Source organism: Papaver somniferum, chromosome 4, assembly GCF_003573695.1.
Source record: "Papaver somniferum cultivar HN1 chromosome 4, ASM357369v1, whole genome shotgun sequence".
Taxonomy (NCBI): Eukaryota; Viridiplantae; Streptophyta; class Magnoliopsida; order Ranunculales; family Papaveraceae; genus Papaver; species Papaver somniferum.
The window spans coordinates 3901277-3973034 of record NC_039361.1 but is presented as its reverse complement, the minus strand read 5'-3'; the positions used below and the strand labels follow the sequence as shown (position 1 = coordinate 3973034).

The 71758-nt window shown below is 36.8% G+C and overlaps 4 protein-coding genes across 13 annotated transcripts; 3 read left to right on the top strand and 1 right to left on the bottom strand.

The window, feature by feature from the left end:
• Nucleotides 1–4728: 4728 nt before the first annotated feature.
• On the top strand, nt 4729–6795 carry LOC113274608 (probable phospholipid hydroperoxide glutathione peroxidase). The gene is made up of 6 exons (XM_026524003.1): nt 4729–4948; nt 5451–5527; nt 5752–5813; nt 5938–6056; nt 6255–6422; nt 6527–6795. Exons 1-6 carry the CDS (start codon nt 4754–4756, stop codon nt 6560–6562), a joined length of 657 nt encoding a protein of 218 aa, XP_026379788.1. The 5' UTR covers nt 4729–4753; the 3' UTR covers nt 6563–6795.
• Nucleotides 6796–19849: 13054 nt separating this feature from the next.
• On the top strand, nt 19850–26706 carry LOC113274607. Its single transcript, XM_026524001.1, has 7 exons — nt 19850–21569; nt 21923–22119; nt 22389–22612; nt 23329–24611; nt 24723–24839; nt 26111–26297; nt 26453–26706. Exons 1-4 carry the CDS (start codon nt 20126–20128, stop codon nt 24071–24073), a joined length of 2610 nt encoding a protein of 869 aa, XP_026379786.1. The 5' UTR covers nt 19850–20125; the 3' UTR covers nt 24074–24611; nt 24723–24839; nt 26111–26297; nt 26453–26706.
• A 1757-nt stretch (nt 26707–28463) lies between these two features.
• On the top strand, nt 28464–36257 carry LOC113274606 (rRNA-processing protein fcf2-like). Of its 2 annotated transcripts, none has more exons than XM_026524000.1 (7): nt 28464–28563; nt 28675–28936; nt 29044–29104; nt 34079–34156; nt 34251–34363; nt 34493–34640; nt 35780–36257. In XM_026524000.1, the coding sequence occupies exons 2-6, from the start codon at nt 28725–28727 to the stop codon at nt 34605–34607; spliced, it is 579 nt and encodes a 192-aa protein (XP_026379785.1). In that variant the 5' UTR covers nt 28464–28563; nt 28675–28724; the 3' UTR covers nt 34608–34640; nt 35780–36257. The 2 variants fall into 2 exon arrangements, with proteins under 2 accessions (XP_026379785.1, XP_026379784.1); XM_026523999.1 differs by having other exon boundaries at nt 34493–34636; nt 35780–36208.
• A 1634-nt stretch (nt 36258–37891) lies between these two features.
• LOC113274604 (pentatricopeptide repeat-containing protein At3g04130, mitochondrial-like) lies at nt 37892–41166 on the bottom strand. 9 transcript variants are annotated; one of them, XM_026523993.1, is made up of 2 exons: nt 41031–41166; nt 37892–38576 (listed from the first exon to the last, which is right to left on the bottom strand). In XM_026523993.1, the coding sequence occupies exon 2, from the start codon at nt 38545–38547 to the stop codon at nt 38149–38151; it is 399 nt and encodes a 132-aa protein (XP_026379778.1). In that variant the 5' UTR covers nt 38548–38576; nt 41031–41166; the 3' UTR covers nt 37892–38148. The 9 variants fall into 9 exon arrangements, 7 of the variants coding, with proteins under 7 accessions (XP_026379778.1, XP_026379779.1, XP_026379781.1 ...); XM_026523994.1 differs by having other exon boundaries at nt 37892–38573; nt 41031–41136; XM_026523996.1 differs by having other exon boundaries at nt 37892–38601; nt 41031–41128.
• Between the last annotated feature and the right edge of the window lie 30592 nt (nt 41167–71758).

Sequence of the window (71758 nt, the reverse complement as noted above, 5' to 3'; positions counted from 1 at the left end):
TCAGAAACCCGATTCGCGAACAACTGTTCTGGACCCAATTAAGGTAAACCCATTTGCATACTAGGTACGCAAACAAGAGTTCCGGAGCTTCTCAGGTGAATCCGTTCGCATACTAGGTACGCAAACAATATTCAGGACCTGAATTATCACAATATAGTTCGCATACTGGGTATGCATACCGTGTTGTATCCAGACATGGATAATCATTCTAAACTCTTATTTTTATTATATAAACATCCTTAGAAGACGACAATGGTAATCTCACACATACCATTAAATTCAATTTATTTTCAAGTGATCGAATGACCAATACGAAACTTCCCGAGCTAACATCAAATGAATGTCTCACATAAATTATATAATATGTTCAAGGTAATTTTCACATGATCATCTTTTGACTTAATATTTACTTTCCAAAAAATAAATTGTTTCCAACTAAACTCTTCAAGAATACGATGAACATAGCTAAAGCAAAAAGCTTCCAACACGTATATCGAGAAATAGATAAGCGAGATAAACTCGACTCGGAATATCAAATGTGTATAATGTAAAAGTAAATATAACTATACGACTTAGTGTCATTAGAATATAGAATAGAATGAACTTCTGAGTGATAGATACGTTTTAGTCTCCACATACCTTTTGTTGATGAAGTTCCTCCAAGCTCCTCAGTAGATCTTCTTCTTCAATTGGTGAATGTCGTGAAGTCTAAAGCTTAACTAAACATTCTATCCTAATCCGAGACATAGCTACAAGTAGACTAGAAATCAAGTAGATAGTTTTGATCAACTAAACTTGACAAACAAGCTTGACATAGCAACGCTTGCGAGTTCGACCAAGCATTGCTCTAACATATGTGCTTGATAAAACCTAGAGGAGATTTCTGGCTTGTCTGATGATGATATAGTGACAAGAGAGCAAGAGAAAATCCAATATACTTCTTTATCACTTACTTTAGCTTGGAAACTTAATAAAAGAGTAAAATAAAGATGGTGAGAGGAATTCGAGTTATCTGCATCAGTTAGCATCCTTCAAATACAAACAGAATAATATTGATTGCTTAAAAATTGATGGAAGACTTTGCTTTGATAGGCGTAGGATTGTGCAGGAGGCAGAATCATTCTATTTTCTCTTTTCACAGAGAAACATAGGTGTAGGCCTGGTTTTCAAGACCTTGAGATGCCATCTATCTCTATTATGGAAAGTATTACACAAGAAACAGAATTCATTGAAGATTAAGTAAAACACGTGGTAGATCATTTTGGTGTAAATAAAAGTACGGGTCCAGACGGTTTTACAATGCAATTTTATAAGCATACATAGGAAGTGATTAGTTTGATCTTATGCAGGTGATTATAGAGTTTGGGACTAACCATTCACTTGACTGGGGAATCAACTACACTACCGCTAATACCTAAATGTAAAGGCGACGTGTATCTTCATAATTTTAGACCCATAAGTCTAATTGGTAGCGTATATAATATCATTTCGAAATTGTTTACATACAAGATGAAAGTGATGATATCTTCTATCATATCAGAATTCCAGAATGCTTTTATTCATGGCTGGAAGATACACGATGGAGTACTAATTGCTTCGGAGCTTATTGACTCAAGATTGAGATCTCAAAAAACAGGTATCATATGCAAGGTGGATTTTGAAAAGGCGTTCAATAACGTAAATTGGTGATGTGTGGATACTACGCTTGCGAGATTTGGTTTTGGTTATAAATGGTGGAGTTGAAATAGATGGTGTATTACAACACCTAGATCCGTTGTTATACTCAAGGGTGGAGCAAGAAGGGAATCATACAAGGAAATCCGATATCGTCATTTTTGTTCATTTTAGTTGCTGAGGTGCTATCTTTGATGTTTAAATCAGTAGCAAAATCAAAGTTTAATTTCTACTTTCAAAGTAACTGAGCAAGGTACAGTCATAACTCAACTTTATTTTGATGATGATCTTATAGTTTTTCTAGACGACAACGAAACTCAGGTACAGAACTTGAAGAATATTCTTTTAGCTTTTGAAATATCTGGACTCAAAGTAAACTACAAGAAAAGCACAATTATAGGCCTTGGTCAATTATATAGTGGTGATGTTTGTGCTGACATTTTTGGATGTTCTTCAACTTTTACCAATGAACTATCTGAGGATTCAACTTGGAACAAGTCAAAGTGCAGAATTGTTTAGAATGAAATGATTCAAAAATTCCAACAAAAGTTAGATGGGTGGAAAAGGACGTACTTATCGAAGGGGCAGAGGTTACTGATGATTCAAAACATGTTAGCTAGTTTTTCTGTGTATTACATGACCATGTTTCAAATTCCAAGCTCTGTAGCTAAATAACTAGATATGGTAATGCAGAATTTTTTGTGGGGCTCGATTTCAATAGTTAGAAAAATGAGTTGGCTGTCGTGGTCTAAAGCAATTCTGCCAAAATCTAGAGGTGGTGCAGGGATAAGGAAGTTGCAGTTTGTCGATAAGGCACCTCATGTGAAATGGATTTGCGATATATATGGCAGTGAAAAACGTGTGTTGAGGAAAAAATTATAGCGCAAAATTTGGTGGAGTTCATGAAGCGTTATTTCCTAATCTTTCTAAAAGAACCATTAGTCGAAGTTTTTGGATGCGAATTCTTAAAGCTATAGATTTCGTCAAATCTGGTACTTCATTGATTATAAGGGATGGTGCTGGTGTTTATTTTTGGATGATATATGGATAGGTGAACAAACGTTAAAGTTGAGATTTGCTTTGTTATTCAGAATTTCCAAAGGAAAAAATCTCAACGTGCAGGAGATGGTGTCAGAACAAGGAGTATGGAATTCACAATTTGTCAAAGTTTTGAATAAATTAGAAGTGCACGAGGAAATTCAGTTATTACAGGTGATAGAAGGTGACCCTAGTTCCACACTTGATGTAGCTGCTAGTGATGATAGACAGTGGAGGTATGGCAATGGAAAAGGATTACGGTTGCTTATGCATGCTTGGCTCTTGAAACTGAAGTCTTTATCTCATTTACAAATAAGAAACTTTGGAATCCAAAGGTACCTTTAAAAGTATCGTTTTTTGTGTGGACTTTGAGTTAATAGAGCCCCCATTTTGGATCAATTATATAATGCATGAATGTTCCAGAATGCTACGTGTTTGTTGTGTGGTATTCATGAGAAGACTAATGCTCACTTATTTTTTCATTGCAAAACAACTTTTGAGGTATAGTCGTATTTTATAAATATTTTGGAATTAGATGGGTTTTTTACAAGTGACATTAGAAAAGCTTCATTGGAGTGGAAAAACAAGAAAGCTATGAAGATGCTTAAACATCTGTGGGAGTATTTTCCGTCTGTCATTTGGTGGAGTATGTGGAAGGAAAGAAACAATATATTTTATGATAACTTGAATAAACATACTAATCAAATTATAATGGAGGTCAAGTCAAGGTTTGAATAATAGGTCACGACTCAGGTCACGGCCACTGGGACGTGACCGTTATAACGCGTTTTGACTGGTATGAGCACGTTTCGGGCAAAAGACGCGTTATTTAAGGAGAAAACGTGTTTTTATACCTTATTATAAAATAGCTGGCCTTATAACGGTTAAATAGAAAATAAAAATGAATTATGGTTTGAAATTCCTATCTAACGGTTATAACGTGCGTGAAAACAGTTATAACGGGTCTAATAACTTTATTACACCGTTTTCTATATATCATTATTTTATCTTTTTATTTTTAAAAGATAAATTACAATTTTCTAATCTTTAATTTAAAAAATTAAAAATTGTAAAAAAATATTTTTATACTCTTTTTTCTTAAAAGACGTTATAACTGACGTAAAAACAGGAAAAATGGTTTAAAAAACTTGCGTTAAAATGTTATTTAGAAGGAAAAAGCGTAAAATTCAATTTTAGAAAAACAGTTATAACATGCGTGAAAACAGTTAGAACTTGTCTAAATAGCGCCGTTATTTCCTATTTATCGGTAATATATAGACACGGGTGTCGGTGACCCCTCACAGACACGCTACATAGGCGTGACTGTTTTAATGATCGTTTTTTCGGGAAAAAAACGGACGTTTCTCAAACCTTGGGTCAAGTCGTTGTTATTCAATTGGAGTCTGCACACATATATTATATGAAGGTTTCACTTTACCTACTTTTATTTGTAACCACGATGATACATACGCCGAAGGTGTGTCCCTCGATCTGCACCGTGAAAAAATCCAAGGATTGTTAGGGCAACCTTGGGAAATATTTGCAGGAATGGAATAAAAGATGGGGTCCACCATCTTTTTTTCTCTCACATCAAAATTACGGTGCACATGACGGTGCTCCTTTTCGGTACACCAAACATTTTCATATTTCTAATGGGATGATGATATACACATATCCATGTAATTTAGTTTTTCTTATCACTGTTTCAGTCATTCAGAACTTTTAATAATCTTAAGTGAACATATCACCTGACGGATATCTCCGACCGGATATCTTATAGCCAGTTTTCAGTCACCCACTTTTACAAAGCCGTGTTCCAAAATTCACCCGCTAATAAAAGTGAGTATTCATAACTCACACTCGACATACCGGTGTAGGCGTCGGTAACTGCTCACGCAAGCCCCCGCGTAGACTATAAGCAGCCTCCACGCGGTTTCACATATGACCTACACGTGCACAAAACTCCACCACATTATAGCCCGATTTTTTAAAGATAAGTCCAAATTTAATTTCTCAACCCGGATCTTTATAATAAGAAAGAATGTTCTTTTCCTCGGCATCAGCCAAAATCATTTTGAGTCGGAGAACCCCCAAACTCAGCACAGCAATTCCATCTTCTTCATCTAAAAATCCAGGATCTTGTTATAGAAGCAGAGTACCCTTTTTCTCGTTAAGACCAGTTTCAGGAATGGCTAGTCAATCTAGTAAAAGTTCGATCTATGATTTTACTGTCAAGGTTAGTACTACTCTTTCATGTTCTGTTTAAGATTTGTTTGTTGTATTGGTTGTTAAATTCTGTGAAATGTTTTTTTGGTTATGGGATTGAGAAATTGTACCTCAATTGGTGGAAATCATACTAGTAATGGGTTTGTATTGGAGTTTAATTACTCAGTGAGGTTTGAAAATTGGGGTTTTTGATGAATAAATTGGTGGAGATTTTTTTTTTTGTTTATTGTAGAATTGATGTTAAATTTGCATGTGGAAATTAGCTTATTTTGAGTGATTGTAACGGTTTATTAGATCTTTTTGAAAACTGGGGATGTAACCATGTTGGTAGAAGTCAGAACCTAAAATTGTATTGCTGATGATCTTGGGAAGTATGTTAGCTATAATTTGAATTGTTGTAGTGGTTCTTGGACAGACTTTTTGCCCCAAATGCTGGGAACATTACTGTGTAAGTTCATCTCAATCTACAATCATCAGTACATGTCTTCTTATTATGTGTCTTTGAATTGTAGGATGCTAGAGGAAATGATGTCGATCTAAGCACTTACAAGGGAAAGGCTCTTTTGATTGTTAATGTTGCTTCTCAATGGTATGCCTTAATCGGCTGAATTATAGTTTTTTTTCAATTGTTGCTTCTGTACTACTTGTTGCATACATATTGGGTTTGGTTGGGTTTACTTTAGTTATGTTTTTTGATGGCTAGCTAACCGAATGTTATAGTTTTGGTTACGAGAGTACTTCGTTAAGTGCAAATAGTTCTATTAAAAAGGTCTAAACTCTTTTTCTTTTTCTTTTTGGTTTTGGTGTTTGTAGTGGATTAACCAACTCGAACTACACAGAGCTAAGTCAGGTGTATGACAAATACAAGAATCAAGGTTGGTTTGCCTTTTTATCTTTTGATGTTGAAAATTCGTTGGGATTTAAGGCACGTTCTTTGTGATCCTCAGATTTTTGAACAGGAATTTGACACTTTCATTTTTGCGTTTCTTTCTTCTGAAGGTTTGGAGATATTGGCTTTCCCATGTAACCAGTTTGGGGGCCAGGAACCAGGAAACAATGAGCAGATTGTAGAGTTTGCCTGCACTCGCTTCAAAGCCGAGTATCCCATCTTTGACAAGGTAAAATCTAGCATTCTATAACATGATCAAACCCTTACTCCACCTTCTCACTATTTTTGCTGCCCTTCACTTTCTTTGGACAAAAATTTTAGTGTGCGTACATCCTGCAATAGGTTAAGGGGGCTTTACTGATTTTTTGTGCATGCCTATATTTTAGTACCAATGTGTAATTCTGGATGCCAATGTTCTCTTTGTTAGGTGGACGTCAATGGAGATAACGCTGCACCACTTTACAAGTTCTTGAAGTCCAGCAAAGGTGGGTTTTTGGGGGACAGCATCAAATGGAACTTCTCCAAGTTCCTTGTTGACAAGGAAGGCCAAGTTGTTGACCGTTATGCACCCACAACCTCCCCTCTCAGCATTGAGGTACTATTCTCTATTCTTCGTTCCACAATTACCTACTAATGATTCACTTCATTGGTTGACTTGGCTAACTCTGTTTCTCTGTGTTCTTGTGTTATGTTTTCCAGAAAGACATAAAGAAAGTGCTAGGAGTCTCTGCCTAAATATTTATCTGCGGTCGGGCTTTTGCAAGTACGAGAGAGAAATCAATCAAATAAATTAGACTACATACTTTCTTTTGTGTTCTTGTATTATGATGTATTAGTCTTTTAAAGATTTATGTTTTATTTCAATGCATCCCCGAATTTTACAAGTACAAATCTTTGAAATCTTACATATGGATGTGCACTTCTTAATCAAAATTGGGTATATACATATATGTTTCAGATTCTAGTTACTGCAAGTGATTATATGTGCAGTTTCTGAGTTTCTCCTCTTCATAAGTCAAGCTACAATATCCATCCAGATTTCAGTGCAGGATCTCAACTGGGGCAAAATTTCTGCCGGCCCACAGTTTAAATGCCTATCCAGATCATATTGCCCAAATTTCTGCATAAAATCTGCCGAGATTAATAAAAATTTCCACAGGTCGTTCTCTCTGTCAATAAAAAACTAGGGTTTTTCCTTGCTTCTCATGGCGTTTTTGGGAAAGAAGAAAAGCGATGAGCAGCAAACCAAGAAGAAAAAACTGGAAATTGATCTTCCATATCTTCCTGAAGACATGATAATCGAACATGTTCTGACGAGATCACCAGCTCAGACTCTGTGCATATGCAGTTTAAGTTATGGTACAATTCTATTTATTATGATGCACGATTTGCTGCCTCCCATTTTGTTCAGAACCAAAACAGGCCGAGTCTATTCTTTAATCTCCTTAATCAACCATCAGGTGCAACTGATAAGAGAGCTTTCATTTTCCGTCTAGACACAGAAAAAAATAATCAGGATGGCTTCAGGTTTAAACGTTTCATGGATATAAATGACAGAGTTGGGACTGAACTTGTAGGCTGTTGTAATGGTTTAGCATGTATTAAGCTAGTAACAGAACATCCTGTGGCTGCGATAATCGTGGTTAATCCGATCAGCGATGATCAACTTTGCATCTACCATCCAAATTTCGCTGAGAAATTAGGATGCACACCTTTGTGTCATGGTTTCGGTTTTGATTCATTATCGCGGAAATATAAGGTGGTATTTATTCTTACTTCAAAAACAACTGATGAATTTGTTTGTGCTGTCTGTACCTTGGGAACTAAGGATGGTTGGAGGGTGACAAGTACTCCTCCTGCTGAAATTTCATCACCACCTGGTTCACGGCCTTTTCCTAGTCAAATAGTAACAAAAATTTCGAAAAAAGCTTGTAGTTCAGCCACCCTTTGTGGTGGTGAACTTTATTGGAGGACAACTAATGAAGTCGATAACAACCGTAGGATCGAAATGTTGCTCTCATTCGACCTCCACCACGAGAAAATTCAGTTTACTCGACTCCCAGATATAGCTTCTCCTACTACTCGGTCGCGGCTGAACCCACGTTTAGCTGTTGATCATCCTTGTATTGCATATGTTGAGAGCAACATGCTAACATGCTGCATGTCATTATTCTGTGATTCTTGTTGTCGCTGTAAAGTTGTTCTATATTTATTGAAGGACAAGGTCAAGCAAGAATGGACCAAGGGGGAAACTTTTGATTCTTTCAGGATCAAGCAGGATGATGAAGGTTCAGTACCCGATTCTTTCCGCTGCTACACTAAAACTGTTTATAAGATAACCCCTCCTATGCGTCTATTGGCCTTTTCCAATCAGGTGTTAATGTATTGGTATGATGGGGCTTGTCTTGCATAAGAAACATCTCAACGTGGTAAAAGGCTCCCGCTACTACCGTAAAATCAACTGCCCGTACATGGATTATCAGCTGCATGCTCAAGCGGAGAACCTCCATACTCTCAAAACCTTCATTCCTCAAGGAGAAACTATTGAATACAATAGTCATTGTAGGATCAGAATCTCGCAGCAATAATATTTCAGCGAAATTATCAACAACACAACAGCGTCGCAGAGCAATTTTAGAAATGATATAATAAACGACATCAGCTAAGATCATGAGAAAGATGTGATGATCCTCCGAGAATTAGAAAATTTGCGAGATTAACATTTGTAAGGTTGCGAGAATGTCGCAAACCATATCCGAAAATAAAGGACAGATTAGCTGTCATCCACTATGTATATAAATAGTCGTTCAACTGAGAAGAGGGGGGAGATCTTTTTTGAGTAAAAGAAACAAGTAAATAGGAGAGAGAAAGTCTAGAGCAGAGGTCATTCTTGATTCCCTTATCTTTTCTTGTAAGAATATTCAAAGATTTATCAATAAAATTAAGAGTGTAAATCTAAAAATGAGTTGAGTAATAATGAAATCATATGAGGGGTGTAGTGTGGGATTTCCTGCAACTACATAATGGCGCTAGAAACAGGGAAACATATTGAAGATTATTCTAGAAAAAATTGAAAATTAATATTGAGATTTGTGAAGATTTAGAGTGATTGATTAAGCATTTTACATAATTTCTTGCAATTTGTTAACATTGAAGAAATGGCTAGAAGAAGAAATACATCCGAACAACCGACTACTGTTAGAAGAAGCAAGAGAATTGCTGGAAGAGAAAGAAGTGAAATGGGAGAATCTACTAGAATGAGAAGTAATAGAGAAAATCAAATTAAACCACCAATTCAACAAACACTAGTACAAGGGAGGAATACATATTATGATAGGGTGAGTATACACACTTGGAAATCAAATTCGGCAGAAGAAGTAAAAGAAGAGCAACAAAACAGAAACCATAGATAGGTAGAGAGAAATCAAGAAGCAGATGAAGGAATAATTCATGGAGATGAGGAAATTGGAGCGTTAGAAACATTGAGACGAAGAATACATGAAGAAAGAAGAGCTGAGGCAGAAGAACGTGCAAATCTAACAAGGCAAAATCACGAATTGAGGATGGAAAATATAAGACTACAGAATAGAAGATCGAGAAGTATTACAAAATCATATTCAAGATCGACTAGAAGAGAAATGACGCGAAACTCACCCGCAATCAATGCTGGAAACAATATTCAAGAAAAAATATCAAATCCTAATGAAGAATATCGCGAAAATAGAGAAAGAGCTGATGATCGTTACGTTCCACAAAATGAAACTTTTGATGATGGGGAAAATGGTAGAAATCAAGAGAACAGACAATGTCAGGGACGAAATAACCAAGATGGCGAAGGAAATCGAGAGGAAGGAAGAAGAATTTTACATGAAAGAGAAACTCAAAGAAATCAATAGACGATTGAAGAAGAAATTGAAAGACATTATGCTGAACAAGCACGTTTAATCTGCGAACGTGAAAGATTGTGAGCGGAAATGGAAGAACAAGAGCTTCAGGAGACAATTCGCCAGAACAATCACGACAATCGAGAAAGAAGGCGTACACAAAACCGGAATAACGGTAATATCAATGAAGAGTACGATAGAATAAAGAGGATGGCTGAAAGGAAGCGAATGGAATTAATAAGAAATGAACAAAATCATGAAGGGGAAAATGAAAGACATAATCATTTGCGAATTCAAGATAGAGATGAAGAAGAAACTCGCAGAAGAAGACGAGATGAGGATAATGAAGAAGAAATGCAAAATTTCGCGAGAAAAGAAAGACATGAACGCAGAAGAAGAGAGGCGAAATTAAAAATACCAAGTGATCAAAATTCAGGTGTAAATAAACAAATCTTGAAAGAGTTAGAAGAAATGAGAGGAATGCTAAATAATAGAGGAGAAGTAGGCAGAAGACAATTGGATGAAGCTATAGAAGAAGATGTGAAAACTCCATTTACAAGGGAAGTACAATTAGGAGGAATACCACCGAAATGCAATTTGCTCGCATTAACCAGCATTTTTGATGGAACAACTTGTGCAATTCAACACATTAAAGCCTATGTGAGGTGCATGTTGCAATGGGAAAATCATGATGCCGTATTGTGCAAATATTTCGCATCCAGCTTAACAGGAGAGGCGTTAAAATGGTTCGAAGGTATACCAAAGAATACAATAACATCCTTCAATCATTTGCAGACTACATTCCTAGGGGCATATATAAGTAATAATTCTTCGCGACCTGGTATAGAAGATGTGTTTGGATTAAAATAGAGGATTGGCGAAAGTTTGAAATGGAATCATATCCAGTTGCGAACACCATCTCACAAACAACGAATGCAATTTTATTACCTAAATTAATAAACACAGTAGCGAATACTTCGCAAGTACAACAAGAGAAGGTGACGGGTAACAATCAACAGAAACTGGTGGCTATGGGAAGCCGAGATCAAGAGGAGTATGAAAGAGAAAGACATTTCTACAATCGGGGTGGAAATAACAAGATTCAAAGACTCGATCAACCACAAGAAACTTATGGAGGTCAAAGACAAAACTATAATAGAGGACAAGGAGGTCACAAGGTAGTATGGGAAGAAATCAAGATGCCACCTCTAAATGCAAGTGTGGAGAACATATGGGAAGCTATAATCTTGATGGAGAATATACCAACACCATGGAACATGGGAACGGAACCACCTCCAAACCACAGAAGTCATGAATTTTGTTCTTATCATCATTTTCATGGACATACCACAAACGATTGCAGAAATGTAAAGAGAATTATTTTGAGAATGATAGATCAAGGAATACTAAACGACTTTCTGTTAGGGAATCCACAATCTCAACCACTTCCGCCACCACCAGATCATCACAAAGTGAATACGATGAACATACCACTACCAAGGAAGCAGTAGTAGAAAATAATAAAGAAGCAGATGATGGAAAAGGTAATAAAAACAAGAAATGTATGAATGATTAAGTTGTTGCGACACTCTCGCAATAAGTAAAATTCTCAAGAATACGTTTTATTAAAAGACAAAATTGATATTGCGAAATGCAAATACAATATGATGATATACGAGACTCTCGCAGAGATAATGAATTTTACAAAAGAGAAAGAGGCGAACCTTTATGGCGTACACCCTAGTTCGCGAATACAATTTCGCAAGAGGAAAATGTAAGACCTAAAGTACGTCATATAAGGGGGTACCTGTTGCATGGCTCAGGGAAAGGCTACACCGCCACCGGAACCTGAGTCATGGAGATTTGGGGTCAATAAAGCCCATCCGGGAGAGGCACCTTGGATTCTCAGCTTAAGCATATGACTTAGGTTGGGATACTAAGGTAATAAGGACTCTCCCAAGGAGTGTAGATCTGATCAAGGTGCCAAGGTAAACGGTTGAGTCAAGAGTGCCAGGGACGTTTGAAGCGTACTTTGCCATTCCTGACAAGTCTTGGCTTATACTGCACTCGGTCTGAAGAAAACCCCACTTAGGGTGCAGTCTCGTAACCATAAACCCTATAGGTAAAAGGGATAAGAGGCTGCGAAAACAACTGGTTGTTGTTAAGACTGGATGGGAGGAGCTAACCTTGTATGGTAGAAGTACGCCTCCTTGAAGGGGCAACCAGGGGGAGATAAGGGCGACACCCTCCATTAGGGAGCTGATAAGTGTCTTAAGACGCAAATGTCATGAGGTTTTATATTCGCAAGGGTATTAAGGCTTGTCATATTTGTGCAACAATCCTGAAGAGGCAATAATACAAAAGAAAAAGATAAGACGAGATCAATGGGTTTTCGCATGAAAGTGCGAAGACGTCCCGCGATTTCGTCGCAAGACTGCAATATCATGGGGCTTTATTTTCGCAAGAATATTTAGGCCTGTCATATTGTCGCAACATTCCTGAAGAGGCCACAATACAAAAGAGAAAGTTAAGGCAAGATCAATGGGTTTTTGCATGAAAGTGCAAGGACGTCCTGCGGTAAGATCAATGGGTTTTTGCATATAAGATATCTCTCATATACACGGCCAGCCATTTCGCTACACATTGTTCTCCATCTTTTAGTCAGGTGTTTCAAACTTTCGCCAATTCTCTGTTTTAATCCGAACACATCTTTTATACCAGGTCGCGAAGAATTATTACTTATATCTGTCCCTAGGAATGTAGTCTGCAAATAATTGAAGGATGTTATTGTATTCTTTGGTAGACCTTCAAACCATTTTAACTCCTCTCCTGTTAAGCTGGATGCGAAATATTTGCACAATACGGTATCATGATTTTCCCATTGCAACATGCACCTCACATAGGATTTAATGTGTTGAATTGCACAAGTTGTTCCATCAAAAATGTTGGTTAATGCGGGCAAATTGCATTTCGGTGGTATTCCTCCTAATTGTACTTCCCTTGTAAATGGAGTTTTCGCAGCTTCTTCTATTGCTTCATCCAATTGTCTTCTGCCTACTTCTCCTCTATTATTTAACATTCCTCTCATTTTTTCTAATTCTTTCAAGATTTGTTTATTTACACCTGAATTTTGGTCCATTGGTATTTTTAATTTCGCCTCTCTTCTTCTGCGTTCATGTCTTTCTTCTCTCGCGAAATTTTGCATTTCTTCTTCATTATTCTCATCTCGTCTTCTTCTGCGAGTTTGTTCTTCATCTCTATCTTGAATTCGCAAATGATTATGTCTCTCATTTTCCCCTTCATGATTTTGTTCATTCCTTATTAATTCCATCTGCTGCCTTTCATCCATTCTCTTTATTTTATCGTACTCTTCATTGATATTACCGTTATTCCGGTTTTGTATACGCCTTCTTTCCCGATTGTCGTGATTGTTCTGGCGAATTGTCTCCTGAAGCTCTTGTTCTTCCATTTCCGCTCTCAATCTTTCACGTTCGCAAATTAAACGCGCTTGTTCAGCATAATGTCTTTCAATTTCTTCTTCAATCGTCTGTTGATTTCTTTGAGTTTCTCTTTCATGTAAAATTCTTCTTCCTTCCTCTCGATTTCCTTCGTCATCTTGGTCATTTCGTGACGTTGTCCGTTCCCTTGATTTCTGCCATTTTGCCCATCATCAAAAGTTTCATTTTGTGGAACGTAACGATCATCAGCTCTTTCTCTATTTTCGCGGTTTTCTTCATTAGGATTTGATATTTCTCCTTGAATATTGTTCCAGCATTGATTGTGGGTGGGTTTCGCCTCATTTCTCTTCTAGTCGATCTTGAATATGATTTTGTAATGCTTCTCGATCTTCTACTCTGTAGTCTCATAATTTCCATCCTCAATTCGTGATTTTTCCTTGTTAGATTTGCACGTTCTTCTGCCTCAGCTCTTCTTTCTTCATGTATTCTGCGTCTCAACGTTTCTAACGCTCCAATTTCTTCATCTCCATGAGTTATTCCTTCATCTGCTTCTTGATTTCTCTCTGCCTGTCTATAGTTTCTGGTTTGTTGCTTTTCTTCTACTTCTTTTGCCGAATTTGATTGCCAAGTATGTATACTCACCCTATCATAATCTGTATTCCTCCCTTGTACTAGTGTTTGTTGAATTGGTGGTTGAATTTGATTTTCTCTATTACTTCTCATTCTAGTAGATTCTCCCATTTCACTTCTTTGTCTCCCAACAATTCTCTTGCTTCTTCTAACAGTAGTCGGTTGTTCGGATGTATTTCTTCTTCTAGCCATTTCTTCAATGTTAACAATATTGCAAGAAATTATGTAAAATGCTTAATCAATCACTCTAAATTTTCACAAATCTCAATATTAATCTTCAATTCTTTCTAGAATAATCTTCAATACCTCCCTGTTTCTAGCGCCATTATGTAGTTGCAGGAAATCCTACACTACACCCTTCATATGATTTCATTATTATTCAGCTCATTTTTAGGTTTACACTCTTAATTTTATTGATCAATCTTTGAATGTTCTTACAAGAAAAGATAAGGAATCAAGAATGACCTCTGCTCTAGACTTTCTCTCTCCTATTTACTTGTTTCTTACTCAAAAAGATCTCTCTCTTTTCTTTACAACTTGAATGACTATTTATAGGGAAATACATAGTGGATGACAGCTAATCTTTCCTTTATTTTCGGGTATGGTACTTTGCGACATTCTCGCAATCTTACAAATGTTAATCTCGCAAACTCTCTAATTTTCGCAGGATCATCACATCTTTCTCATGATTTTAGCTGACGTCGTTTATTATATCATTTCTGAAATTGTTCTGCGACGCTGTTGTGTTGTTGATAATTTCGCTGAAATATTGTCGTTGCGAGATTCTGATCCTACAGTTGCGAGAATATCGCAAACCATATCCGCAAATAAAGGACATATTAGCTGTCATCCACTATATATTTCCCTATAAATAGTCGTTCAACTGAGAAGAGGGGAGATCTTTTTTGAGTAAGAAACAAGTAAATAGGAGAGAGAAAGTCTAGAGTAGAGGTCATTCTTGATCCCTTTATCTTTTCTTGTAAGAATATTCAAAGATTGATCAATAAAATTAAGAGTGTAAATCTAAAAATGAGTTCAGTGATAATGAAATCATATGAGGAGTGTAGTGTAGGATTTCCTGCAACTACAGTCATGATGATTTTAGTCAGTCCGTGGCAACTAAGAGACCTGCTGGATGGGTGATCTCCGGAAGAGAGGCACCAAAGTATGATGTTTTCTTTTAGTTTATTTAGCACTGCTATTCAACTTCAGATAGATGTAGCTAGTTTCAAGTATCATTGCATTGTTATTTCACAAAATCGGTTTTAACTGCAACGTAACGGTCTAATGGAACTCGAATCTATTACATCCTCTATTTCAACTTTGAGCACCAAGCCGAGCGTCATGCACACCTATGACCTATGAAATACAGAAGCAAGATAAGAAAACAGTTTTGTGACAGCAATTACCCGGAAGGAACGTAACTTATTAAAAAGAGATCACCAAGTTAGGTTTGAAAGAATGTTATTATTCATACCTACTCAAAGAATAAAACATGACATTCCAAAAGATAAACCACCATGTTCAAGTGGTCCATTATATTATTTCAAGCACACATTTCTACTTCTGGAGAATGCTTCTAACACTAAACAACTCTTAACATTTCCACTTCCTGGAAAATGTTTTCAACACCGAAACAAAACAAGTTTGATGTTTTTTCTTTAATGTCTTCAACACCAAACTATCTGACATTTTGTGATCATATTTTTTGACTAACTGTATACAGAGCTAAATTTTAATTCTTGGAACTACTTTTACCCCATGTTATTTATTAACGATAACAGGAAGTTTTTTTTTTCGTTTATTCTAGATCAAAATGGCGCCTGCAATGCATAGTCTATTGTTTCTTTTCAGCTGAAATATGCATCACTGTGGGGGATAATAGTACTTCCTTTACGCAAAACATGTCAAGTAGATGAACCACCAACTGTTAAAAGTAGCTAAATGCATGAACTAGCTTTCTTGCAAGAGCAAAGGGCAAATTCTAGTGTCCTTTGAAGATTTCCAACAACTGAAATTAGAAGTAGAATTTTATTACAGTAAATAAAATATCTTCATGGATCATCAAACTGCACTCATACATTTTTATTATCGGGTGATGATACCAGTGACCTGAATTCGAAACTCGCTAGCACCAAATTCTTTACCGACAAAAATAAAATAAAAATTATCGGCCTACGGAAGAAACATAGTGGAGCAGGGTATACCGACATCGATCGTCCGGAACATATAAGTGAAATCTGAAATACATGTAACTAGACTGTGTATAGAAGCAAATTTCTTCCCTTTGAATGCATTTTTTGTAAGATCAAAAACTGCAAACTATGAGTAGAGTACCAAATGTTAGTACACAATGCGCTTTAGCTTTTGAGGACCACAATATGCATAATAATTTGGTTCATCATTCATTTATAACAGAGAGGGTGGTGGGGGATAGATAGTTTGGAAATCCATTTTCAGCAGAGACCTAGATTATTGTTCACAAATTCAAGACTCTTTTGGGTCCCCATTTCACATTACTTGGATTGGAGGAGATTGCCAGATTGGGATCCAATTTATTGAGTTGAGTTGAGTTCTGTTTTTTTGTTTGTAGTTTCACTGTCTTTTAACCTAACCACCCTTGCAGCCGCATGAAAATTTCATGAGTGCATGTGAATATTGTGTGTGCTCATTGTCTATATTCTGCTGCACCCCACTGGCCACTGCCTTCTTCTTCTTCCCCAAATAAACAATTGCTATTTACATTCTGTTTTCATTGTCAACTTGTGTTTTTAGACATAGATAAAGGAGACCCCATGAATCAAAAAAAGGGATTACCTCTTTGTTAGACAAAGGCCCCATGAATAAGATATTTATTTTCTCTTCCAGAAAATATAGAACTGTGTCATTGTTGTACCAGAGAACAATCACTACATTAATGTAATGAAGGCTATTATTGGGACGTCACATTTCATTAGAGAGGCGTCACCTAATAGGAAAAAAATGGGTCACTCATAAGTAATATCAAAAACCTCTTATCTCAAATAATTTTGTAATGACTAAACAATCCTTATTTAGTTAATTTTAATTTAATTTAATTAGATAAAAATTAAATTAACGAATTTTGTTGTATACTTGGTGAATTCTAGGACAAAGTTTTTGTGTGAAGAAAAACTGACCGTAAAATAAACTTCTACGGTTGGAAATAATCCAAACCTGGACGTAAAATCACTTCTACGGTTGGAAATAATCCAAACCTAGACGTAAAATCAGATTCTACGGTTGGAATTAAAAGGAACCTGGACGTAAAATGAGCTTCTACGGTTGGAACTAATTCAAACCTGAACGTAAAACTACATGCAAATAAAATTCTACGGTTGGAATTAATCCAAACCTGGACGTGAAATCTCCAAACCTGGACGTAAAATCACTTCTACCGATGGAACTTAAAGAAAACTGGACGTAAAATCGGATTCTACGGTTGGAATTAAAAGAAACCTGGACGTAAAATGAGCTTCTACGGTTGGAACTAATGCAAAACTGGACGTAAAATTACATGCAAATAAAATTATACGGTTAGAATTAAAAGAAACCTGGACGTAAAATCACTTCTAGTTAAAGGGTAATCTAAACATTTTGTATATGTGTTAGGATATCCCATAACCACTTTTCTGGACATTAAGAATCCAAGTGAAGCCCCTCTATTAGAGTGTGATGCCCCAATAATAGCCTTCAATCTAATACTTCACTCTTTCATTAGCATAGTAGCTATGAAGTATATAACCACATTTACAATTCAATATTTTACTAAATAATCCTAGAGCACTCGCCGGCAAGGATAATTGCTCTATCTTGCCAATTAGCTCCTCAAGTCTTTTCACTTCAATATTTACAAAGTTATTTGTTTTTATTTTCTAATTGTACTTGTACATTGAAATATTTTTTCCTCAACGCTGATCATTTTTTCGCTGAACAAACATGTTTATTGTTTTTTCAAACTCTCTTGACTTACCTGAATCTAACACATTATATGAGAACGTGACTCAAAATTTATTAAATAGTAAAGTTATGAGGAAAAAAAAAACTTTTAAAACCGGATAGACATGTGACCTGGGAAGCACAGATACTGACATGGGACACGACACGGACACAGGGATCGAAAAAAATCCAATATCACCAGGACACGCCTATATATACATTAATAAAATGGTTTTTATATACTAAGATCATAGTGTTATAGTATATGAAATAGATTAATCACGCAAATACATGAAAAAAACTCAATTTTATGTCGTTAGGTTAGCTCACATATAAAAAAAAATTAACTATTATACTGATTTCCTTGACACGCTAGGTTACCAAACTACTAAAATGGAATATTGATTTCTGCACGTGTGTCCTGTCGGTGTCCCATATGTGTCGTGTGTCTGTCGAGTGTCTGACACGGACACGTCGTCAATACTGGTGTGTCGGTGCTTCACTGCATGTGACCAATAAGTAAGGATAAAATGGACTTGATTCAAACAACTTTGAATCAAACTTCGAGTCACATATCAGAAAAATAAAAAAACAACAATCTAACATTCTGACTCAGGCCAATTCAGATATAAATTACAAATGAAATCCTCGTTGAACTAGTTATTCTTATTAAAAAAAATATTAACATGTTAATTGTTTTTTACTCAACTAACTCGTTTGTATCTAATTCGAAAAATTATTAAATATTCCGAGCCAGATAATGAACCGAATTAAACTTCGAATCTAGATATGTAATCAACGAGTCAGGTACAAAATAAATTTGACTTCAAAATAATTTTGACTCGAACCTAATCAGACACCTCGAGTAAGATCTCAAAAAGGTGAAGAAGAAAAAAAAAACAATCAATCTAACATCTGATTGAGGCCAAGTTATAAGCAAATCCCGAATCAGACCCAAACAAACACAAGGTATAAATAATGTTTATTGAAAAAGTAAGAAAAAAAATAAAAGAAAGAAAAGCATTATTAGAAGCACCATCACCAAATCTCAACTGCAAGGAAGAAATACTAAAATAAACAAGAAGCTCAAAAAGAAAAGGAGAAAAATGGTCAAAAGACCAAAATCTGAATATAGAAATGATTGCATCATCTTAGCCTTTTTAGGGAACACAGTCTCAATCCATCACCTCAAATGGAACCCTGAACCCTAGTTAGCAATTCGGGATTCGGCAAACGTACGGAACGGCAAACGTACGAGTATTATACGGTTTTGTAAAATCCAGATTCGGTCCAAAATTCGGTCAACGGGACGTGATTCGTCATTAATTCGGAACGGCATACGTACGTGTATAATTCGATTTATAAATGTGAGTTCGGCTCTGAAAATTCGGTATCTATATATAACAAATAATTTGTATTTATAAGGTCATAGACCAATTTTTCTGCATATGTGTGAGTTATTTAAGGAAAAAATAAACTCAATATGATGATATTAATAATATATACAACATTAGTTATCCAAAAGGACGTCGTATGGTGGTTTAGATGCTTGGTTAGTGAGTTTGAGATCTCTCTCACCTTCACCTTCAAATCTCTTCAGTCGTTTTTGTTTCATAAAAATTACAACATGTCTAATATTCGGTCGTGTATGTTCGGGAGGCAGTAAATCCCAAAAAGTGGAGTCTTTGAAAAGTAAAATCTAAAGAATTTATGACGAATTAAGCGGACGTATCATTCGGGATACGTAAAATTCGTGAACGATTCGCGAATAATCCGGGAATGCCACATAATACGCGACTTGGGTTCGGAGTTGCAAACGTACGCGAATAAGACGGTAAAATTCATGATACGGAAAAATTCGCGAATCATTCGCGAATCATTCGCGAACTTACTAACTAGGCCCTGAACCCCAAATTTATTTCCATCTAAACAAAATTCTCAACTCCCCTAACCCCTCCCCTTTCCCTTTCAGGTCCCAATAGTCAAAATTTCAGTCCAAATTAGTCAAACCTTCACTATCCCTCAAATTTAATTTCTTTCTTCATTTGCAAATTAAATTTCATCTCTTCATCTTCTGTATTCCAACAATGGAAGAAGGTTTTAAGCTTCTTCTTCATCTACCCTTCTCTGTAAATCTACCAAATTCCAAAACCCATAAATAAATTTCACATTTTTTTTACTGGGTTCTGTAACAAACAGACGATTTACTCCTTGCTGGCAAGATTCTCTTCTTCTTATCTTTTGTTATAAACTGTCTGTGAGGAAAAACAAAACCCTATTCTACTCCACACTAGAATTTTCTCACTTGAATCTACAAATTTAAAATCAATTTTTTCATTCTTTCTAGGGGGTCAAAAAATACTCCACATATGGGCTGTACAAGCTCAAAGTTAGATGATCTACCTGCCGTTAAACTTTGCCGAGAACGCTGTTATTATTTAGATGAAGCGATCCGGCAGAGGTACGCATTTTCTGATTCACATTCTGCTTATATTCAGTCTTTAAAAGGTTTTGGTTTTTCATTAGATAGATTTTTTGATAATACTAATAATCGTAATCAAGATCTTGATGATAAGATTCCTATTTCTGCTTCTTCTTCACTTCGAATTCCTTCTGGTAGAAAAGTGGTTGATTCCTTTCCAAATCCTCCTCCTCCTTCTAATCAAAATGCTAATTCTGGGTCTCATTTGCATTCTCATTCTAATTCTGGTTCACATTTGCATTCTCATTCACATTCTGGTTCACATTTGCAATTTCACTCTGATTCCGAAGGTTCCGATGAGGATGGAGATGGGGATGATGATGGGGATGAGTCTTCTGGATCTCATGACCACCACCTCCATGACCATCATGGTTCACATTTTCAGAATCAGCATCATTTCAATCAACATGGGGGCAATGGTAATGGTAATGGGTATATGACAATGAATTACATGAGGAATCACTCTACTCAGTCAGTTGTATATGAGCAAAGGCCAATGAGTCCTGAGACTGTTCATTTTGGCGAATCGTCGTCTTCGTTTCATCAGCCGTATTATTCTTATCCTAATGATGAAAATAATCATTATAATTCTGGTTCTTATGGTTCTTATAATTATCCTCCTCAATCTGTTTATTCGAATTATGGAGGTGGCATGGGGATGGGTGGTGGTGGTGGTTTTTTTGGTTCATCAGCACCATATGGATCTTATTCATCACCTCCACGGCAGCAACGTTATTCAATGGCTTCGTCTTCTGGTTCGAAACCGCCTCCGCCTCCACCGTCTCCACCAAGAGCTTCAACTTGGGACTTCTTAGACCCATTTACTAGTACATTTGAGAAATATTATCCACCACAGACACCGAGTCGGGATTCTAGAGAAGTTAGAGAAGAAGAAGGGATTCCTGAATTGGAAGATGAGGATTATCAAAATGAAGTAGTGAAAGAAGTTCACGGAAATCAGAGATTGTCTGGTGAAAGTGGTGGGGGAAATTTCACTAAGAATGTCGGGAATGAAGAGGCGAAGAAGAAGAAGCAGAAGAAGAAAGCAATTGATAGGGAAGATGCTTATCAAACGAGGAACATTGTACCTGAAAAGAATCAGGGAGTCGAATATCAGGTGCATTTAGTAGAGAAGAATTTTGTTGCTAAAGAGGAACAGCCTAAAGAACCGATAAACGTGGCTGCTTTTAAGGGTCGGTTCACAACTGTTTCTGAGGTTGTGAGAGAAATTAAGGCTCAGTTTGAGAGATCTTCAGATTCCGGAATTGAGGTTGCAAAGATTCTCGAAGCTGGAAAGCTTCCATATAACCGGAAGAATGCTGTTTATCACGGTAAAATTTTATCTACTATACCTCCTAATTGCTCGTTAAGCTGGAAATTAGAAAAAGTGCACCTGATATATGTAACTTAGATCTGGTTTCAGTTTCGGTTCCTTCAGCTGCTCACAATTCCCTGTTTCTCTTAGTTGTTATTTTTAGCTCTATTAATCTAAGACATAATTCCAAGTTATCTTTCTGTTTGGAGGTTAAACTTATTAATTTAGAAAGAGAGTAAGAGACAGTATGATTGTGTTTTGCTTTCACAATAATGGAGTTCTTGTGGACCCAGTGTTAAATGGAGTTGAATCTATTTATTTATTTTCCCTTTTATGTTGACTTGACTGTTTTGAATTGTATGTATCCAGTGTCTTCAAAGATGTTGCACTCTATAACACCTTCGATGTCGGTTGGGTCTTCACAGCCTTCTACGCCTCCCTCTTTAGAGAGAGATGGTTCTGTTTTCTTGGAATTTAATGGTGATATTCAGAGGAAATTATTGAATCTTTCATCAACTTTGCAAAAGCTGTACAATTGGGAAAAGAAGCTCTACGAGGAAGTCAAGGTAAGATATTTGCACCATATCTTTAAATTGTGCTATTTTCTTATCTAAGAGGAAACAAATTTTCTTATGGTGTCAAATGAACTTGATGATAGTTTGCTCCAACCTTTTAGAGGAAAGACCTCTAGCATCATAGGCTCCGGAAGCTAGATAGAAAAGATTTATTGGGAACAAGTTTTGGTTCTCCTTCGTTACTAGCTTTGTGTAATTTTTTTTACTTGATTCTCTTTACATCAAGTGCAGCTTTTATAATTAACAATATGATTTTGCAGGCTGAGGAAAAGATGCGGCTAATCCATGAAAGAAAGAGCCGCCGGTTAAAGCGTATGGATGAGAAGGGTGCTGAGGCTCATAAAGTTGATGCAACACGGATTCTAGTCCAGACTTTATCCACAAAAATTCGAATTGCCATTCAGGTTGTTGCAAAGATATCAGTCAAGATAAATAAGTTGAGGGATGAAGAGTTATTCCCTCAGATTAATCAACTCATTCATGGGTATGTGATTGATCTTTGTACGATGTCGATAATGATTCTATAATTGCAATTATGTTTATTTGTTGTTGTGCTTAAGACTAGTAACAAGGAAAATCATGCCAGTCATATCTACAAATAATCACTTCTCAAAATTTAAGTGGGATTAAATGTTTCGCTCATTTTTTAGGTAAACTCTAAGCTAAGCAGTTCCTTAACTGCACATATATACACTGCCAGGAAAATGAAAGAAAAATGGTCTGTTAATATGTACGGATGTGCTCATTCAGAAGTAAAACAAGCATAGAAATTGATTCATAAGTTGACCCGGTTATTACAGGAAAGCATCTGTTATATTTCCTGGATGTTTGAGATGTTTGCTTCTGCCTTTCCACTCTGAATATTTCTCGTAAAACAATGTTGACCAATTTTTGGTATCTTTCTGTTAGAGCCATCCAAACTTTATACTTACAGAAACGTTTTGTGCATCGTATTTGTTCTGTATTTTGTATGTTCATTATGTTGTGAAAGAAATCCATTTGGCCCAACAAGCTATATTTTAGACATCAAAGGCTATACTTCACTGAGAAGGTTTATCCACTCCTTTGTTTCTATAAGTTCATTACGGATATAAATGTCCATTTGTAGTCAAATTTTGTTTTAATTGACAAACCTTGTTACATATTTCATGGTGTTCAATCTGGAATAAATTTATTTATTTCTTTGTTTGTTGTTTTCAGCTTAATTAAGATGTGGGCAGTTATGCTCGAGTGTCATCGGAACCAGTGTCAGGCTATAGCAGAGGCAAAAAATTTAGATGCCATTGCATTTAACAAAAATCTAAATGACGATCATCTTGAAGCTTCTGTGCAGCTTGAATTGGAGCTTCTTAACTGGATTTTACGCTTCTCTAGTTGGGTTATTGCTCAAAAAGCTTTCGTGAAAGCCTTGAACAGTTGGCTTCTTAAATGTCTTCTCCAGGAACCCGAAGAGACAGAAGATGGATTAGCTCCCTTTAGTCCCGGTAGGATTGGTGCACCCCCAGTTTTTGTGATTTGTAACCAGTGGTTTCGCGCTATGGAGAGAATTTCCGAGAAGGAGGTGCTTGATACCATGAGGGTTTTTGCTGCAAGTGTACATCACCTCTGTGAGCAACACAATGTGGAGCTGCGTCAGAGGATGACAGGAAACCGGGATTTGGAGAGAAGAGTGAAGGCTATTGAGAGGGAGGAGCAGAAAATGCACAAGGCATTACAGGTAGTTGACAAGCAGATGGTATTGCTGTCTGGACAGGGCTATGGTCTTTCTCTACCTGGGATAGTCGAACCTAGTGATACAACTAATGCTATTAGTCTACAGTCAGGGCTGAAAAGGATTTTTGAGTCTATGGAGAGGTTTATGGCCTCCTCTATGCAAGCTTATGCAGAGCTTAGAGTTATTGGTGAAGAAGCCAGGGTTGGTCGTGAAAATGCACAAGTTACGTAGGCTTGTCAATCAGGAATCATCTTCGTCATTCTGTAACAATTATGAGGAGCTTGATGATCCTTGACTTGCTATCCGAACTCTTTGGTGGAGCAGCATGTGGAAGTTTCGCTAAGATCTGCTGAGTTCTTTCGAGGTTGAATGTTGACGCTTTTCAATTACACTGATACCAAAACTTGCAGAGATGGAAAAGAGTGGTTTTGTGCAGCCCAAAAAGGGGGGACTAGGCCAGCAGGGATAATATTGGAGGATGTAGGTTAATCTGGCTGGTGGGGTAGCAACGGATCTAAGGTAGTTGAAGATATGTATAAGGGCAGATATCAGTGAATCATAAAGTTCAAGTAGTTTTCTTGTCATCATCGTTGTAATGAAGAAGGAGCTTCCGGTTCTTTTGTCTCTTCACTGTTATTAACATCATCAAAACGTCCAATTTAAGTACTGCCAAGATATATGGTTTTCCGGATATAATGTTGCCTGTAGTTGGTGGTAAAGATGTTGTAGCTTCGGAGGAAAAGTCGAACGATCGAAGCTAATTTATCTGGTAATAACTTATTTCGGTTAGTCTCTGCAGAGCTTACTGTTTACACAGAAGCACATTTTGGTATTCATTTTTATTTATCTGATTTTGTTGAATTTTCTCAATTTGTTGCAGAAGTGGATGTGACGATAGAGAGATTCGTGAAGCTATCACTTGGTGAAGACATGTCTGTGGGTGGAAAGGGGTTCTGTACAGCTCTTGCGCTTTGTAAAGCTATTACAAATCTCTCTGGTTAGTCATTTTTTTGTTACAGCTTTTTTTCTCTGTGATCTCTCAGATGTTTGATGCGTTAATGATTTTCTTGAGTCAATGAGCAGAATGGAAGTGTTGAGAATCTGCTTTTTATGTGTTTTCTTTGTATTGTTCTTAAGATATGAGTGTAAGAATTCCTAGTCGTTCTAATTGTTACCAGACCTTTTCGACTGAAAACGGCATGACTGTGTTTGTGAGCTATGGAGATTAGAATCATTGGCGCAACAAAAGAAGTGGATGTGGTTAGAGAGATGGAATGCCTTTACCGTGTGAATAATTCAAATATTCCTTCCATTCAAGAGTTTTCCGTTGCAACTTTCAAGGTTATGGTAGCTCGCCCTAGATTTGATCTCGCTGTAAACCGCCCCACACTTAGGAAGCTCTGCACTATGTTGCTTAGCATGCTTAATGGCTAGTGTCCAAATGAATTCTATTATGAGCAAGGAATCTAAATGGCTGGTGCCAATAGTGGTAGTGTCAGTCAGTCACCTTCCTTAGTTGGGTGCCTTCTGTAAGACAAAAATATAAATTGTGGTTCTTTAATGATCCCTACAAGTAAAACACAGCACCTTTGAGCCCATAATTTGTTGTTTATATTGGAATACATGACGGACTGGTTCACCAAATTACTTTGTACCAGGCTACGTCAAAAGATCAAAGTACTTATATTTTTAGACTGTTATGATGTGCTTCGACCTGACATTATGTGGATATGAATTAATACGACAATAGATCATACTTCCAATATGTGGATATGAAATGAAAGAACTTTGCCTTTTGAGCTAGATACTAATTAAATATTGTTTCTAGTTTTATAAATGCCTCAGGGGAGTAATCCTTTGTTTTCCTTGTAAAGCGTTTTCTTACAATTAAAACTATATTTTCTTGAGTAATATTTGTGATAAGCTTCATAGGCTTTCCAACTTCCAAGTTTGCATCTATAACATAGACTGCTGATCAGTTGAGTCTAAGATTCTCATGTAATTTCAATCGTTGATGTGAAGTGCTTTCATGGTGGCTTTTTTGTTGGTCTTTTTTGGTCACATCATTGAGATCAAGGGCTTGCCCTAGTATGTTTTTATCATTGTATTCCTGCCTTCACATGGATTCTGGGCTATTGTCTCAGAAGGGAAAAAATTCCTGGGTGAAATACTGTATAGCTACGTTACTGCACAACTGGTCATTCCCAAGTGCCTGCTTGATTCATTATATCCCCATCTGAGCACAAAACTCTGGATGTGTCTTAACAGAAAATGCGGCAGCTGTGAACATGTGCACATAATGCAAGGGGGTGGCGATCAGCATGGGATGGCAAGGTCAAGGACTCAAGTGCTTTGCTTATGATATTGTGAAGAGTCAGTTTATGCGCAACGATCTCAGACACTCTTGCAGACTTTAAGGCTTTGATATCCTGGCAGCAAGATCCAATACGGCTGGGTATATCCTCAAAACTTCCAGATATGATTCAGATTAGACAGTCTATTTCTTTGGTGTTCATTGACCCCAGTTATTCATTCTTTGCTGGGTAGATAATGCCAAAGGCAATCAAACAAGAGTAGTATGTTTAACTGCCTTTTCAATCTGGATTGCAGGATATTGGACAATTGCAATGCGAGGCCTGGTGACATGAAACTGCATTCTTTACGATGGCCCGAATTGGTGACTGCAGTTTTAGCCGCAGATTCAAAATCTTAGCAAGCTTCTTATCTGCTATACCAATTGTTGTGGTGTAGACCTGCCCATACTGATTACTTGTTTAGAAGCAAAATTACGAATTATAATCCTTGATTTTATATCATTGTACACAAGTAGAACTCCCTGAATGAGAAAATAAATTTCTGCTGCAGTAAATTGAGTCTCCATCATAACATGATAGAAGCTGATCATTTCGTTTAGGCCTGCGCAAACTCTCAACAGGCACACAGCTTTTGACTGACCATTCTAAAATAGCCTCTCATCTCCAAGTCTTCAAAAATGTTAATGCCACTCCTAGAGACCACAAAGTTAGCATACCTGAAAATCCTATGAGTTTGGGTGAAAACATAGTTAAACCTCGCTCCGTCGCTCGCATCTCTCCTCGGTCATTTTATGACACAACCGATGTCTCATGACCGGATACCTGCAACGAGTTGTTCTTGTAAATTGTAATCATCTGGGAATCAAGTGATGGAACTGCTGAAAACCATTTATCAACTTACAACAGCATTTCATGATTTTCATCGAACCCTGATTTTGGGCATACTGAAATCTTACTAGGGATACTGCATAAAAACAAAAAAAGGTTGTGAAATAGCAAAATCAGATTACCCCTTAACCCAATTTTTTTAATGGTAAATCTGCCCTTTACGTATTAGTGTTAGTAATATTGATTAGTGATTAAATATTTTGTTTAGTGATTAAGATAATTTTCAGAATTATAAAGGTTGTTTAGATGATTTTTTGGATCACGGTTCGGCGAAACAGGTTGAGGTTCGGTTCACATCTATGAGCCGAATCTACCAATTGATGAACGGTTCGACTCACTGAATCTGTTTACTGCATGCGCCGAACCTATAATTTTCAATTCCAACCCTTTTGCTAGACACTAGTTCGGCTTATATGAAAGTTTCATAGTAAGCCGAACAACATCCTGAATAGCTCGGAAAAAAAAATAATTACTGGTTCGGCTTATATTTCGAAATCGTATGAGCCGAACATCAATTTGTTATTTTTTGAGTTAAAATATTGTTATTGGTTCGGCACATATTGAGAATATCGTAATAGCCGAACCTCGTAAATGTGCTAGGTTCGGCACATATTATGATTATCGAATACGCCGAACCCCTATGCATCTCTATCTGTGACTAGGTTCGGCTTGAAATTTCATGAAATTTCATGCCGAACTATTCATATACACTTACAGGAAGCTTTTGTGAAGAACAGTTCGGCTAAAAACGCAACTCAATTTTGAGCCGAACCCAACACTGTAACCGTCACTTAATCGATGAAAAACAACAAATAGGAGATTGGGTTTGTAAAACTTGCTTTCTTATCCTCATTTCCGGAGTTGGAGATGCAGTTGGTTCAATTTCTGGTTCAATTGGTGGTTGATTTTCAGTTTCTACACCTTCATCTTCAATTGGTTCTTCTTCTTCAATTGATGGATTAGAAGACGATTTGGTTTGCCTAGTCCCTGCTTTTCTTTGTACGAGTCATTATGTGGTTGAGTTTAATCGACGATCAAATTTTTACGAATCGACAATTAATCACGATGATGAAAATTTTTTTCGCAGGAGGGGGAAGAGTTCGGCTAGAGGAGGAGGAGGAAGAAGAGATGGTAAGGGAAACTGATTTTGATTGTTTAGAAAACTGATTTTAGATTTTTGTATTAAGGGTATATAAGTAATTGAACTACCTATAGGATACCCTTATAAGGTCACCCAAGATGGGACTATTATTTTGTATGCCCAGAAAGATTTAGGTATGCCCAAAATCAGGGTTCTTTTCATCACATATGGTTCGCCTAATACGGGCCTTTCGAATACAGCTTTGTTAGTCAGGCCCAGCCCAAATAACTCTTCTTCTACAAAGTTCCTAATATCAAGATTATTAAAAATCCAAAACCCTAAATCTTTTCTCTCTGTACTGTCTAGACGAAAAAAGGCGATACCTGAGAATCCTCCATCTTCTTCCTTCGCCGGATTCATACAGGAAAACGACTAAGGTACAGAGAGACAATCAAATCCTTCTTTCACTGTTTCTAATTTATCGATTAAGACTTGTTTTCGTTCTTAAATCTAAATTCTTAATCTGTTCTTCTTATCTACCTTTTCAGGGAAGAATTTCATATAGCACTGTCAAGCAAGGGTGTTTTTAGACAGAAAAATGTCAACAATTGGTCTTACATGGGAACCTAATCTGACCATGTTCAAATCTTCTGGAACTAGTGCTGCAACTAGTTCTTCTACAAAGTCTGTGCCACAAATTCCTAAACCCAAAACTGAGCTTATCGATGGACTATATGTTCCACCTGCTGATCCAAAGTTGCGGAACAAATTGGTTAAAAAATCACTCAAAGACACCACTGGTAAACACTGGTATGTGTTCTGTGTGTTGATTGTCTCTTCTTTAAAGTTCCATTATAAATTAGGGTTTTATTTGTGGAAATGAATTAATTGGTTGTTTGTTTTGAGTGCATATGCAGGTTTGATATGCCGGCTCAAACTATCACACCGGAGATAAAGAATGACTTCCAGATTATAAAGGTATGTTATATTCGTTTTTCTTTTCTCTAAGTTATGAAACTGAAACTGCTTGGACTGTTTTCGCAATAAATGTCTCCATACCTAATATAATTGAGGAAGTAGAATTCTTAGGTAGCGACTATCAGATTGATGGACTGGTTGATACTGTGTTGCGCCATATTAATACTGTGTCAAGGAAATGATACCCTTAATTGTAGAAATCTAGCATACTGTAGAGTTTGCACATCACAATTACAACTTTTTTATATGTTAGAATCTTCAACACCAACTGCTCCAGCAGGAGGAACTACCTTGCTCACATGTTTTTAAGTCGCATGTAAGCAAGATGTTTCCTTCTGCTGTAGCAGTTGGACTTTTATCTTAGGATTTACTAGCAATTTTATACTCTTGCATAGATGGCTTTAGATAAATCATCAAAGCCAGAATAGATCAAAGAGAACTGATTTATAGTCCACCATATGTGTCCGCACATCCCACGTGCCCATGGGCAACACTTTTGGGAGTGAATGCCTGGTCCAATAGTGTGGATCATATATGTGCCACATTCTGCAATTCACAGATTATCTTCGTAGATAATTTGATGTTTGGTTAGTATGGGTCCATGGGTGAATATCTGTTTGTAAATCTGTCATCTCAGTGAGAATCTAGGTAACTATAAGCAGCACTTTAGGCTTTGTAATAAGAGTAGTGATAGGCATACCGAGCAGAAATCCGCAAAATATCCCGACTCTCACAGACTTAGGGCCCTGCCGCTTATATAACATTCCACAAGTATGTGAGAGTCGGGAGTTTTGCGGGATTTTTCCCTCGGTACGTTTAGCATTTCTGCTGTAATAAAGGTTGACTCTTTTACCCATTGCAATTACTATAACATTCTAGACAACTAAACAAGTTTATGCTAAACTAAAAGAGAGTCCCTGTGTTTGTTTGATTGCAACGAAATGCAAAAGGAGAACTTTACTTTCTAGGACACTTGTTTTTTATGGAGTAGTTTGAATTAGGATATTGCATCGGGTATCTATGCAATCGCTAGGAGAGTTTACATGCTTGATGTATTCATTTTGTGAGGAAAGTATATATTTTTCAATGTGACGTCCTCTTCGGTATTGTAAATTTATGTTTTCTATCTAGGAGAAGGAAAGTTGTCTCTGGATTGAAGGTGTGAGACTTTTGTCTGAAAGAATAAATAGCATGTAGGTGTTTTTCTGGCATGAGATAAAATAACCTAAATGTATTAAGGATTTTGATTTCTATCTACCAGGTTAGTTGAGGCTTGAGAATTATTAGCTATGACTGCTTTTGTTTTACCCTGAGCATGGCAGTTGAGTTCTATATTTCCACTTCGTGGATATTAAGGATGGTACCTAGACCTGCCGTTAACTGTCACAGACTAGGTAAGTTTGACTAATTTATTTTCTGTTCTTTATGATTTCTAGTAAAAGAATATAGGAACTTACATATTTGCCCCCAATTAAAATCAATATCGTCTTCTTCTTCTCTAATCTGAACTTTATTCATCTCCAGAAGCAGAAACCCTTTTAATTATTACATGAGATATTTTGTTAAAGGGTCGTAACTTTATGGTCTAAGTAGGGTCTTTGGGTCTGGGTCGGGGAAGATTGATGTGTTAGGGTCGTCGACTAACCATAGACCATCAAGTTAACCTTTATTTGACTTTTAAACTAAGGTGAAACTAACCCCTGTCTTGACCAGGTTAAGTTGTCATTATGTTATATCCATAGGTCACAAGCGCAACAGTGTTTACTCGTGTCCTATAGGGTAGCCATTAATAAGTGATAGTAATTGATTCAAAGAGTGGTAAATCATTACAAGAACTAGAATTAGTATCAATTAAATTATCACTTGAAAACTAATAGAATTCTCTCTCGCATGTATCTTTAGTGAAACATGTTGTCACCTTGATTTTTGAAATCTACTCAAAGGGTAACAGTAATAGGTCGAGCATGGGGTAGAGAGAGACTGGATTTTCGTGGAAAAGCAGATGTATCGTGACTCTCATCCGGTCTCGTCCCTTCTGGTCTTGTTCTCGTCTTGTCTAAAGGGTGTATAGACTAGCTAATCTCTAGAGTCCTAGAATGAGTAGAGTAAAGACTATCAACTCTAGAGTCCTAGAATGAGTAGAGTAATGACTAATGAGACGTAACCAGGGGCAGCAGATATCAGAGATGAGCTGTCATTCAGTATAGAGTGATTTCTGCCCCCCCCCTGGTTACGACTCATTACTCTACCGAAAACTTATTCTAGGACTCTGGAGTTTAGATGATCTATACAGACTCTCTAGACAAGACGAGAACAAGACCAGACGTCTGCTTTTCCATCTAGTGTCACACTACCCTATGCTCACTGGTCCATATGAGAATACGTTTGCTTTCCCTATTTTTTACAATCTAGTCTCGAGTCTGGACCTATATTTCCCTATGTAGCATTTTCGGTGAGTCGGTGACAACAAGATGTTTCACTCAAGATACATGCGAGAGAAGATTTTCTTTTTATAGTCCAATTCTTCACCCAGAAATCTAAGTAGAGGTGAAAGACACTTGCAAGAATGCGCTCGCAATCCCTTGACTTTCGGAAAAGGAGTGTTACACTTGGAGTTGACACAAACACTGATCACTTATGTGAAGAAAAAAAAGCATATACGTGCCACATTCTGCAATTCACAGATTATCTTCGTAGATCAGTTGATGTTTGGTTAGTATTGGACCATGGGTGAATATCTGTCTATATGCAACTATAAGCAGCACTTTAGGCTTTCTAATAAGAGTATTGATAGACATACCGAGCAGAAATCCCGCAAAATATCACGACTCTCACTGACTTTAGGTCCTGCCGTCAGTGGGATTAGCAGGGGGATTCTTTTCGGGTCCACGAGTATGTGAGAGTCGAAAGATTTTTGCGGGATTTTTCCACGGTATGTTTAGCATTTCTGTTGTATTAAAGGTTGGGTTTTTGATCCATTGCAATTAATATAACATTCTAGACAACTAAACAAGTGCACTCTAAACTAAAAGAGAGTCCTTGTGTTTGTTTAATTGTAATGGGACGCAAAAGGAGAATTGTACTTTCTAGGACACTTTTTTTTTTGTAGAGTAGTTTTAAGTGCATCGGTTACCTATGGAATAACTAGGAGAGTTTACATGCTTGATGTATTCATTCTATGAGGAAAGTGTAAATTCTTTAATGTGACGTCCACTTCGTTATGGTAAATTTGTGTTTTCTATCTAGGAGAAGAAAAGTTGTCTCCGTTTTCTGCTGGGTTGAAGGTGTGAGACTTTCGTCTGAAAGAATAAATAGCTTGTAGGAGTTTTTCTGGCATGAGATGAATTATTAGTTATGACTGCTTTTATGTTTTGATTTTTGTAGAGGCTTGAGAATTATTAGTTATGACTGCTTTTATTTTTCTTAAGCATGACAGTGGAGTTCTATCTTTCCACTTCGTGGTTTAGGATATTGGATTGTTCATTTTGTTGGAAGAGAATGTGGTGGTCAATACAGAGGAATTGTTGCAATTTCAAAATTTGTTTCGTGTACTCTAAATGAACTATGATGGGGCTCTAATCTTGCCATCATCTATTCTAATCTCAGCGCTAGATATGGTTTAAAGGTTTATTCAACTCTGCAGTAGGACTTACTGTCATCTCAGAAAAATCTTGTAACTCTAAACTACAGTCACCAATCGGCCTTACCTGAACTTATTTTCTCTGACACCTAAGTTTTTCTAGGTGTACCGTTGTTTTGTGGTACACGAGGCTGTTCTAAGTTCCCTAGAGCAACTCTTGACACTCTATTGTCAGTGTGTAGAGGTTGCTTTTAATTATTATTGGGTTATGAGTCACAGTGGAATTTGATAGAATATCATGCATACCTTGTATGAGTTCATGACTACTAATGGGGGGTACCAGTTTACTGGGGAGGGTATCAAATTCCATATAGGACAAAGCATTGTTTTGTTCGCCTTATATGGGATCCGGTACCCTCCCCAGTAAACTGGTACCCCCTATTAGCAGTGTTGATTCAATTGGGTTGATGCTCCATATCCCGCATCAAGAAAGCCTTCAACTAAAGTTCTCTGTTAGGCTAGGGTTAACCAATGCAATAGACGTGTCTCAGGTTATGTAACTGCTGTTAGCATGAAGTTAAAAAGTTTGGAGTCTCTCAGGAGCTTGAAATGCCCTGTTGTTGTGGTAAAGGTTTTGATAATGATAATTATAATAATATATGCCAGTTTCTCTAAATAGAACTGCAGGTGCCACTCTTCTCCATGACAACTTGTATTTTTACAATCATGAATATGGGTATTAGTACCACTGAAATTTGATACGAGTGTTAGCAAGTCAGGATTCATTTAGTAGTTTACGGACCACATGATCAACTTTTGTTGGGAAGTTATCCAGTAGACTCACTTCTGCATATTGTAGGGATATCATTATTTGGTCTAGAATGACTAGCTGCTTCATTTCTTTTACAAGCTTAGGTAATGTAACGAGGATCTGGATTATATTGTAGGGATTGATTGTAATAAGCTTAGGTTTCTTTGTGAATGTGAAAAAGAGCTGATTGGTAATGTAACGAGGATCTAGATTATATGTACTTGTTATCTAGATTCCCAGTCCATAGCCTTTAAAACGGCTTGATTGTTATGCTGCGCACATTAATACTCGGAAAAAAAAAAGTGATTGAAATTCTTGTGGATCATCAAGGTCTATGCAGTTGAAATTCTTTGGTGTGCCTAGTACAACTAGATATACTATTTGTAAGATTAACTAAACCCCGGGTAAATGCAGTGCTGGTCATCTGTTTCTCTTCCATTTAGAAATTCAAATGCTTCCCTGTATCTGTAACTTTTTGCAGATGTTTTTGTTATGGCTGATATGGACAATACTTCAAACCAGCATCCCACCTCAGTTGCAAACCCTGTATGATCGTTAACAATTGTGGTTGTGGATATTGCAGTTAAGGCATGTGCTAGATCCTAAGAGGCACTACAAGAAAGGTGATTCAAAATCGAAGGAGCTTCCAAAATATTTCCAGGTAACTCCTCTTTGCTTATGTTACCAGTTAAGCTTATGCCAATGGTTTTTGCCCATCGTATATATTATATTAACTTGAAATTTCTACCACTCAGCTGGGTACGGTTGTGGAGTCTCCAACGGAGTTCTACGACAGGTTAACTAAGAAGGAGAGGAAGCGAAGCATTGCAGAAGAAATTCTTCACGATAATGCCTTAAAGAAATACAGGTTAGACCATAAGAGAGAATCTTCTGATGCACCATGTTCCTTTCACTTTAACACTTGTATCATAAGTTCATCTATTTTCCGGGTTTAGTATTTTCTCCACAGATATTCATCTTTCTTATCCTTTTGCAGGAAACGTAAAGTTCGAGAAATTGAGGAAAAGAATAATGTCCCTGGGGTTGACAAATGGAAAATTAAAGGAAAGCAGTCATGGAAGCGAGCAAAACAAAGAAGGGGAGGCGACTGATCACACAGTGTACACCTACATGTATTCTGGTATGTAAGTAAATTTCTTACGAGTATTATAACTCTGGAGTTTACTTTCGTTTCAGAGAAAACAAAACACTGTAAGCTAGATTTTTATTGTCTTCTTTGCAACAATGCTAAGAAATTTTGTTTGTAGTTTTTCTCGATTAACATTTGACCATATTTCCATTGAACCCTTCTAATATAAATAAGATTTTATTATCAACTAATTACCACTTAATAATAATACATGTGTAGGGCAAAAAACCAGAGATACAAGACCATCATCCATCCCCGTCATCTTCCCTGATTTCTTTCTGATCTTAAACTTTAACCCCTTAAACACTTTAGGGAAGAAACAAAATTACAGTACAGTAAGTAAACCCTATAATAATAATCTTCATAATAATAAGATAACAGAGCAGAATTACAGAATTTAAGCCCCTTAATTCCATATAATAATTACTCCATCAATTACATATTTTCCATCATCTTCTTTCCATCTTCAACATCATAACTAAGAAAAATTCATCCTTTCTTTCTCAAAATTTTCCTTGATGAAATTTCTATGAAAATCCCAGATGCTCCCCCAAATTTACTTAGCAGATTATAAACATAAAAGATAAATTTTCTTTGAATCTTGCATCTTTTATTCTCCATTTAAAAAAATCATGGAAAATTAAGACACATTAGATTCAAAAGAAATAAGAAAAAACCAGATTAAATGTTTGACCATGATCTATATATCAGATCTAGATCATCTAATAATCATAGAATTTTAGTTCATTTTTTTGATGATTTAATCAAGACGAAGAAGACGTCTCAAATCCTTAGTGGCTGAATCATCAATAATTGCTGAAGCACCACAACCACCTTCTTTCTTGATTGAAAAAAAAGTTGGTAATGGTAATGAACTAGGTGCAGGAGATAAATAAAAAGCATTACCAGCATAAACTTCTGATCTAACTACCCCTCTTTCTGAATCTGATGAAGATTCTGATCCTGATGATGAAGAAGAAAACCCACTGCTCAAATCTCCAGAAATTGACCTTTTGATTTTCAATTTCTCGGCTTTTTTCTTACTGTTAATATTATCTAAAGATTCACCTCTTTTCAATATAGTCACAGAGGCTGTTAATTCATTTTTAACAACAGATTTTCCTGTTGTTGCAGGTGATGTTGATGGAGTTAGTTTTGGCGATGATGATGATGATGATCGAACCCCATTTTTAACCACAGATGTTTCAGATTGAGAAAAATATCTGTGGTGTTGTTGTGGTTGTGGTTGGGGTTGTTGAGGTTGTTTCCTCTGTTCTGTTTTCCTGTAAAACTTTGGGTTAGGATTAGAAGAATAATAATAAGAATTAGACGATGGTTTTCTACTACGAGGTATGGTGATTGATGCTGTTGATGATGGTACTCTCATCAAACAATCTTGAGGTCTTAATATCTCTGTTCCCATCTTTCTTGATAATAATCTAAGAAAATGAAAAAAGAAAAGTAAATATATATTTTCTATACAAAATTTGCAGAGATGCCTGTCTAGAAAACAGAGAGAAAGGAAGAAAGGGTTTTCTAATGGTGTATTCTGAATTGAATTATGAACCCTGTTTCTTCTTCTTCTTCCTCTTTAAAGATGTTTTTTTTCTTATTGCTCTGCTGTTTTTTCTTCATTTCTTTGGAGGTTCCAATGGCCATTTTATTATCATTTCAGAAAAATTCAAAAGAGAAAAAGATAACAGTCTTCTTCGACAGCTTAGCACGTGTCAAAATCCGAATCGTTTGGTTGTGTGAGTCCTAGCTTTATGGTAACGGAAAATGTTATGTAGTTTAAACGGTGTTTGTTTTCTTGGCTTTTGCGCGTTTTGGATGTGGGGACCACGTGTGAAAGGGATTGCTGATCGTTGGATGTGAATGGAGGACCTAGTGGGTGGGATGGACGGTGGAGGTGTTACGAGGATGTTGCTTAGAAAGAGAATGCTGGGACATATGATCCACGTCTATGTGGAATAGGATGGGGTCAAGTGATAATTCTGGCCTGGGGGTGTTTGATTGATTAGTCTGAGCTGCCTTGCTTCACCTACTCTTAAACCTAATATATTCTTGATTAATTTTTTTCCTTCTTCTTCTATGTTTGGACTTTGAATGACTTAAAAGCCATTAGACTTTATTGATGTCAGAGGTAGAAGTTCTTATGATTTTTCGGTAAAAAAAGTCAATTTCAGAAATCAGAAGCAATTATTACAGGAGTCATTCAGAAATTGTGTTCCCAAATTAACTTCTCATATTTTCATTTTCAGGAGTCACAAAGTAACTTTTAACATAGGGCCAAACATGAATAACAAGTGATTTCATGAAATAACTCCTAATTTTCCGACTTGATCAAGTAGGAGAATACTCATATATTTAAGTTCTTTAAATATTAAAAAGCAAAATCAATTCCAGAAATTAGAAGCAAAAATAAAATTACTTCATAAAGAATTAAAACTAGCTTCTAGAAGTCATTTTCCAATTTTGCTCACAAAACTAGCTTCTAGTTAGAAGTCAAAAAAGCAAGTTTCAAAAGAGTACTCAAACAATCTTTTTTTTTTTTTTTTTTTGATAAGACTCAAATAATCTCTCAACTTTTTGGATTTTTAATTGGGAGGGTATTTTAGTCTGGATATTTTTGTGTGATGCAGCATCAATATTTCTTTATGTCAATCTCATCTTTCTTTGCTTTGTTTATCTTTTTCTTTTTGTGTGGTCGGCTTTCATTTTTCTATTCATGGTTGTCTAGTGGCTGGCTGAAGATATCTACCACTCCTGCATCCTGATTGACCATATCCAACCCGGGCTCGGGTTGTCGGGTTTAAAAGGCCTTTATGCATCACTTAACTTGGAGGAATCCAGCAAGAGGTTCTTCCTTCGGGCGAAACAGATTAAATTTGTCGAGAAATACAAAATGCTATGAATACGACCCTTATCGTGCACATTGGCCCCGTCGAACGTCTGAGTTGACCATGGAATTTGTGGAGCACCACCAATCAAAAGTGTGATCAACCCTTTGATCCAGTCTTTCAGCGTGGAGATCAACTGAGATAATGAAATGGAAAGTAATCCCCACTTGTTCGTAACACTGGCAGAAAAACATACTCAAATCTTGGATCTCTGTTCGATAAATACTAAAGTCACAAATAATAGATAAATCTCAAGAAACAATAACTGTAAAGAATATATGGGTACACAGTTTGAAGATAAATTATAGGGCCATAACTTACCAGGTGCAAAACTAACAAGAAAACAAAACAAAAAACACAGAGAGGATGTTATTTAGGCGCTGCAGAAACCATTTTAGAAGTACTTCACAAAAGACAATTAATCCTCTTCTTTGCAACAATGAGAAGAGATTTTGTCTACAGTTTTTCTCAGTTAACGTTGACCATATTCCATAATATAACATGAATCTCATAACGAGAACAAAAAATAAAATGCCTGCAAGGACGTGCAATACTGTCTAGTATCAAATACGGAGGAGAGAAAAAACGTCTTACAGATCGTGTTCAGTGCTTGGCCTTGACAGAGTTGTTTTCCTTGATTCGTGCACGATTATCCAGCTTAACTAACCGTTTGAGATCATCATATGGGAGAGTCTCTATGTTCTTCCTGCGAAGTTCACTCAATGCAGGTTTCTTATCAAGAAGGTGTCCCAGCCAATCAGGGTATTCAGAGTCTGCTAGAATCTTAGGATCTGTTCCTTCCTTGAGGATGTTGCCACCAACTACCGTAGTAGATTTAATTTCTTTGGAAAGGCTTGAAGCCTTGGGAGCATCACCTGCACCACCTCCTTTTCCACTCTTCTTGGCTTTAGCACCTGCAGCGAATGTTCTCCGACTAACAACTCCAACTGCCTCCTTTGTGAGGATGAGGCTTCTGAGAGATCTGCTGCAATTCATCGCCATCTTTTATCCTTGCAGCATCAGCAGGGCTACTGGTTCAAAGACACGGAGAAGAATCTGTCAGTGGCAAACAGTGAAAAAACCTAATCATATGATGATTTGATACAGAAAAGTACTAACATTAACAATATAATTACATAAGCACTTAAGTCTTCCCAAGCAAATCATGACATTTCCTAATTGGATTTCTTCATTTGCCTCATAATACTCTCTATTCTGTCAGAAGCATCTTGCACGTTCTTTTGTTTCACTTCATCAAGAAGCAAACGGCATGTTTGATATCGAGGTGTAATTTCTTGTTTTATCATGTCCTCAAAGATTTTACAAGCTCTCTCAAATTTGTTTGCCCTGCAAAATCCATGAATTAAAAGTGTGGAAGTAGAAAGATCAAGACCCAGATAGTGTTTATTAGCCATATCATCCAATAGCACGTTCAAACTAGAATCTGTGTTTCCAGCTCTAAAGTACATTTTCAATAATGGATTGAATGTACGAAGATCAGGCTTACAGAGTGCTGACTTCTCCATATTGTCAAGAACATTCAGAGCAGCTTGTTCTTGAGAGTGATGGCAGAACATAGTGATCATAGTATTATAGGTAGAAGTATTTGGAATGATGCTGTTCATGGGCATCTCAACTTCAAAAACACGAGTCGCCTCTTGTAACCGACTTGCTCTCCCCAACACGTGGATCAACGTATTGTAAAAAAGCGTATCTGGTTTACATCCAGTCAGTTTCATTCGCTCACGAACTTTTAGGGCTTCGTCATATCTTTTTGCCTTATCAAGGTAATGTATGATAGTGGTGTAAGTGACGACATTTGGGGAGCAACCCTGAGTGTCCATCTCATCCAGTAACTCATAAACCTTACTAAAGTTGGGTTGCTTACAGTAAGCCTGGATGACCGTTGAGTAACTAATGACACAGGGGATACAGCCATGCCCTTTCATCTCTTGGATGGTCCAGTTTGCCTCATCAACCCTATTGGCACTGCACCAGCCGTGTACAAAAATATTAAAGGTGTGAGCATTCGGGGAGATATGTTTCTTCAGTTCCAAAAATATCCCCCGGGCATGCTCAACTCTCTTTTCTTTGCAAAGGGTATCAAGCAATAGGTTCATGGATTCAGTATCCTTTTCCAAACCGAATCTTTCCAAGTCATCAAACATCTTAACTGCATCTTTATGTTTCCCAGCACCAGCAAACCTTCTCATGAGTTTAGCAATTGTTTTCAACGTGACATAATTCTTCTCCTTCATTTCCTCAACCAACAGATACATCATCTCCAATTGCTTTGCTTTACCCAATATGTCCACCATCTTATCATAAGCTTCTTGAGTGAGGCTATAATCAGCTTGCATCCCAGCCCATCGAAAAAAACCCAAAGCAGACTTCCAATCATCCTCAAATCTCCTAAGCAGTCTTTCAACCAGGATTTTCGACAAACAAATACTAACGCATCTGTGATCTTGCAGAAGGGACTGGAAAACCTCATCCTCATTGTTTCCAACTCTTACTCTAGAAATTAGAAAACCTATATAAGACTCCGAATCCTGTGTTTCTCGACTGCCTATAGGATCTTGTGCAAGGTGGTAATATCTGGCACTAGAATTTGAAGGCAGTGGAAAAGATAAGGAACATGAACAAACATATGTTCTAGAAACATACACACGAGATACTGAAGGTACCGCGAAAAGTATACTCCTAAGACAACAATTTCTTTGCCGCAGGGCCATGCGGCGACAGTATAGAAGGGGTTCAAACATTAAGCTTTCCTAGTTTCCTGCATCCCCCAAGATAATGAATTGTCAGAATTTCAACTTTGACAAGACCTAAAGAACACCTAAGTGACGTTTTACGCAAAATACCATTTGTTTACCCTAAAATGAATTATCAATTAAATTCCCTTAAAATTTTACAACTAAACTACATTCCATCAACGCCTAATACCAAATAATTTGTACAACTAAACTATATTTAACATCCCCTTACTTTGACGCAAAGCGTTAAAGCAGAAGGGGTTCAAGCATCCCCCAAGATAATGAACCGTCAGAATGTCAACTTGGACACTAGATAATGGACACCACCTTGATGTTTTGTCCACGGATCAAACGTATACACCCTAAAAATGAAAAATCAATTTTCATCACCTTCTAACCTAAATTTACATCTCACAAATTCTGCTATATAGTTCACAGTATCCATCACTTGAAGGGCATCAAATGACCTCATTTTATGATTTCCAATTCATTTGATTTGTTTAATACTGAACCAAATAGCACAAACTAATATTAACCCTAATTTCAATAACAATAGATTTAATCAATGGGTGTCTTATGATAACCTAATAATCAGAACATAAAAATGATAAAAATACCAATCAATCAAGAGATTTATAAATCAAAAGCAAAACAGATTAATGGAAAATCGGAATTCAGAAAAGAGAAAGCAATGGGAAAGAATGATTAGAGGCAGAAGAAACATACCTGATTTGATAAAATGTTAGGGTTCTCCTTTAGATCGAGAAAACTGGGGGTTTTGAGATAGAGGGCCGGAGAGAGACAAGGGTTTAACAAAGAGTCGAATGAAATAAAATGACTCCCAGTGTAGCCTAAATCTGCCAGGTGGCCCGGGGTGGCATCGTCAAGGACTCACTTAAGGGCCTATTGGAAACAGCGAAGGCACGATCAAAGACCTTTTTTTTTCCTTTCTTTCTTTCTTTCTTTTTTTTCTTTCTTTTTTTTTTTTTTTCTAAAAAAACGATTGGCAATAAACCAAACGAATTATAAATGTTGTGACAGGAAAGTTGGGATGATACCCCACCATTCTTCCTGCATTCTGAAGTTATTACAATGATTAACCCAAAGTCGATCATGGTCATGGTATTGAAATTTCTTTTAAGAAAGTCAATTCTAGAAAATGAAAATAAAGTTTGAATCAACTTGCAATCAGCCACTACAGTGTTAATATACCATAACAGCTGGTTGTTATTAGAATCAAGAGATCCTACTATTAATTGTGCATCACTAAATGAAGCATACTTTGCTCTTATTCCTTTCTTTTGCCCAAACGCAAGTTTCCAACAAGACCAAGCATTCAGTTTCTTCAACATTTTTAACTATTCCTGGAACGATTTTACAACCAATGTAGTTACCTGCTTTGTCATTCATAATCAAACAGATCCAAACAGGTTAGTGTTAACGTCACAGGACGTATCACTGTAACAATAATGCAGTTCTCAGGCAAGAAAGAAACAACCGATTTTAAGTCATATCCATATATAGGAAGGTTGACAGATATGTGAACAGTATGATCAGTTCTAAGGATGGAATTTGTGTCATTCACAAGCTTAAGTGCTAATCTTGGAGTAGTGCTAGGATTTAGGTGTTTTCCCCGAAAAATTAAGGAACATCTATCCTTCCATATACTCCAAGCTATAGAGAAAACAACAACAGTCTTTTCTTTAAGGGCGTTGGAAGATAACCAGTGTCCAACCCAGTTTTTTTGATTCGGAGTTGAGCAACTTCGTGATAAAAACGATGTTACCGACCAAACTGCCTGAGCAAAAGGGTAGTGTAAGATGAGATGCTTAGGAGTTTTGGGCACTACAGTCCCACACAAATTACAGTTTACATGTATCATGAAAATTATTATATCTACAAATAATAGTTTTCACAAGCGAAATATTCTCGGAGCATTTCCAAGTAAATATTTGGACTTTAGGAAGTATTGGAAACTTCCAAAGAGACTTACATAAAGGGCTTATATTTCGAGGATTATGAATATGCTCAAATTGACCAGACAATAGATTATAAGCTGTTTTGACAAGAAATTGGATATTTTTAGAAAATGGTCAGATTAGTCTGTAATGAGTTGCACATTATGAGGAGTGAAGTAAGCATTTACGAAATCCATGTTCCAGCTATTATTATCTTTATCAGTCGATTCATAAACTAAAAAAAAAAAAGGATTTGGATAGGCCGAACTGAAAAAGCGGGGGTCTAACAACCATACCCAATATTTCGTTCGACAATCTGTATGAACTAACTCCAATATAATTCCAAGAGAAACAACTAGACAGTCAGACTCAATCAAGGAAAAATGTCCAAGAGTTATATCTCTTTCTCAAATCAATCAGTAAATCAACATGAATGAATCCGTGAATTGATTGGTAGGAGAATAACTTGGACGGTACCAAAGACCAATGCCCAAGTGTCAATCAATTTCAATCAACAACCAAAGGTCGGATTTACCAATTAATTGAACTACGCACAACCTGTGATATTTCAATTATATAGAAAACATAATGCGGAAAAGAAATAACACACACCAGAACTTTTGTTAATGAGGAAACTGTAAGGACCCTCAAGCTCGTCAACGCTATTAGACCAGTCAACAGACGTTTAAGCCGCTAATGACTCGATTAATTAGAGACCAATGTTAATTAATAGAAATTAATATAAAAACGATATAGATACGAAATTGGTACCATCGGATAGATCTCAAAAATTTATGCGAGATGGACTATTCGAACGTGTCAATCGGATACCAGACGAAGAAGATATCATCAGTTTAGCTTGACAGGTAAAATTATTTTTTTCTATTAAACCGTCTTGGCTGCCCATATCATTTGGGTGTTTACTTTTAGTAATATTTCCTTGGTCTTATCATCAAAACCCATCGAGATAAACTCGATCCCAGCTTATTCTTATTCATTTATTTTTTCCTCTTTCTTCTTTTTCTTTCTTCTTTTGTTCCTCTTCTCCTCCGCTCGTTTTCTGTCGATTTAGAGAGATGAATTAGTGTTGTGAGATCATGAGGATTATGAAGAGATTAGGGCTTGTTTGAGAGTGATGGTATGTTAATATGAGTATCGAATTCAGACTTCGCAGAAAAGGTAAATCAGAGTTTTAAGTTAGGGTTTCAGTTTGATTCGATCTGCTTTGTGAAATTGTTATATTTTGATTGATATTAAGTGGGTTTGCTTTTGATTTAAGGTAGGGATGAGTATGTTTAATTTTCATTTCATATAGAACTAGGGTTTATGTTCTTCCCTAAATTAAACCAGAAATTAGGGTTCTTGCAAATTAGAATGTCTGAATCGGAATTGCAGATGAAGAAGATGAATTGGGGTTTAGTTAATTGTGAAGTTTAACCACAGAGATGAAGGAAGTGCAGTTCGAGGAATTAAGAATTTTTAGTGTGGCCTGAGATGATTTGGAGTTGTTGTTGGTAAAATAGAGTTAGGGTTTGTGACAAGAAAAGAATGAAGATGAGAGTTACTGAGTGGAGAAGATAGAGTGGTGTTTGTATCTTAGGTCATGTTGAGATGCATGGGTTATGAAGTTAAAGGTATGATGAAGGTGATGGCTTGGATATCTTTGGAACGAACTGGTGATGAGGTCAGTTAATGAAGATGATTTAGATAGTAAAACTGTAAATGATAGTTGAGATACTGTTTCGGGAATTGTATTGCAGTTGAGATGGTTGTTTGAGTTGAGACTCAGTTGTGGTTGAGCTGAAGTTGCAACTGCAGCCTGGAAATAGTGGTGTTGGTTATGTGTATGATTTGGGGAGTGAATTATGCAGGCTGGAATGGGAAACTGGAGTTGTTTGGGAGTTGATGAAACTGTATTAAGTTTCAACTGAACTTTACAAGAATGAAGTGTGCATGGGCCATGGTATGAAATTGATTGACATTAGCAGAATGTTGTGGAGTTGCTGATATAGAGACATAGTAATGAGTTATGTTATTGTTGTTTAACTGTTGTTGGAGCTGATATGCAAGTTGGAGTGATTGTGCAAGATTTAGATGATGTTAAGGTTGTAGCTTCTGAAATGACAGTGATGTTGTTGAACTGAGGTGATTGAAGATAGTGGCAATGAATTTGAGATATGAAGATGACTGAGCTATGGTGTTGTGGTGAAATGTAACTGAAGTGAAGCTGTAAGAGTTTTTGATGAAGTAGTAATGGAATTGATTGAGATTCAAGAATGTGAATTGAAGATTGTAAATTGATTAAGTTGTAGGTTTGCAATTAGAGTTAGAAATACTTTGGTTTGAGTTTGTGTTTTGATGTTTGGAATAAAAGTTTTAGGCATTTGGCCTATTAGTCATCCCAGTGAGCTCAGCTGACTTAGAGTGTCTGACTGAGTTAACTCAGTGATCAGACTTGACCAGACCCGACTCAGTGAACCTTGACTGAGTTGATTTCTTTGTCTCGTTGACCAGTTGACCTGACCTTGACGTTTGACCATGACTTGACCTTGACTTTGGACTTCCTTGACGTTGACTGTTGGTTGACCCTTTAATTGTTAGAGACCGTTAGTTGACCAATTTGACCAGGCCTTGGATTATAGGGCTTGTGTAGTGGACTTGGGCTTAGGTCTAATGTTCCTACTTTTGTATTTTGGACCCTTATGGTCTGAATCTACCTTTTGTTTCTTCTACAAAGTTGTAGATATTCATAAGACATATCTGATGAACTATATAACCAACCTAAATCAATTAGTAAACCTTAGCTGTGCTAAAGTTAGATAATAAAAAGGTGTAGAACCATTTTTATTATTTTTCTGAATCACATAATTTTTTATTAAAATTGCAAAATTGTTACAGCTCAATTACAAGGAAACTTAAATTTTCAAATCAGAACAAACAAGACCCATAAACTGAATAGGCCCATTACTAAACAAGCAGTAAGCTTTATTCAAACCTAAAGTAATCAACATTTGGCATTTCTACTCTTGGCAAACACTGAGGTCTCCCCATATGAATTTGTCTTTCCCCTGCATCTAATAATGTTCCCTTCTTTGCCATACAATCTGCAGAAAAGTTAATCTCCCTGTAACAATGTTTATACTGAATCTTTTTGATTTTGCTTGTAGCCAAAAGCCATCTTCCGTTTAGAAACCATGGCACTCTCCCCTGAGCAAATTCAGCCAAAACAGATTTTGAATCTGATACTATAATTATCTTCTACAGATTCCATTGAACTGTCAGCTCCAATGCACAAATAATACCATAGGATTCATCTAGATAATTTGAAGCAATACTAATACCTCTAGAGAGGGTACCTAATACCTGACAAGCCGAATCTCTGACTACAACACCAAAACCTGCAGACCCAGGATTCCCGAATGATGAGCCATCACAACAAAACATAACAAAGTCCTGTGCAGGTGGTAACCAATGGCATTTTGTGATTTTCTGAAACCTGGAATGCCTAAGACCCAACTGAAAATTTTCAATAATCTCATTGTTGTAGGATCAGAATCTCGCAACGATAATGTTTCAGCGAAATTATCAACAACACAACACAACAGCGTCGCAGAACAATTTCAGAAATGATACGATAAACGACGTCAGCTAGGATCACGAGAAAGATGTGATAGTCCTGCGAAAATTAGAGAGCTTACGAAATTAACATTTGTAAGGTTGCGAGAATGTCGCAGACCATACCCGAAAATAAAGGACAGATTAGCTGTCATCCACTATGTATTTCCCTATAAATAGTCGTTCAAGTTGTAAAGAAGGGAGAGAGATCTATTTGAGTAAGAAACAAGTAAATAGGAGAGAGAAAGTCTAGAGCAGATGTCATTCTTGATTCCTTTATCTTTTCTTGTAAGAACATTCAAAGATTGATCAATAAAATTAAGAGTGCAAATCTAAAAATGAGTTGAGTAATAATAAAGTCATATGAGGGGTGTAGTGTAGGATTTGCTGCAACTACATAATGGCGCTAGAAACAGGGACGGATTGAAGATTATTCTAGAAAAACTTGAAGATTAATATTGAGATTTGTGAAGATTTAGAGTGATTGATTAAGAGTTTTACATAATTTCTTGCAATATTGTTAACATTGAAGAAATGGCTAGAAGAAGAAATACATCCGAACAACCGACTATTGTTAGAAGAAGCAAGAGAATTGCTGGGAGAGAAAGAAGTGAAATGGGAGAATCTACTAGAATGAGAAGTAATAGAGAAAATAAAATTCAACAACCAATTCAACAAACACTAGTACAAGAGAGGAATACAGATTATGATAGGGTGAGTATACACACTTGGCAATCAAATTCGGCAGAAGAAGTATAAGAAGAGCAACAAAACAGAAACCATAGACAGGTAGAGAGAAATCAAGAAGCAGATGAAGGAATAATTCATGGAGATGAGGAAATTGGAGCGTTAGAAACGTTGAGACGAAGAATACATGAATAAAGAAGAGCTGAGGCAGAAGAACGTGCAAATCTAACAAGGAAAAATCACGAATTAAGGATGGAGAATATAAGACTACAGAATAGAAGATCGAGAAGTATTACAAAATCATATTCAAGATCGACTAGAAAAGAAATGAGGAGAAACTCACCCATAATCAATGCTGGAAACAATATGCAAGAAGAAATATCAAATCTTAATGAAGAATATCGCGAAAATAGAGAAAGAGCTGATTATCGTTACGTTCCAGAAAATGAAACTTTTGATGATGGGAAAAATAATGGAAATCAAGAGAACGGACAACGTCAGGGACGAAATGACCAAGATGGCGAAGGTAATCGAGAGGAAAGAAGAAGAATTTTACATGAAAGAGAAACTCAAAGAAATCAACAGACGATTGAAGAAGAAATTGAAAGACATTATGCTGAACAAGCACGTTTAATCTGCGAACGTGAAAGATTAAGAGGGGAAATGGAAGAACAAGAGCTTCAAGAGACAATTCACCAGAACAATCACGACAATCGAGAAAGAAGGCGTACACAAAATCGGAATAACAGTAATCTCAATGAAGAGTATGATAGAGTACAGAGGATGGCTGAAATACAGCGAATGGAATTGATAAGAAATGAACAAAATCGTGGAGGGGAAAATGAAAGGCATCATCATATGCGAATTCAAGATATAAATGAGGAAGAGAATCGCAGAAGAAGACGAGATGAGGATAATGAAGAAGAAATGCAAAATTTCGCGAGAAAAGAAAGACATGAACGCATAAGAAGAGAGGCGAAATTAAAAAGACCAATGGATCAAAATTCAGGTGTAAATAAACAAATCTTGAAAGAATTAAAAGAAATGAGAGGAATGCTAAATAATAGAGGAGAAGTAGGCAGAAGACAATTGGATGAAGCAATAGAAGAAGCTGCGAAAACTCCATTTACAAGGGAAGTACAATTAGGAGGAATACCACCGAAATGCAATTTGCCCGCATTAACCAGCATTTTTGATGGAACAACTTGTGCAATTCAACACATTAAAGCCTATGTGAGGTGCATGTTACAATGGGAAAATCATGATGATGTATTGTGCAAATATTTCGCATCCAACTTAACAGGAGAGGCGTTAAAATGGTTTGAAGGTCTACCAAAGAACACAATAACATCCTTCAATCATTTGCAGACTACATTCTTAGGGGCATATATAAGTAATAATTCTTCGCGACCTGGTATAGAAGATGTGTTTGGATTAAAACAAAGGATTGGCGAAAGTTTGAAACACCTGACTAAAAGATGGAGAACTATGTGTAGAGAAATGGCTGGTCGTGTAGATGAGAGATATCTTATATTATCATTTATCAATGCTATGTTTGCAACAAACCTATTGTATGTCCAAATTTTCAGAGTCAAGAATACGATCACAATGACCGAATTGCGAGAACTTCAAGAAGAATACATTGCTCTAGAGGAAAGGCAAAATGAAATGGAATCATATCCAGTTGCGTACACCAACTCACAAACAGTGAATGCAAGCTTATTACCCAAGCTAATAAATACAGTAGCGAATACTTCGCAAATACAACAAGAGAAGGTGACGGGTAACAGTCAACAGAAACTAGTGGCTATGGGAAGCCGAGATCAAGAGGAGTATGAAAGAGAAAGAAATTTCTACAATCGTGGTGGAAATAACAAGATTCAAAGACTCGATCAACCATAAGAAACTTATGGAGGTCAAAGATAAAATTATAATAGAGGACAAGGAAGTCACAAGGTAGTATGGGAAGAAATCAAGATGTCACCTCTAAATGCAAGTGTGGAGAAAATATGGGAAGCTATAATTTTAATGGAGAATATACCAAAACCATGGAACATGGGAACGGAACCACCTCCAAACCACATAAGCCATGAGTTTCGTTCTTATCATCATTTTCATGGACATACAACAAATGATTGCAGAAATGTAAAAAGAATTATTTTGAGAATGATAGATCAAGGAAAACTATACCACTTTTTTGTAGGGCATCCACAATGTCAACCACTGCCACGACCACCAGAGCATCACAAAGTGAACACGATGAAAAAGAAGGAAACATTCTTCATAGAAGTTGGTGCAAAAGCAAAAAATCTATTATGTCACTCTATTGTACATTCATATAAGAAAATTGAAGATATTCATGATAATGTTTTGAGTAGAGTATTCGCAAGAGATAACGATGGAAGAGAAATTATGAATATTGCGAAAATCTCGCCACTGGAGGAATGGCAGAAACAGATCATTTCTTTTACCGCAGAAGAAATTCCCGAAGGAGAAGAGGTGCATGATAATCCATTGGTGGTAAAATTAGAAATTAATCCAAAACTGAAAGAAGATGAGGATGATGAAGCTGAAGATTCATGGGCAATTAATAGAATTTTAATCGATACTGGAAGCTCTGTGAACATATTATTTTATCATACTTATAAAACTATGGGAGGAAGAGATGATGATCTTATACCATCAACGTATAAGATATATGGTTTTAATGGTACTGCTAACAAGCCTAAAGAGGAGGTTACTATACGAATTCCATTGAAGGGAATATCTTCTGAAATCTTATTCTGTGTCGTTGATGTAGAATCACCCTACAATGCGTTAATTGGTCGACCTTGGCTACATGGGATTCTAGGTGTATCTTCAACTTTCCACAAGTGCATCAAATTCCCTCACCCCAGTGGTGTAGGAATCATAAAGGGAGATTGGGTTGAAGGAAAGAGGTGTTATGAAACAGAGATAGAATCTTGCGAAGGAAGAGCAAACAAGAAGGAAAATTGGCGACTGATGAGTGCCAAATATTGTATATATTTATCCCTTTTTGTTGGCATTTTAACTCATCTTTTATGCGTTAATTCTACATTTTATCCCATATTCTGTATTTTCATTGTTTTCATGAATAAATATTTTTATTAATTAATTTTGTATTTTTAGGTAATAAATAAAGTTCGGATGAGTCGCGGAGCGAAAAGAGCAGAAAAGTAGTGAAAAGCCGGGAGAAATTACGCAAGGAAACCGCGAAGAATGGTGCGCACAACCTCATTTTCTACACACAAAAGCGCCTCCGTTATCAGCCATCAGATCATTTCTCAGAAGCATCCGACGGTCGCTCCTTGCTGATCATCAAAATCTGATGTCTCTGCCAAGCACCACAGCGCTGAAATTCCAAGCCTTCAGATTAGATGGTAGTTGAATCCAACGGTCGCTCCCTTGCTGCGCATCGAAGTTTGATATACCCGCCTAACACTACAGTACCTAACTCCATCAAATACCGTTCATTTGTTGTATCATAATCCAACGGTCGCTCATCGCTTGCCTCCACATCACCGTCCGATCTACCTACCAGCTTCGCATCCAATGACTCAGCGTTGCAGAACATCAAATTCGATGGACCCATCTAACACCCTAGCGACCGAGCACCTACACCCCAACCAACGGACCCTTCCTTCCCAAACCATCGAACCCTTCTTCACCACCATACCCTGTTTGCAGAGCCTTCCCCTTCCACCGTACACCACCACCTTCTCCACCTCTGTCACCATCATCTCTACCACCTAACCTCCACCAAATCACCACCAAACACCACCTACACGCCGTAGTCTACCTCCCCTACCTCTATAGCCATCTAACTTATTGATTTTTCACCACTGAAAACCCTAGGTGATAAATCAATAAATAGGTGAGGCTATAAGACGTAATTGAAGCTGGGAATGGAGCAGGAGACTGAGGAGAAGAATGGGTCGAAAGAAGACTCGTCAAATCACATGTTAGGTGAGTTTAATTCCAAACCCTAATTTCAACTGTTTTGGGAATTTTTGAGGAATTGTGTAAAACCCTAAATTGAGGGAATTGGGTATAAATAGAAGCTTGGGGTGTTGTAAAAACTATGTTGGGATTAGCCCACATCCAGGACTCTCATGTCCTGTTAACTGTTAACTTTAGTTCAATTTTCAATTTTCAGTCACTGCTTAATTTCAGTTCACAGTTGTGTTGTTCTTGTTCATTGTTCCATGTTTTAAATCTTTGTAGTTCAGTTTCATGTTCATGTTGTATTCCTGTTATGCTTGTCTCCTGTTATTTATAGTTTTGTTCATTGTTAGTCAGTTAGTCCTGTTAACTTGTGTTGTTGCTCACTGTTAGTATCAATGTTCCTGTCATGTTTGTTTTACTGTCATTTGAAGGAATGCTAGGCTAGGTATCTGTGAAGCAATGTGCTGATTGTGCAATGGCAAGAAATCAGTGCTCATAGCAAGCTGATGTTCTTGCCATTCTCCTTGTATGCTTAGGTTGCAGTGTTGATTGTGCACTGGGGGAAATTAGTGCTCACTAGTGACAATGAGCAAGCTAATTTTCCTCCCATTCTTTTAGTTTGCCTGTATCCTGCCTTAGCTTTGCTTCATTTCAGTTTCTTATTCATCCCTGCCCTTGGCCTTAGGCTTGGTTCATTCTGTTTTGTTTTTGCTTTTGTTCATTGTTTTGTTGCTGTTTAGTTTTCATTTGTTTGTTTCTTGTTTATGCCCTGTGTTGTATTTGCTCCTCTGCTGCCTTCCTTGGCCTTGCTGTGCACTTGCCTCTGCTGTGCAGTATTGCTGCTGCCTCCATTTTGCTGTGCAGCTCTTGCTTTGCTGCTGCATTGCTACTTCATTTTCTTGACTGCTTGAGCAGCTGCAGCTGCTGCTGCAACTTTGTTTGCTGCTGCATTCCTTTCTAGTGCTACTGTATTGCTTTCCTGTGCACTGCTTGTGCAGCTGCTGCTGCAACTCATCTGCAGCTGCTGTGCAGCACTTGTGCTGCTGCCTTCCCTGCTGTTGCTGCTGCCAAGCTACTACCTGGTGCTGCCACTCCACTTCTCCTGCCAAGCCAAGACCAGTTCCTGCCAGCCAAGCTCAGATCCCATCCAACTGAGCCCAAGTTCAAACTGAAGCCCAATTCAGTCTCTGGGCAACCAAACCCATTTGTTAAAGACCAAAGCCCAAATTCACTAAGGCCCATTCCATAGTTAAGACCAAAGGCCTAGTTCAAATAGCAAGCCCATTTGCATTTTAAATATACTGAGCCCAAGCTCAGTTCATTTTATGTTTAACAAACCAACCAAGCCCAATCCATTCAAAGGGTATTCAAACCCAGTAGTACATTAAGCCCAACACTTCCAAAGGGCTTCTAAGCCCAAAGCAAATCTAGGAACCCAATTAGCTAAAACACATTTCCGAAACACACCCGATCTCTGTGGATCGACCCGTACTTGCACATTTGCCACTTTCGACACCGTGCACTTGCGGTTATAATTTGTAGGACCTTTTAGAAGCCTACCAAGTTTTTGGCGCCGCTGCCGGGGATCTTTTTGCATTTAAATATAATATCTTTTAGAAGCCTACCAAGTTTTTGGCGCCGCTGCCGGGGATAATTTCTATACCCTTTCGAGGCCTGCCAAGTTTTTGGCGCCGTTGCCGGGGATTGGTGCTGTGTTTTCTTGTTGTTTTATTAGCTATTTTTGCATTTCACTGCATAGCATTTGCATCTGCATCTGCTTCACTTCATTTGCTGTTGGACCTGCTGTTCTGAACCTGTTTTTCCTCTGCTGGGACGCCACCAAGGAAAAGAACCAAAACCCAACTGGGTTTTTGCAACAATATCAGAGCAGCTGGGCTGTGCTAAAAAGGTAAGCCTAAACCCATTCATTGAGAGAACCCAACCTGTGGGCTTCCAATTTTTAATTGTGGGCTTGTAATAATTAACCCAATTTTTTTGGGCTTTTTATTTTTCTATTTTGGGTTTGTAATAATTTATTTGTGGGCTTGTATTTATTTTGTGTGGGCTTGTTTAAATTCTTCCATTGGACTTGTATTTTGGACTCTGGGTTTAAACCCAGCTGAGCTTATAACCGATTGTGGACTTGCTTCCACTCGAGAGTGGACCTCGAAACCAAAGTTTTAAAACAAACGTCGGGCCTTAACCAACTGGGCCAAATTAAAATTTCAAAATTAAAACTTGGATTTTCGTAGGCCGCAGCCTTCATTCCATTAGAGGACCAACAGTGGGCTTGCTCCCAATTTTAAAAACCAAATTTTATTTTCTTTATTAAAAAAAAAAAAAAAAAAAAAAAAAAAAAAAAAAAAACCAAATTTTCTTTTTTCTCCCATAAAAACCAAAGTTTTCCAAATGTTTCCCCAAAAAAAAAAAAAAAAAAAAAAAAAAAAAAAAAAAAAAAAACCAAAATTTTTCTTGTAGATAATGTGTTAGTTAAAATTTCCTTTTGTATATATTTCGCTAAATCCAATATGATCTCGGCTGAAATATGTTGGATTTTTGCCTTGAATAACGGAGTTTTAATTCTGCTTTCGCCGAAATCGGGTATTCTCTCTCCTTTTACTCTACTCAGCATGTCCCTTTCCATATGATGCATTTTAATTCTTTCCATATTTTGAAACATTGAGGACAATGTTTAGTTTAGGTTTGGGGGTATAGAGTAGATACCACGATAATATGCCATAATTAAAAACAAAACTCCTTCTTTTTGAAAAAAAAATCGAAAAAATTAAAAAAATTAAAAAATTGAAAAAAATCATAAAAAAATGGAGCTCATTTACCTTGAAATGTTGACTCTTGTGCAAATATGTATTATTATTAGGAGTCTTAGTCTAGATATTTAGGCACCCTGATTCTAGCACAATTCACATAGTGATAAGAAATTTGCACGCGCACGATCTACCAATACATGTATGGCCTCGATCTTCAAGGTGTTTGATAGGAAGTTACGATTGCCAATCACTTTAGAATACTGAACGAAACTTGACTAGCTTGTTCTTTGGTTGGTTGGGATAGAAGATGGAGGTTACATTAAGAAAAACAACCATCGAATTTAACTGGGTGCATCAAAAAGGGCTACCTCTTGCAAAGTGTCATGTAATCTTTTGTTTCTTTTTGTTATGTATCAAAAGTGTTTCTCAGCTTCTAAAAAAAAAAAAAAAAAAAAAAAAAAAAAAAAAAAAAAAAAAAACGATGTATATATTCAGAAAAAAAAAATATATCAGAAAAATACCAAAAAAAAAAAAAAAAAAAAAAAAAAAAAAAAAAAAAAAAAAATCAAGTATTGTTCAATTCCATCATCTCTTGTTCCAAAAATAAAAAGAGATTTGTCAATGTAATAAGAGTCATGTAAATAGTCATCTTTTGTTGTTTCGTTGTAATAAGCAAGGAGGGTGTATGCCATTGATGTACCAACGCGAGAAATTGTGAAATACCTCCAACTCATTCACAATTCTCGTAAAGTCCGGACAGTTAGCTAGATTTCGACCTCAGTTTCTTAGCCTGAGAAACTATCTCTTGGTGATTAGTAGTCATGACTTCAGATCTTTCTTTACACATGTGTAGATACACTTTACACTCTTATCACATGTCTTTTTTTGTTATCAGTGCTAGGATTGTGCCTTCGATAGCTAGATTGACATCTCCATTTTGCTGTGAGCTTAAACTGTTTTGCACATGTCACGTTTGATGGAATCTGAGCTTATATTTTGTCCTTAGGTTTTGTAGGCACACCTCTGGTAAACCTTCACGAGACTTCACTCGTCCACTAGGGACACTTAGTGGTTTAAAAGGCTTAGTGCATACGCTAAATGCATTCGAGAGACCAGCGACAGTGGTATAGTTAGGATTTCCTTAGTTTTGTTTTACTTGAGGACAAGTAAAATTCAGGTTTGGGGGTATTTGATGAGTGCCAAATATTGTATATATTTATCCCTTTTTGTTGGCATTTTAACTCATCTTTTATGCGTTAATTCTACATTTTATCCCATATTCTGTATTTTCATTGTTTTCATGAATAAATATTTTTATTAATTAATTTTGTATTTTTAGGTAATAAATAAAGTTCGGATGAGTCGCGGAGCGAAAAGAGCAGAAAAGTAGTGAAAAGCCGGGAGAAATTACGCAAGGAAACCGCGAAGAATGGTGCGCACAACCTCATTTTCTACACACAAAAGCGCCTCCGTTATCAGCCATCAGATCATTTCTCAGAAGCATCCGACGGTCGCTCCTTGCTGATCATCAAAATCTGATGTCTCTGCCAAGCACCACAGCGCTGAAATTCCAAGCCTTCAGATTAGATGGTAGTTGAATCCAACGGTCGCTCCCTTGCTGCGCATCGAAGTTTGATATACCCGCCTAACACTACAGTACCTAACTCCATCAAATACCGTTCATTTTGTTGTATCATATAATCCAACGGTCGCTCATCGCTTGCCTCCACATCACCGTCCGATCTACCTACCAGCTTCGCATCCAATGACTCAGCGTTGCAGAACATCAAATTCGATGGACCCATCTAACACCCTAGCGACCGAGCACCTACACCCCAACCAAACGGACCCTTCCTTCCCAAACCATCGAACCCTTTCTTCACCACCATACCCTGTTTGCAGAGCCTTCCCCTTCCACCGTACACCACCACCTTCTCCACTCTGTCACCATCATCTCTACCACCTAACCTCCACCAAATCACCACCAAACACCACCTACACGCCGTAGCTACCTCCCCTACCTCTATAGCCATCTAACTTATTGATTTTCACCACTGAAACCCTAGGTGATAAATCAATAAACTAGGTGAGGCTATAAGACGTAATTGAAGCATGGGAATGGAGCAGGAGACTGAGGAGAAGAATGGGTCGAAAGAAGACTCGTCAAATCACATGTTAGGTGAGTTTAATTCCAAACCCTAATTTCAACTGTTTGGGAATTTTTGAGGGAATTGTGTAAAACCCTAAATTGAGGGAATTGGGTATAAATAGAAGCTTTGGGGTGTTGTAAAAACTATGTTGGGATTAGCCCACATCCAGGACTCTCATGTCCTGTTAACTGTTAACTTTAGTTCAATTTTCAATTTTCAGTCACTGCTTAATTTCAGTTCACAGTTGTGTTGTTCTTGTTCATTGTTCCATGTTTTAATTTTGAGTTCAGTTTCATGTTCATGTTGTATTCCTGTTATGCTTGTCTCCTGTTATTTATAGTTTTGTTCATTGTTAGTCAGTTAGTCCTGTTAACTTGTGTTGTTGCTCACTTAGTATCAATGTTCCTGTCATGTTGTTTTACTGTCATTTGAAGGAATGCTAGGCTAGGTATCTGTGAAGCAATGTGCTGATTGTGCAATGGCAAGAAATCAGTGCTCATAGCAAGCTGATGTTCTTGCCATTCTCCTGTATGCTTAGGTTGCAGTGTTGATTGTGCACTGGGGGAAAATAGGCTCACTAGTGAATGAGCAAGCTAATTTTCCTCCCATTCTTTTAGTTTGCCTGTATCCTGCCTTAGCTTGCTTCATTTCAGTTCTTATTCATCCCTGCCCTTGGCCTTAGGCCTTGGTTCATTCTTGTTTTGTTTTGCTTTTGTTCATTGTTTTGTTGCTGTTTAGTTTTCATTTGTTTTGTTTCTTGTTTATGCCCTGTGTTGTATTTGCTCCTCTGCTGCCTTCCTTGGCCTTGCTGTGCACTTGCCTCTGCTGTGCAGTATTGCTGCTGCCTCCATTTTGCTGTGCAGCTCTTGCTTCTGCTGCTGCATTGCTACTTCATTTTCTTGACTGCTTGAGCAGCTGCAGCTGCTGCTGCAACTTTGTTTGCTGCTGCATTCCTTTCTAGTGCTACTGTATTGCTTTCTTCTGTGCACTGCTTGTGCAGCTGCTGCTGCAACTCATCTGCAGCTGCTGTGCAGCACTTGTGCTGCTGCCTTCCCTGCTGTTTGCTGCTGCCAAGCTACTACCTGGTGCTGCCACTCCACTTCTCCTGCCAGCCAAGACCAGTTCCTGCAGCCAAGCTCAGATCCCATCCAACTGAGCCCAAGTTCAAACTGAAGCCCAATTCAGTCATCTGTGGGCTTAACCAAAGCCCATTTGTTAAAGACCAAAGCCCAAATTCACTAAGGCCCATTCCATAGTTAAGACCAAAGGCCTAGTTCAAATAGCCAAGCCCATTTGCATTTTAAATATAACTGAGCCCAAGCTCAGTTCATTTTATGTTTAACAAACCAACCAAGCCCAATCCATTCAAAGGGTATTCAAAAACCCAGTAGTACATTAAGCCCAACATTCCAAAGGGCTTCTAAGCCCAAGCAAATCTAGGAACCCAATTAGCTAAAACACATTTCCGAAACACACCGATCTTGGATCGACCCGTACTTGCACATTTGCCACTTTCGACACCGTGCACTTGCGGTTATAATTTGTAGGACCTTTTAGAAGCCTACCAAGTTTTGCGCCGCTGCCGGGATCTTTTTGCATTTAAATATAATATCTTTTAGAAGCCTACCAAGTTTTTGGCGCCGCTGCCGGGATAATTTCTATACCCTTTCGAGGCCTGCCAAGTTTTTGGCGCCGTTGCCGGGGATTGGTGCTGTGTTTTCTTGTTGTTTTATTAGCTATTTTTGCATTTCACTGCATAGCATTTGCATCTGCATCTGCTTCACTTCATTTGCTGTTGGACCTGCTGTTCTGAACCTGTTTTTCCTCTGCTGGGACGCCACCAAGGAAAAGAACAAAACCCAACTGGGTTTTTGCAACAATATCAAGCAGCTGGGCTGTGCTAAAAGGTAAGCCTAAACCCATTCATTGAGAGAACCCACCTGTGGGCTTCCAATTTTTAATTGTGGGCTTGTAATAATTAACCCAATTTTTTTGGGCTTTTTATTTTTCTATTTTGGGTTTGTAATAATTTATTTGTGGGCTTGTATTTATTTTGTGTGGGCTTGTTTAAATTCTTCCATTGGACTTGTATTTTGGACTCTGGGTTTAAACCCAGCTGAGCTTATAACCGATTGTGGACTTGCTTCCACTCGAGAGTGGACCTCGAAACCAAAGTTTAAAACAAACGTCGGGCCTTAACCAACTGGGCCAAATTAAAATTTCAAAATTAAAACTTGGATTTTCGTAGGCCGCAGCCTTCATTCCATTAGAGGACCAACAGTGGGCTTGCTCCCAATTTTAAAAACCAAATTTTATTTTCTTTATTAAAAAAAAAAAAAAAAAAAAAACCAAATTTTCTTTTTTCTTCCCATAAAAACCAAGTTTTCCAAATGTTTCCCCAAAAAAAAAAAAAAAAAAAAAAAAAAAAAAAAAAAAAAAAAAAAAAAAAATTTTTCTTGTAGATAATGTGTTAGTTAAAATTTCCTTTTGTATATATTTCGCTAAATCCAATATGATCTCGGCTGAAATATGTTGGATTTTTGCCTTGAATAACGGAGTTTTAATTCTGCTTTCGCCGAAATCGGGTATTCTCTCTCCTTTTACTCTACTCAGCATGTCCCTTTCCATATGATGCATTTTAATTCTTTCCATATTTTGAAACATTGAGGACAATGTTTAGTTTAGGTTTGGGGGTATAGAGTAGATACCACGATAATATGCCATAATTAAAAACAAAACTCCTTCTTTTTGAAAAAAAAATCGAAAAAATTAAAAAAATTAAAAAATTGAAAAAAATCATAAAAAAATGGAGCTCATTTACCTTGAAATGTTGACTCTTGTGCAAATATGTATTATTATTAGGAGTCTTAGTCTAGATATTTAGGCACCCTGATTCTAGCACAATTCACATAGTGATAAGAAATTTGCACGCATCTACCAATACATGTATGGCCTCGATCTTCAAGGTTTTTGATAGGAAGTTACGATTGCCAATCACTTTAGAATACTGAACGAAACTTGACTAGCTTGTTCTTTGGTTGGTTGGGATAGAAGATGGAGGTTACATTAAGAAAAACAACCATCGAATTTAACTGGGTGCATCAAAAAGGGCTACCTCTTGCAAAGTGTCATGTAATCTTTTGTTTCTTTTTGTTATGTATCAAAAGTGTTTCTCAGCTTCTAAAAAAAAAAAAAAAAAAAAAAAAAAAAAAAAAAAAAACAACGATGTATATATTCAGAAAAAAAAAAAAAAAAAAAAAAAAAAAAAAAAAAATCAAGTATTGTTCAATTCCATCATCTCTTGTTCCAAAAATAAAAAGAGATTTGTCAATGTAAAAGAGTCATGTAAATAGTCATCTTTTGTTGTTTCGTTGTAATAAGCAAGAGGGTGTATGCCATTGATGTACAACGCGAGAAATTGTGAAATACCTCCAACTCATTCACATTCTCGTAAAGTCCGGACAGTTAGCTAGATTTCGACCTCAGTTCTTAGCCTGAGAAACTATCTCTTGGTGATTAGTAGTCATGACTTCAGATCTTTCTTTACACATGTGTAGATACACTTTACACTCTTATCACATGTCTTTTTTTGTTATCAGTGCTAGGATTGTGCCTTCGATAGCTAGATTGACATCTCCATTTTGCTGTGAGCTTAAACTGTTTGCACATGTCACGTTTGATGGAATCTGAGCTTATATTTTGTCCTTAGGTTTTGTAGGCACACCTCTGGTAAACCTTCACGAGACTTCACTCGTCCACTAGGGACACTTAGTGGTTTAAAAGGCTTAGTGCATACGCTAAATGCATTCGAGAGACCAGCGACAGTGGTATAGTTAGGATTTCCTTAGTTTTGTTTTACTTGAGGACAAGTAAAATTCAGGTTTGGGGGTATTTGATGAGTGCCAAATATTGTATATATTTATCCCTTTTTGTTGGCATTTTAACTCATCTTTTATGCGTTAATTCTACATTTTATCCCATATTCTGTATTTTCATTGTTTTCATGAATAAATATTTTTATTAATTAATTTTGTATTTTTAGGTAATAAATAAAGTTCGGATGAGTCGCGGAGCGAAAAGAGCAGAAAAGTAGTGAAAAGCCGGGAGAAATTACGCAAGGAAACCGCGAAGAATGGTGCGCACAACCTCATTTTCTACACACAAAAGCGCCTCCGTTATCAGCCATCAGATCATTTCTCAGAAGCATCCGACGGTCGAATGGTACTGCTAACAAGCCTAAAGAGGAGGTTACTATACGAATTCCATTGAAGGGAATATCTTCTGAAATCTTATTCTGTGTCGTTGATGTAGAATCACCCTACAATGCGTTAATTGGTCGACCTTGGCTACATGGGATTCTAGGTGTATCTTCAACTTTCCACAAGTGCATCAAATTCCCTCACCCCAGTGGTGTAGGAATCATAAAGGGAGATTGGGTTGAAGGAAAGAGGTGTTACGAAACAGAGATAGAATCTTGCGAAGGAAGAGCAAACAAGAAGGAAAATTGGCGACATAAAATCAAAGATACACAGAGAAGTGAGAGGTTGATGGTGGATGCAATCGAAAGAAAAGAAGAAGAGGTGTTGCGAAACTAATGCTAGCTCAGAATAAAAATGATGAACATACCACTACTAAGGAAGCAGTAGCAGGAAATAATAAAGAAGCATAGGATGGCAAAGATAATAAAAACAAGAAATGTATGAATGATTAAGTTGTTGCGACACTCTCGCAATAAGTGAAATTCTCAAAAATACATTTGATTGAATGAAAAAATTGAGATTGCGAAATCCAAATACAATATGATGATGTGTGAGAGTCTCGCAGAGATAATGGATTTTATAGAAAATAATCAGAGAAAAATGACAAAAGAGAAAGAGGTGAACCTTTATGGTGTACACCCTAGTTCGCGAATACAATTTCGCAAGAGGCAAATGTAAGACCTAAAGTACGTCATATAAGGGGGTACCTGTTGCATGGCTCAGGGAAAGGATACACCGCCACCGGAACCTGAGTCATGGAGATTTGGGGTCAATAAAGCCCATCCGGGAGAGGCACCTTGGATTCTCAGCTTAAGCATATGACTTAGGTTGGGCGACTAAGGTAATAAGGACTCTCCCAAGGATTGCAGATCTGATCAAGGCGCCGAGGTACACGGTTGAGTCAAGAGTGCCAGGGACGTTTGAAGCGTACTTTTCCATTCTTGACAAGTCTTGGCTTATACTGCACTCGGCCTGAAGAAAACCCCACTTAGGGTTCAGTCTCATAACCATAAGCCCTATAGGTAAAAGGGATAAGAGGCTGCGAAAACAACTAGTTGTTGTTAAGACTGGATGGGAAGAGCTAACCTTATTTGGTAGAAGTACGCCTCCTTGAAGGGGCAACCAGGGGGAGATAAGGGCGGCACCCTCCATTAGGGAGTTGATAAGTGTCTTAAGACGCAAATGTCATGATGATTTTTATTCGCAAGGGTATTAAGGCTTGTCATATTTTTGCAACAATCCTGAAGAGGCAATAATACAAAAGAAAAAGATAAGACGAGATCAATGGGTTTTCGCATGAAAGTGCGAAGACGTCCTGCGATTTCGTCGCAAGACGACAATGTCATGGGGCTTTATATTCGCAAGAATATTTAGACCTGTCATATTGTCGCAACATTCCTGAAGAGGCCATAATACAAAAGAAAAAGTTAAGGCAAGATCAATGGGTTTTTGCATGAAAGTGCAAGGACGTCCTACGATTTTGTCGCAATGACAAGAGGTGGCATAATAAGACCTTTAATTAGGAAGGCAAAATAAGACCACACAGGAATGAGATTTTGAAAAGAATCAAAATTCACTTCGCATAAGATAGCGAAATTATACATAATTAACTGCGAAATTGAGGCATAAAATAAAATCTCTCATTTGGATACAAATAACAGAGGCAAGTATGGGAATGAATGAAATTAGAAAATGTTATTTGTCTCCATATGATAGATTTACTCAAAGATTAATGATTATATTGATTAACTGTATAGCAAGGAAGAATTGTTTTAATGAATGCATGTCAAAATGAAAGAAACACAAATATACAGAAAGAAGGAATAAATGTACAAGTATTACAGAGAATCAAAGAAAGAAACAAAGACTACTTCTTAGTTGATCCTTCATTATCTTCATCAGACTTGTTCCCTTCTTTGTCTGCGTCAGAATCTTCATCACCATTAGAACTTTCATCACCATCAGATTCTTCATCATCAGCTTCGCTATCAGAAATAATTAGACTGGGAGTATTCTGTGGGATCTCTTCCAAGAGACAAGGATAATCAGAATGAGGAATATTATGATCGTCACAAACCATTTGGATAGTTTGATTGCGAAAGATTAGTAAAGAAGAGCAGTTAGTAACCTTCTCTGTCAGAAATCATATCTCTAATCAAGGCTTTATGCTCAACTTGGAGACTAACATTTACACCTAAATCTTTTCTAGCATCTTCTGAGATTTTCACAGCCCAAACAAATTCATCCTCATTACTTATAAGAAGACGAGAACGAATTTGATTTTCCCTTTCGCAGAGTTCGATGTTCTTGCGGTTAGCTTCATCTCGTTCAAGTTGAACTTCAAGAAGAGTCTCTTGGAATTTCGCTAAAGCATTAGCACCTTGATCAGAGATGCGATCTTTATCATCTATGAGACCGCTAATTTTGGTTCTTAACTCATTGGTTTTCTCTTTAGAATCAACAAGGAGACGCTTAAATCGGTTGGCTAAACCTAAACTAGATCTATGGTCAATTTCTAAGAGGCGAAATTTAGATCTAAGCTCATTTAGAGAAAGAGATGAAATTCTATCATTTGAGAAGCTATTTAAGGAATTGTTAAGACGCTCAAGAAGAGTATCATTATCCAAGGCATTAGGAAATGAACGAAGAAGGGTAGCTTCATCAGAAAGACCATAAATGTCTGCAAAAAGGATCATTTAAATAAGATAAAATAACAAGATGAATGAATGAAGGGAAAAGAGAAAAGTAACATACCATAAAGCTGATTATTAGCTTGCTTAAGACTAGAGATTTTGTTCTTATACGAAGAAGAATCAATTTCTAATTGTCTATTTTTCTCGCGAAGACCCTTAACTTCAGCTTCCAATTCTTCATTCTTAATGCGAAATCGAAGATTCTTCTTTTCAAGATTTTCACGTCTTCTCTCTAGATCCGAGGCAACAGCGAAAGAAGCTTTTCCAGCCTGCGAGAAAATATAAAAAATATAAATATAGAAAGAAATTTTGAGTTATGACAATGAAGAAATAAAAGGATAAAAATATACCAAACTATTGAGGGAATGCAAGAAGTTGGGAGTCACTGATCTAGAAACTCCACGAAGAGAACTATCACCATCCAGCAAAGGGACATCGCAAATTGTAGCGAGAGCCTTGCAGGTGTTAGCGAATTGGCTATCTCCCATTCCTTGCAGAGAATCAGAAAAGAGGCCAGAGAGCTTAGCCATAAAAGATTCAGGTGGAAAATCTTCACTTGCAGCAAGATCATCATTGTCCTCATCATCCTTGTCACTTTCAGAATTTTCTTGAGGAGGAATATTTGAAGGGGAAGAAGAACGGATTTTCCTTTTCTTTGAAGGAGGAGCAGTTGATTTTTCTCTGCGAAGAGCACCTTTACCTTTATCACCAGTCTTCGCAACATCAGCAGGTTCTTCTATTTCAGCAATAATCTTCACACACAGATAGAAATAAGAAATGGAAGCAACAATATACAGTTTAAAATCATAAGAGAAAATTTCTTACCTCATCTGTGTATGAGCGAAGAGCTAACAGAGTACTAGCTTTCCCAGTCCTGTTATAACTATCTTTCAGTTTTTGGATCTGCAGAATGTCGCAAGAGTTAGCGAACAGAATAATAAAAATAAATAAAGAAATATAAAGTGAGTTAAATGGTAAGAAACATACCTCTTTCTCCTTCTCGGGCCAATAGAAAACCCAAGGTTGATAAGCAGCGAGATTCGCAGGAAGAACATTTGACCCAGCAATGTAAGGTCCTTTTAGCATTAAAGGAAAAACACACCATTTATCATCTTTGGATTGATGAGGAGTTGTGTTTTTACCAGAATGCCAGTCAATATCTTGCATGAGAATTTTAGCTTCATCAATGTTATCTTTCCTTTTTAAGCGAATACCCCAGCGAGTATTCTCTTTCTTCATGGAGATAAGTTCATAGTTCTCAAAGAAACTCGCTACTGTGTATTTCTCAGAAATTATCTCTAGGTATGCGTATCTAGGATCCCTAAGTTCTTTGGAATACAGATATCCTTTACCAGCACCACGGTTAGCGAACTCTAGCATCAGACGGATGCAGTCCCCACTCAGTTGGAAGATAGCTCGCGAAAATACCGAGTGAGCGAGAATTTCATAGAATAAAGGAAGATCTGGGTCATAAAGAGGAATAGGGAGACCTGCGAGAGTATGACCTAGCGAAATTATGATTGATTGATCATCACCGTACTGATCAGAGAAAAGTTTGACAGAAAGAATTGATTTGGCATTTTCACCAGGAATGGTAGAGAGTGTGAAACCTTTATCAGCAAGATCTTTTTGGACATCTTTTAAATTCTTCTCATGTCTATGACCACTTGGATCCATATTTGAATATAGAGTATGAGAATGAATAAAAAGTAAGAGGATTGAAGGGGGGAAAATTACAGCAGCAGAACTTGCAGAAGAATAACAGAGTTGCAGAGATGAGAGAATAAAAATAGAAGAGAAAGTAAAAAGAAAGTGGAAAGAAGAGTAAGAAGAGTATATAAAGGAGATTTTTTTTACTCGAAGAAATAAACACCTTTAAGACAAAAAGACGTGAGCGGTTGAAAAGCAGCGGTTACAGAAGACATGTCAAGAAACAAATGGAAGAAAGAATACGTGTGATAAATGCAGAATATGAAGACATGAACAGCTGCGGCATTTCTCACATCATTCTCTAATGTGCAGAGAAGATATGAAAAGAGGCAAGATGTAGGATCAGAATCTCGCAACGATAACGTTTCAACGAAATTATCAACAATACAACACAACAGCGTCGCAGAACAATTTCAGAAATGATACGATAAACGACATCATCTAGGATCACGAGAAAGATTTGATAGTCCTGCGAAAATTAGAGAGCTTGCGAAATTAACATTTGTAAGGTTGCGAGAATGTCGCAGACCATACCCGAAAATAAAGGACAGATTAGCTGTTATCCACTATGTATTTCCCTATAAATAGTCGTTCAAGTTGTAAAGAAGGGAAAGAGATCTATTTGAGTAAGAAACAAGTAAATAGGAGAGAGAAAGTCTAGAGCAGAGGTCATTCTTGATTCTTTTATCTTTTCTTGTAAGAACATTCAAAGATCGATCAATAAAATTAAGAGTGTAAATCTAAAAATGAGTTGAGTAATAATGAAGTCATATGAGGGGTGTAGTGTAGGATTTCCTGCAACTACAATTGTCATAGTTTTGATTCCACTTGGTACCATTCATTCTCAGACCACCTTCATTCACTAATTTCATCACTCTGTACTTGAATCCTTGCATATTAGGATTAATGTTTTCAAAAAATCTCTTGTTCTTCTGAAACCAAAGATCTTTTAGGATAATACAGGATGCTGAAATCCAAACCTGTTTAATAAGTGGACTGCAACTAGAGGTACATTTCCATATGTCTTCAAGAGTTTTTGGTACTTTGAAGACTATGGAATACGTTTTCATAGAACCATTAGATAATTCACTTAGACTATAACTAGAAAATGGTATGAGATGCGTTATGAGCCTTGCATGAACCTTTTGGCTAATTCTTAGAATCATTGTGTGATTAACAGTTAATCTGTATTAACAACGAACGATTCAAAGGATGAACCAATGGATTATGGATCTCAAGGTAGGCGAGGCTTCACATCAAAAGAGGTGGGAATTGATAACGAACTCTCTTGTATTCATTATTGTTTTATAAATCTATCTATTGTGAAATCCACGCATATCTTTGTTAGTATATGATATGTGTAGGCATATATTATTTGTGTTTAATACAAACTAGTTTTCCTTTACATTTTGGGATGGGTTTGGATCTTTAGAAACAACTAATATCTGTGTTTTGGGAATATTTACTTGTTTTCGAAAAGTTATTCTTTCCATTGACTGGAAAGTGATTACATTCTTTATTTATTGTTAGCATGAAAAGAAGAGGGTTTCCTTTTGATTGGTGTATAGAATGAGTTCCTTCACCGCACTTTATACCTAGTTTTTAATCACTTGTGTAGGGGAGTAAAAGCATCCAATATTAAATAGGCCCGGAGGGTATCCTTAAGTGGGTACTGAGGTGTCCAATATTACCATAGGAGGCGTAAAAGCAGCCTATGGAATATGTTTTCATAGAGGGAACTATTTTGTATGCATGAATGTTTACTGTTCTTTTAACTTAGTTTGAAAAAACTATTACATTAAGTTTCGGTGTTTGGTGAGAATGATGTTGAGAATCTTATGTCTGATTGTTGAACCTAAACGATGGAAATGGCTCTCCATGAATAGGTCTTCCGTCGGCTATAATGTTAACACCATTAGATATCTTTAGATACTTGTTATGTAGAGTGTGTGTACATTGAGGTACTGGTAAGGTACCAATCTTATCTGACTACGGGGCCGCAAACCTCAAGGGTGATTTAATGATCATTAATGAATCCGCAAGAGTCACGCCTTACTACTCCAAAGGAATACGTCGCTCAACTACTATTTCTGTTGTGAATGTGTGCCGGATTGGTTGGTAGAACTTTATATTTTCCGTACAACTTATTATTTTAATATGATTTATCTTTTTTCCGTGTTTTATCGGTTTTCAACAAAACCTGCATTGTTTACAAATCATTCTAGTGGTTACTTGAAAGTTAGTTGTTATTTCTATTGGGCACCCTTCGGGACGATGTGCTCACTCAATTCCCACTTTCAGTTTCATAAATAGATCAAGATGCGTACGTGGCGATAAAAGCTTCGAGGAGTTGGTTTCGTTAGTTGGTTAGCTTCCGTTATGTTTATTTTTGTGTTTATATTCTGTTTGTAAACCAACTCATTATTAAATATGTATCACTTGAGAGGAGTTCTTGTATTTATTTCAGAGAGGGTTTAGATTCGGGTTAATATTTGTTTACAACTTCTTTCTTAGTGTTTAAAATAGATTTTTTAGATCGTTAGTTCCTCATTTTATAGTAATCTCTTGGATTAGTCAGCTGCTAGCTTAGGGGGCGCTACAGAAACTACAAATGCAGAAAAACCTCGGGACCGAGTCCAGATTTGAAAACCACACTGTATTAAGCCGCTACAGACACTAGCCTACTAAAAGTTAACTTCAGACTGGAATGTAGTTGATCCCTAACCAAGTCTCACACCGATTAAGGTACAATCGCGTTCATTACGCCTCTAGAACCACGTCGGATTCTGGGCACTTGATTCCCTTAGCTGATCTCACCCACAACTAAGATTTTCTACGACCTAAAGTCGAAAATTTATAAACAAATCTGTCTCCCACAGAAAAGTCTATTCTGATAGATAAATGTGTCTCCCACAGAAAAACCTACGAAGTTTTTGTTATTTCTTTTGATAAATCAAGGTGAACAAGAACCAATTGATAATCCGGTCTTATATTCCTGAAGGACAACCTAGAAATATGAATTACCTCACAATAACTTAACTATATTGTAGTAGAAGAAGTTATTGTGGAATCACAAAGAATGATACGAAGAGCTTTGTGATTACCTTTTATATCTTACTTATAGGAGATAAATCTAGAGAAAATCTTAGAGAAGATAGTATTCAATACGATAGAACAAGTAAGATCAGAACACGCAACTATAGAGAAAATAGTTGGGTCTGGCTTCACGAATCCCAAATGAAGTCTTCAGTCTTTAACCTATAATGGGTTGGAAAAACCTAGGTTAAAGGAGAATCAACTCTAGTCGCAACTAGGACACAAGAAAATGTCGTGATTAGGTTTTCCAGATGCTAAAGTTCTCCCTTATATAGTCTTTCAAATCAGGGTTTGCTTTCAATCAAAGCTAAGATGGCTTAATAACAAAGCATTCAATATTCACCGTTAGATGAAAACCTGATTTAAGATTCAAGCTAAGTTTTCTTAAAACCAACGTAATATCTCTTCATCGATAGATGGTCTTAGCTTGTTACACACAAATGAAATATACCTTAATTTAGATATGGGTAACCGTACCTAAACGTGTATATTGAGTTGGCTCAACAATAGTTAACCGAAGTTAGCCATATGAACACTGTTGTCTTAACCATATTCATCCAACAATTCTAGATCAAAAATGATGATCAATCAAACATGAAAAATAATCAAATGAATCTAGGGCAATTTAACAAACTAACCAGCTTCAAACCATATAATTAATAAACCGGCCAAAATTTTAATTTCTTCTATAAACTGGCCATTCCGTTAGATATTATGCCTGGACCCCCCAGATCGATCGTCGGCGTTGAATAAGTCTAACTCAGTGCACAGAATTACCTTCATGCCCCTTATCTAGTTCAAAGACGCGTGAACTGCACATAATTTTCATTTTCTTTTTCTCATTCTCTTTCTTCTATTCTTCTCTCCATCGTTCTCTCCGTTCTCCTTCTATTGAAACTAGGGTTAGGGATTATTATTAGAGAAGAATCAGTAGCAGTTGAAGACGTAGATGTTAGTGAAGAACCAGATCGTATTGGGAAGACTAGGGTTTCTGGATATCTAGGGTTCCAGAGACGATTTTCATAGAGTGAAGATGAGGTACAAATTGGGATTCAAAAAATCTGAATCAAGGTGAGATTAACGTAACCCGTGACTTAATATATGATGAAAATCAATGATTGATTGATTGATTTCTATTTCTAGGGTTTCTGTTTTTCCCCTTTTGTAATTAGGGTTTATTCGAAATGCATGAGTTCCTTTATTGGTTAATTAGGTTATAAATTTCGTGATTTAGTGTTTGTTTGTATGAATTATTGCTTAATTAAAGTTTATTTGAGTTGTTTAGATTCAGTGGGGGGTTTATTTGGGCTAATTGAATTTCTAAAGATGTTTAGGTGTGTATGTGTTCTAATTAGTTCTAATTATCTGATTTTTGGCCTTTTTTTTATTTGTGTTGCATCCTATTCAAATTGAGGAATATTAGTGTGTATGTGGAGTCAAGGAATGAGACTTTGGTATTTCCTGAGTGTCATATAAATGAAACAGATTTGAGGAAGGTTGAGTATATGGTGTATTCTAGATTTTGGATTTGTCTAAGGAGAAGTATTGTTTATATTGGTTTAAGGATGCATGTATGGCACAACCATTGCTAACTAATGATGATTTTGATGACTTTTGGGAGGATTCTTATGTGAATGATTATGGGTGTATATGTTTGTGGATGGGGATAAAGGGTATAGAGTTTGGGACACCAAAGAAGACAGTTAGTATGAACAATACACCTAGAAGATCTCCAAGGCTAAATAAAGTGGATACTATTACAGAGTCAGCAGAAGATGTATCAAGAAAGCTTAGTTTCACATATTTGCTACAAAAAGCTGAAGATGTACCAATTCCCAAAGCCATTGACCTTTATGATGATGTATTTGATGTTGGACATTGGGTCAAAGCTACAAATAAAGTTAAGTTTGTTGAGTATGTAGACAATATTCAGCTGGAAAACATCAAAATAGATGAATGTCATCCAATTGATGATCCAGAAGCTCCTCCAGTATATGACAGTTATGAAGATGTGGAGTATGGGTCAGATGAAGAAGAGCAAGAAGAACAAGAAGACAATGGAGAAGAAGAAGAAGAAGAAGAAGGCAAAGAAAAAGGTATATTTCATTTATAACTGATTTCATTTATTATAATTTGTAACTTATTATATAGTACTGATGTTGATCTTGAATGTGCAGGTAAGGATGTGGATGAAAGACCTGCTTACATGGATGACTTTGAAGATGATTTTGGTGAGTACATGAAGGGTGAGCATGATGTAGATCTATTCCCTAAAGAAAAAAAATTTCACTCCAGTAGATCCTAACAAAATGGAGTTAAAAACTAGATTTGCAAGTAAGCAAGAATTTAAGAAACATCTCAGAGGTTTTTGTGTTTTTAATAAGTGTCAGTTTAAGTTGGATAGAAGTTCTCCCTCTAGAATTAAGGCTGAGTGTAGGTTTAAAATAGAACATGATTGTCCTTGGTTTGTGTATGCTAGCAAGAAAGAGGGTGAGAAGACTTTTGTTCTTAGGAAAATGAATTTGGAACATAAGTGTGAAGAGGATCACAAAAGTAGGAATAGATCTGCTGATCCTCATTTTGTAAAGGATTTTTTTCTTGATCGGATGAAGAATAAGCCTACAAAAGTTGTTCCAGACCCTTATATAATCAAGGAGGACTTCTTAGCTGAAAAGAAAGTAAATATACCATATCAGTGTGCATGGAAGGCTAGGAATCTAGTTTTAGAGTCATTATATGGGAACTATAAAGAGAGTTACAATGAAGTACCATCATTTTGCAAGATGTTTACTAAATGTAATGATGGGTCTGTTGCTAAGTTAACTTTCGATACAGTGAATAACACATTTGAAAGCATGACACTCTCGTTTAAACCTGCAATGAGGGGTTGGCGCAAAGCATGCAGGGGAATTATAAGGCTTGATGCCTGCCATCTAACATGAGAATATAGGGGAGTATTGATGGATGCAACTGCACTTAATGGACAGAATGGGTTAGTAATGTTAGGAATTATGGTATGCAGAGCTGAAACAAAGGAAAATTGGATCACTTTTTTGAAGCATTTGAAGGCCGCAATATTAGCACATCCAGTGAAAGTGGCTTTCATTTCAGATAGGCAAAAAGGTTTATTGGAAGCTGTTGCTATAGTCTTCCCTGGCCATCACCACAGATACTGTTGGAGGTAACTTTATTTTGTAACTTTGTTTCTTTTGTTTGTCAGATCAGTTTAGGGTCTTGTTTTAATTGCAATATGTTAAAATGCAGACATTTATACAAAAATTTCAAGAAGTATCACAAGGGTCTTGAATAATACAGTTCATTGTGGAATGCAACAAAAGCATACAAAGAAAAGCATTTTCAGGTTTAACAGTTCACAACAGTTCTTTGTTATTTGTTTTATGCACTGTTTGGAAGTAAAGTTAATCTAGTTTTTGATTGGTTATGCATTGTTTGATTAAGTTTTTATTGGATGTGCAGGAACATTTTGACAATATTGTGAAAGAGAGTGCTGCAACTAGTGTTTATCTGAGGAAAGAAGATCCTGCTATATGGTCCAGGGCCTTTTTTAACCCTATTCACTGTTGTGAACATATGAACAGCAATTTTTCAGAGTCTTTTAACAATATGAAGAAATGGAAAGGCTAAGAAGAAATGATTTAAGATCTGTTTTTTTTTTTTTGGTTTTTTGTTTTTTGTGTTTAAGAAGACAGTGTTTGTGTTTAAGAAAGGGCTAAGAAGATAATATTTCTTTCTTTTGCAGACTTGAATTAATGATGAATGAAAAGTGGCAGGTTTTTTATTAGTACATTTGCAGGTTACATTTTCAGATTGTTGAGTTCCTTACATATGACATTAAGTTGTAAACTTGAATGCATAATTCTGTTTTTTGCAGCAATGAAGACTTCATCTGAGACCCACTTAAAGCCATCACAATCTGTACAAGTGAGTATGCTATGTTCTTGTTATGTTCATTCTTGCAAAATTTCATCTCCATCTTTGATTTGCAGTGATCTTTGTTGCAGGTTTGATTTTGCAGTGGGCAGTTTTTGAAGCAGTGACCAGATTCTCCGCAAGCGTAACAACCATTCTCTATCGGTAATTTCACCATCTTGCATTTGACAGGATCCATGGCATCGTCAAACCATTCAAAGTACTGACAGGTTGGAATTGAACACTTCAAAAACATTTTTCCATTTGTTTCTTTTGTTTTTGAACACAATAGTTGCCTTATACCATTACATGGTATATGTTTGCACCTGGAATAAATCCAAGGACATACCTTTAGATCATGACTTCCCTGTTCACAGATAGAACATGAAATTAGGTTTTTTTTTAATCTAACCTTGTTACTGATGCTGCTGCTATTGCTGCCTGGAGAGTTTACTTCACTTTGACTCATGTCTTAATTTTTTTGTTTGTTTTTGATCTGTTCAGTTGGAGAAATACTGGGGGTTTTCTATGCAATAAGGCCTAATTTATATGAAGGAAGCTGAAGCCGACCGTTACAATCCGACCGTTACAGAGAAAACACATTTTTTTCACGTGCAACGAG

Excerpts from the sequence above, each read along its gene's own strand:
- LOC113274608 (XM_026524003.1), top strand. The coding sequence starts at position 4,754 with ATGTTCTTTTCCTCGGCATCAGCCAAAATCATTTTGAGTCGGAGAACC. Across the intron at positions 5,814-5,937 it reads TGACAAATACAAGAATCAAG|GTTTGGAGATATTGGCTTTC; the intron begins GTTGGTTTGCCT and ends TTTCTTCTGAAG. Across the intron at positions 6,057-6,254 it reads AGTATCCCATCTTTGACAAG|GTGGACGTCAATGGAGATAA; the intron begins GTAAAATCTAGC and ends TCTCTTTGTTAG.
- LOC113274607 (XM_026524001.1), top strand. The coding sequence starts at position 20,126 with ATGGGCTGTACAAGCTCAAAGTTAGATGATCTACCTGCCGTTAAACTT. Across the intron at positions 21,570-21,922 it reads GAAGAATGCTGTTTATCACG|TGTCTTCAAAGATGTTGCAC; the intron begins GTAAAATTTTAT and ends GTATGTATCCAG. Across the intron at positions 22,120-22,388 it reads AGCTCTACGAGGAAGTCAAG|GCTGAGGAAAAGATGCGGCT; the intron begins GTAAGATATTTG and ends ATGATTTTGCAG.
- LOC113274606 (XM_026524000.1), top strand. The coding sequence starts at position 28,725 with ATGTCAACAATTGGTCTTACATGGGAACCTAATCTGACCATGTTCAAA. Across the intron at positions 28,937-29,043 it reads GACACCACTGGTAAACACTG|GTTTGATATGCCGGCTCAAA; the intron begins GTATGTGTTCTG and ends GTGCATATGCAG. Across the intron at positions 29,105-34,078 it reads ATGACTTCCAGATTATAAAG|TTAAGGCATGTGCTAGATCC; the intron begins GTATGTTATATT and ends TGGATATTGCAG.
- LOC113274604 (XM_026523992.1), bottom strand. The coding sequence starts at position 40,310 with ATGTTTGAACCCCTTCTATACTGTCGCCGCATGGCCCTGCGGCAAAGA.